General features: G+C 42.9%; 1 protein-coding gene across 4 annotated transcripts; it reads right to left on the bottom strand.

The window, feature by feature from the left end:
- Window positions 1-27,590: 27,590 nt before the first annotated feature.
- Window positions 27,591-37,181, bottom strand: LOC109199279 (uncharacterized). 4 transcript variants are annotated; one of them, XR_003221655.1, is made up of 5 exons: window positions 33,229-37,181; window positions 29,355-31,595; window positions 29,148-29,272; window positions 28,954-29,049; window positions 27,591-28,658 (listed from the first exon to the last, which is right to left on the bottom strand). XR_003221655.1 is itself a non-coding variant. In XM_025910354.1 (4 exons), exons 1-4 carry the CDS (start codon window positions 29,862-29,864, stop codon window positions 28,556-28,558), a joined length of 834 nt encoding a protein of 277 aa, XP_025766139.1. In that variant the 5' UTR covers window positions 29,865-30,088; the 3' UTR covers window positions 27,591-28,555. The 4 variants fall into 4 exon arrangements, 1 of the variants encoding a protein (XP_025766139.1); XR_003221654.1 differs by lacking the exon at window positions 33,229-37,181 and having other exon boundaries at window positions 29,355-30,340; window positions 30,475-32,269; XR_003221653.1 differs by lacking the exon at window positions 33,229-37,181 and having other exon boundaries at window positions 29,355-32,269.
- Between the last annotated feature and the right edge of the window lie 27,960 nt (window positions 37,182-65,141).

Here is a 65,141-nt window from a genome sequence, read left to right as displayed (position 1 = left end):
GGCACACATGAATGCACGTACATTTACACATCCAGAAATAACTCCCAAAAATCAACCAATTCCAAGAAATCCAAACATGGCAAGCTGCAGATACATGTGATTATGCGCAGAGGTCCACCCTACCAGCCAACCTCAGATCTCTACGCAGGCACACATGAATGCACGTACATTTCCAGAAATAACCTCCCAAAAATCAACCAAATTCCAAGAAATCCAAACATGGCAATGCTTGCACATACATGTGATTATGCGCAGAGGTCCACCCTACCAGCCAACCTCAGATCTACGCAGGCACACATGAATGCACGTACATTTCCAGAAATAACCTCCCAAAAATCAACAAATTCCAAGAAATCCAAACATGGCAATGCTTGCACATACATGTGATTATGCGCAGAGGTCCACCTACCAGCCAACCTCAGATCTCTACGCAGGCACACATGAATGCACGTACATTTCCACAAAATACCTCCCAAAATCAACCAAATTCCAAGAAATCCAAACATGGCAATGCTTGCACATACATGTGATTATGCGCAGAGGTCCACCCTACCAGCCAACCTCAGATCTCTACGCAGGCACACATGAATGCACGTACATTTCCAGAAATAACCTCCCAAAATCAACAAATTCCAAGAAATCCAAACATGGCAATGCTTGCACATACATGTGATTATGCGCAGAGGTCCACCCTACCAGCCAACCTCAGATCTACGCAGGCACACATGAATGCACGTACATTTACCAGAAATAACCTCCCAAAAATCAACCAAATTCCAAGAAATCCAAACATGGCAATGCTTGCACATACATGTGATTATGCGCAGAGGTCCACCCTACCAGCCAACCTCAGATCTCTACGCAGGCACACATGAATGCACGTACATTTCCAGAAATAACCTCCCAAAAATCAACCAAATTCCAAGAAATCCAAACATGGCAATGCTTGCACATACATGTGATTATGCGCAGAGGTCCCCCTACCAGCCAACCTCAGATCTCTACGCAGGCACACATGAATGCACGTACATTTCCAGAAATAACCTCCCAAAAATCAACCAAATTCCAAGAAATCCAAACATGGCAATGCTTGCACATACATGTGATTATGCGCAGAGGTCCACCCTACCAGCCACCTCAGATCTCTACGCAGGCACACATGAATGCACGTACATTTCCAGAAATAACCTCCCAAAATCAACCAAATTCCAAGAAATCCAAACATGGCAATGCTTGCACATACATGTGATTATGCGCAGAGGTCCACCCTACCAGCCAACCTCAGATCTCTACGCAGGCACACATGAATGCACGTACATTTCCAGAAATAACCTCCCAAAAATCAACCAAATTCCAAGAAATCCAAACATGGCAATGCTTGCACATACATGTGATTATGCGCAGAGGTCCACCCTACCAGCCAACCTCAGATCTCTACGCAGGCACACATGAATGCACGTAACATTTCCAGAAATAACCTCCCAAAAATCAAACAAATTCCAAGAAATCCAAACATGGCAATGCTTGCACATACATGTGATTATGCGCAGAGGTCCACCCTACCAGCCAACCTCAGATCTCTACGCAGGCACACATGAATGCACGTACATTTCACACAGAAATAACCTCCCAAAAATCAACCAAATTCCAAGAAATCCAAACATGGCAATGCTTGCACATACATGTGATTATGCGCAGAGGTCCACCCTACCAGCCAACCTCAGATCTCTACGCAGGCACACATGAATGCACGTACATTTCCAGAAATAACCTCCCAAAAATCAAAAAATTCCAAGAAATCCAAACATGGCAATGCTTGCACATACATGTGATTATGCGCAGAGGTCCACCCTACCAGCCAACCTCAGATCTCTACGCAGGCACACATGAATGCACGTACATTTACCAGAATCCAGAAATAACCTCCCAAAATCAACCAAATTCCAAGAAATCCAAACATGGCAATGCTTGCACATACATGTGATTATGCGCAGAGGTCCACCCTACCAGCCAACCTCAGATCTCTACGCAGGCACACATGAATGCACGTACATTTCCAGAAAAACCTCCCAAAAATCAACCAAATTCCAAGAAATCCAAACATGGCAATGCTTGCACATACATGTGATTATGCGCAGAGGTCCACCCTACCAGCCAACCTCAGATCTCTACGCAGGCACACATGAATGCACGTACATTTCCAGAAATAACCTCCCAAAAATCAACCAAATTCCAAGAAATCCAAACATGGCAATGCTGCACATACATGTGATTATGCGCAGAGGTCCACCCTACCAGCCAACCTCAGATCTCTACGCAGGCACACATGAATGCACGTACATTTCCAGAAATAACCTCCCAAAAATCAACCAAATTCCAAGAAATCCAAACATGGCAATGCTTGCACATACATGTGATTATGCGCAGAGGTCCACCCTACCAGCCAACCTCAGATCTCTACGCAGGCACATGAATGCACGTACATTTACACACATCCAGAAATAACCTCCCAAAATCAACCAAATTCCAAGAAATCCAAACATGGCAATGCTTGCACATACATGTGATTATGCGCAGAGGTCCACCCTACCAGCCAACCTCAGATCTCACGCAGGCACACATGAATGCACGTACATTTCCAGAAATAACCTCCCAAAAATCAACCAAATTCCAAGAAATCCAAACATGGCAATGCTTGCACATACATGTGATTATGCGCAGAGGTCCACCTACCAGCCAACCTCAGATCTCTACGCAGGCACACATGAATGCACGTACATTTACACACATCCAGAAATAACCTCCCAAAATCAACCAAATTCCAAGAAATCCAAACATGGCAATGCTTGCACATACATGTGATTATGCGCAGAGGTCCACCCTACCAGCCAACCTCAGATCTCTACGCAGGCACACATGAATGCACGTACATTTCCAGAAATAACCTCCCAAAAATCAATCAATTCCAAGAAATCCAAACATGGCAATGCTTGCACATACATGTGATTATGCGCAGAGGTCCACCTACAGCCAACCTCAATCTCTACGCAGGCAACATGAATGCACGTACATTTCACACATCCAATAACCTCCCAAAAATCAACAAATTCAAGAAATCCAACATGCAATGCTTGCACATACATGTGATTATGCGCAGAGGTCCACCCTACCAGCCAACCTCAGATCTCTACGCAGGCACACATGAATGCACGTACATTTCCAGAAATAACCTCCCAAAAATCAACAAATTCCAAGAAATCCAAACATGGCAATGCTTGCACATACATGTGATTATGCGCAGAGGTCCACCCTACCAGCCAACCTCAGATCTCTACGCAGGCACACATGAATGCACGTACATTTCATCAGAAATAACCTCCCAAAAATCAACAAATTCAAGAAATCCAAACATGGCAATGCTTGCACAATACATGTGATTATGCGCAGAGGTCCACCCTACCAGCCAACCTCAGATCTCTACGCAGGCACACATGAATGCACGTACATTTCCAGAAATAACCTCCCAAAAATCAACCAAATTCCAAGAAATCCAAACATGGCAATGCTTGCACATACATGTGATTATGCGCAGAGGTCCACCCTACCAGCCAACCTCAGATCTCTACGCAGGCACACATGAATGCACGTACATTTCAGAAAATAACCTCCCAAAAATCAACCAAATTCCAAGAAATCCAAACATGGCAATGCTTGCACATACATGTGATTATGCGCAGAGGTCCACCCTACCAGCCAACCTCAGATCTCTACGCAGGCACACATGAATGCACGTACATTTCCAGAAATAACCTCCAAAAATCAACCAAATTCCAAGAAATCCAAACATGGCAATGCTTGCACATACATGTGATTATGCGCAGAGGTCCACCCTACCAGCCAACCTCAGATCTCTACGCAGGCACACATGAATGCAGTACATTTCCAGAAATAACCTCCAAAAATCAACCAAATTCCAAGAAATCCAAACATGGCAATGCTTGCACATACATGTGATTATGCGCAGAGGTCCACCCTACCAGCCAACCTCAGATCTCTACACAGGCACACATGAATGCACGTACATTTACACACATCCAGAAATAACCTCCCAAAAATCAACCAAATTCCAAGAAATCCAAACATGGCAATGCTTGCACATACATGTGATTATGCGCAGAGGTCCACCCTACCAGCCAACCTCAGATCTCAACACAGGCACACATGAATGCACGTACATTTCCAGAAATAACCTCCCAAAAATCAACAAATTCCAAGAAATCCAAACATGGCAATGCTTGCACATACATGTGATTATGCGCAGAGGTCCACCCTACCAGCCAACCTCAGACCAAATTCCAAGAAATCCAAACATGGCAATGCTTGCACATACATGTGATTATGCGCAGAGGTCCACCCTACCAGCCAACCTCAGATCTCTACGCAGGCACACATGAATGCACGTACATTTCCAGAAATAACCTCCCAAAAATCAACCAAATTCCAAGAAATCCAAACATGGCAATGCTTGCACATACATGTGATTATGCGCAGAGGTCCACCCTACCAGCCAACCTCAGATCTCTACGCAGGCACACATGAATGCACGTACATTTCCAGAAATAACCTCCCAAAAATCAATCAAATTCCAAGAAATCCAAACATGGCAATGCTTGCACATACATGTGATTATGCGCAGAGGTCCACCCTACCAGCCAACCTCAGATCTCTACGCAGGCACACATGAATGCACGTACATTTACACATATCCAGAAATAACCTCCCAAAAATCAACCAAATTCCAAGAAATCCAAACATGGCAATGCTTGCACATACATGTGATTATGCGCAGAGGTCCACCCTACCAGCCAACCTCAGATCTCTACGCAGGCACACATGAATGCACGTACATTTCCAGAAATAACCTCCCAAAAATCAGCCAAATTCCAAGAAATCCAAACATGCAATGCTTGCACATACATGTGATTATGCGCAGAGGTCCACCCTACCAGCCAACCTCAGATCTCTACGCAGGCACACATGAATGCACGTACATTTCCAGAAATAACCTCCCAAAATCAATCAATTCCAAGAAATCCAAACATGGCAATGCTTGCACACATGTGATTATGCGCAGAGGTCCACCCTACCAGCCAACCTCAGATCTCTACGCAGGCACACATGAATGCACGTACATTTACACACATGCAGAAATAACCTCCCAAAATCAACCAAATTCCAAGAAATCCAAACATGGCAATGCTTGCACATACATGTGATTATGCGCAGAGGTCCACCCTACCAGCCAACCTCAGATCTCTACGCAGGCACACATGAATGCACGTACATTTCAGAAATAACCTCCCAAAATCAACCAAATTCCAAGAAATCCAAACATGGCAATGCTTGCACATACATGTGATTATGCGCAGAGGTCCACCCTACCAGCCAACCTCAGATCTCTACGCAGGCACACATGAATGCACGTACATTTCCAGAAATAACCTCCCAAAAATCAACCAAATTCCAAGAAATCCAAACATGGCAATGCTTGCACATACATGTGATTATGCGCAGAGGTCCACCCTACCAGCCAACCTCAGATCTCTACGCAGGCACACATGAATGCACGTACATTTCCAAAATAACCTCCAAAATCAACCAAATTCCAAGAAATCCAAACATGCAATGCTTGCACATACATGTGATTATGCGCAGAGGTCCACCCTACCAGCCAACCTCAGATCTCTAACAGGCACACATGAATGCACGTACATTTACACACATCCAGAAATAACCTCCCAAAAATCAACCAAATTCCAAGAAATCCAACATGCAATGCTTGCACATACATGTGATTATGCGCAGAGGTCCACCCTACCAGCCAACCTCAGATCTCTACGCAGGCACACATAAATGCACGTACATTTCCAGAAATAAACCTCCAAAATCAATCAAATTCCAAGAAATCCAAACATGGCAATGCTTGCACATACATGTGATTATGCGCAGAGGTCCACCCTACCAGCCAACCTCAGATCTCTACGCAGGCACACATGAATGCACGTACATTTACACACATCCAGAATAACCTCCCAAAATCAACCAATTCCAAGAAATCAAACATGGCAATGCTTGCACATACATGTGATTATGCGCAGAGGTCCACCCTACCAGCCAACCTCAGATCTCTACGCAGGCACACATGAATGCACATACATTTGCACACATCCACAGAAAAACTACACCACAGAAACCATATTCCAAGAAATCCAAACAAGAAATGTTTGCACATACATGTGATTATGCGCAGAGGTCCACCCTACCAGCCAACCTCAGATCTCCATGCAGGCACACATGAATGCAGATACACTTGCACACATCCAGAGATAAACGACCCGACAGAAACCAAATTCCACGAAATCCAAACAAGAAATGTTTGCACACACATGTGATTATGCGCAGAGGTCCACCCTACCAGCCAACCTCAGATCTCCACGCAGGCACACATGAATGCACATACATTTGCACACATCCACAGATAAACGACCCCACAGAAACCAAATTTCAAGAAATCCAAACAAGAAATGTTTGCACACACATGTGATTATGCGCAGAGGTCCACCCTACCAGCCAACCTCAGATCTCCACGCAGGCACACATGAATGCACATACATTTGCACACATCCACAGATAAACGACCCCACAGAAACCAAATTCCAATAAATCCAAACAAGAAATGTTTGCACACACATGTGATTATACGCAGAGGTCCACCCTACCAGCCAACCTCAGATCTCCACGCACGCACACATGAATGCACATACATTTGCACACATCCACAGATAAACTCCCTTAAAGAAATCAAATTCCAAGAAATCCAAACAAGAAATGTTTGCACACACATGTGATTATGCGCAGAGGTCCACCCTACTAGCCAACCTCAGATCTCCACGCAGGCACACATGAATGCACATACATTTGAACACATCCAGAGATCAACGACCCCACAGAAACCAAATTCCAAGAAATCCAAAAAAGAAATATTTGCACACGCATGTGATTATGCGCAGAGGACCACCCTACCAGCCAACCTCTGATCTCCACGCAGGCACACATGAATGCACATACATTTGCACACATCCACAGATAAACTCCCGTAAAGAAATCAAATTCCAAGAAATCCAAACAAGAAATGTTTGCACACACATGTGATTATGCGCAGAGGTCCACCCTACCAGCCAACCTCAGATCTCCACCCAGGCACACATGAATGCACATACATTTGCACACATCCACAGATAAACTCCCTTAAAGAAATATCACTTGGTAGAAGCTCCTTACTGTTTGAAGAAATCTGCTGTCCTCTTTTGCCTGCATCTTTTTTTCCATCGAAGACTGACGTTATTCCATGTTAATTAGTTTTTCTCAGTGAAAAACACAGCAACTCATCTTATCCCTGGTCGCCAGAGAGTCGAGCTCCGGATCTCAGCAGAAACGTGCCAATAAAAGTTGGCACTTTTCAAACTGTTACCAGGTTGATCCAGGTATCAGTTTGAAACACGTTCTCCTCCGTGACGTCACGGTCGGAACGCATCTGCGTAACCATGGTTACAGCGGGACGCTTTGGAGCCCTGCTGCTCAGCAGCTAATGCTCAGTTAATATATAAATATTCCAGCTCTAAAACCAAGTAAAATAAATATACTGTATATGTGTATAGTGTGCCACGTAAGCGTTCAATTTCTAAAAGAGGCTGTAAGACGGACAGAGTTAAAAGGTGACCGATAGCAGCCATACTGAGGTGAGTTGTTGAGGATATGTCGAGCTGTGGATAAGCACGGCTGTTTTTGTGCTCTTATATACTGTTAGCCTGTTTTGGCTGGCGTTAGTGAAGCTGTTTCAACTGTATGTAACATTGTTGAACTCTAATGTCTAATGAATAAAGTCTCGATGTGACGATGTGAGCCTGTAATTGTAATCCTGTGTTAATTTAACACCGTTTAATATCCAGTACATCTGTTTGGTGTTTTGTTATAACATGCCCTGGAATAATTTTAAGTTTTACAATACCGCTGATTTACGACTCTTTGGTGACAGTCAACTGGGGGAGTTGACATGGCGGGTCTCAGAGCTAGCTTATGTGAGCCAGCGGGGATATCTGTACATGCAGTAGCCTTAAAATATTGATTATTCATTCTACTGCTAGGTAAGAATTTGTGTTTTATACGTATATTGTTTCTTTCCATATGTTATCGTTTGGTTATGTTATGATGTGTGGTTAATGATTATTAGTGTGCTAATCGTGAATAAGCTAGTAAGCTTGAAAATTAGCAGCCATGTTATGTTGTGCATTTGAACTAGCAGACTGCACTGTTGTTGCTTAGGGCTATGAGCACACAAGGGCTGTATCCCAATTCAGGGTCTGCAGCCTTAAAGTACGCAGCCTCAACGATCCTCAAGGGCCGCGTACTTAAAGACCGCTAAGGCCGGAAGTGCGAGGCTTGTGAAATGGGACGGTCTAGCCTCCGTCGCGCTGCCCAGGTTGCCTTGCAACCATGATAGCTGGAAACGTGTGGTTGACAGAAATGAAGGAGAACATATTTTGTTCATTTGTTTGTTTGTTTCTACATGAAATTTGTGTGATTTGATAAGTATCTGAGGGTGAGACCACAGGACTGTAAAACATGATGTTGGGCTTCATATCTGTACTGAACAGTCATTTAGAATTAGCTAGTAAATAACAATTAGCTAATGTTTATGAGACTAAAGTCAGTGTAAATATGATATGGCCAATATTATAGTTATTATATTAATCATTATTAGTTATTACAGCAGTGAGTTTGAACTCTCAAATCAAATCACCTTTATTGTCACATCACATGTGCAGGTACAGCACATGTGAGTGAAATTCATGTGAGTGAACTCTGTGTCAAATACTGAGCTTCAGTAAAGATTCAAGTTACAGTTATTTATATGTCCTATCACCTTAAATCTTCACTCAAAGACAATTATCTTTGACAGTGTATATACAGATGTATTATATATAAGAGACAAATATTGTTCCTTCAGTATGTTGGCATTACTAAATTTGGCTCAATGCTTACATATATGTGTAAAAAGAAATGTACGAGCTGTGATAACTGTTTCTGATAGAATGAAGATCAGACTGATATATTAAATATTCCTTTATTGGGTGAGAAAATCAGACCATGTCATAACTGCTTTAAGTCATACAGAATAGATATCAGAGCCTTAAACAGGCTGACTTCTGCTAAATGGGTCAAACTGGGCAGAAAGTCTACAAACACATAACATCCTTATAGAATATGATGTAACACTATAGATCAACTTACCTCAGAATATATAAAGCATATAAACAATTACAGCAATATGATGCAACAAACACAGCAGTACTACTAATCCAAAATACTCAAAGCTTCATAGAACTGAAACAAACATTTATTTTTAGCTCCATTCTGCTGCTGATACATACTTTAGGTTTCTGAATATTAAACTTGTTGCTGCCTTTCATAGTGTGTAACTTGAAGGCCCTGAGTACTTTCTCCCACACTGAAAACACTGGGATGATAACATTATTTGAACATTACCTAATAAGACTGATTCAGGACAGACAATTAGTTATGTTAAACTTTCCTAGCAGTCCTTCACAAACAGGGAACAGTCTGTCTATCCTCTCCATCTGTCAGCTGCTGCTGGCTCTTCCTCCTCCTCGTCCTCACACACTGCTGAGTTTGTCCTGGTGGATCATCAGGGGTGCAAAGCCTCACAGATGATGTGCAGCAGTGGGTCCCTCAGTCTGTCCTCACTCTGGACACTTGCAGTTGTCACACATGGAAATCAAATGTGTGATAAGCTGCAGGATTCAAACACAAGTGTAACTTATAAACACATGTTCATACTTTTATTCCACAATCAGAGAGAAAGAAACAGAGAGAGAGTGCAGGACAGACAGACAGGTGACAGTCTCAGGTGTACACACTGCTACAAAACAGCACAAGAGAAGGAGGATTTAGTGTTTGTGTTATTACGAGTGCTAAACAAGAAGAGTTCCCAGATGGTCCAGTGGACACATGTGTGACTCCTGTGATTAAAGCATCTTTCTTTCAGCTTAACGAGTGAACCGTCAGCTCGTTCAAACACACGTTAAAGTCCGTTTGGCTCGACACCACCGAACAGAGGCAGCAATATAACATAGCTAACATTAACAGTGCAGTGAATCCTGCTTGTGCCGTCATATTCAGGACTGCAAACCGAGCAGCATCACTGACTTTCAGCTTGTTGTGTTTGTGGATATATGACTGACTTTAATTATCCATAAAATCATCACATCTCTGTAAGACTATATTACAGAGATGTGACTATTATTTTAAAGGCTTTAAAACCAAGTAAACGCTGAACGTACAAACATCACTAATGGCAAATAACTTTGCCGCCACGTGGCCAACAGTAATGTTTTAATGTTCCTCATTATTAAACATTTGCACATAAATAAGTGACATATTATTCAGTACTTACTTTTAACAGTTTACTCTTCGCCGCTCCGCTTCTGCCATCTGTGGCAAAATTATCCACACCGACTGCCGCGCTATGAATTGTGGGATATGTTGGGCCATGAAGTCTACACCGCCACATCCTTAAAATTCAGGGAAATGAAGGATGCATTTGAGGGCTGCATTTCGAGCAGCCTTTGAATTGGGACAGCCTTCGTCGCGTCGCTGTGATGTAATCGGCCTTAAAATGCAGCCTTTAAGGCTGCAGACCCTGAATTGGGATACAGCCAAGGTCTGTAGCTGTGTCAGAGCAAGCTTGTGTGAGCCAGCAGTGATATCTGTACACGCAGTACCCTTAAAGTAGTCGTGTTTTTTAAAATTTTGCTGGCCAGCTATTTTCTTATTTACAAAGGCTATATGGAGACATTTTTATGGGCTCAAATTGTGGTCATAAATATGTTGTACTTGTAAATTAGTTTTGTACTTGTAAAAAAAGATTTGTATGTGTAAAAAGATTGTGTATGTGTAAAAAAGATTTGTGTGTGAAATACATGTGAAACTCTGCACTCAAGTTTCAAGTTACAAGTACGAATTTTGACCCTATTTTTCTTCCTTTCATCTGATTGGTCAATGTCATGTCAATCACAAATTTAACTATCCAATCAGAGAACAGATGGGTTTGGCTGTCGGAGGGGCGCTTTTGATTTATACTGATTTATAAGTACAAAATATTTATGACCACAATTTGAGCCCATACATTTTGGTTATTGCCACAGACGCATTCTCTTACTGCGGAAGGAGGATCTTGCGGTTTTACAACTCATGGACTGAGGCTATGTCCACATGTACACGGGTATTTTTGAGAACGATTTTTATATGCGTTTGCACCTTTGGACCACACGAAAACAGAGATAAAAATTCCTGCCAGGGTGGAGATTTTCGAAAACTCCGTTTTTGCCTTTACACGTGGAAGAGGAAAACGGAGAAAACACAGCGTCAAAGGTGTGCGCCTTTTTTGACGTCACATTGTGCGCCATGTTATTGTTTCGGTGAAATGAATTTCTACAATGGCAGACTTAGACAAAATACTGTTACTGTTAATTTTACTCTCTGCAGTGTTTGAATGCTTACATGTACACGCACAGTTACTGTCCCTCCACACATAGGACTCAGTTCTGCTTCTACGCCCCATCTTTGTTTACTCTTTCCCACCCAGGCTTCTAGACTTCTCATTGGCCAACATTTCTACAGGTTAGGAGTATATCGCCACCTGTTGCTTCGGCCTGTTCCTGGGAGTTTTTTAAATAACGAAAACAAAAAATCTCCGTTTTCAAAAATACCCATGTACATGTGGACGTAGCCTGAGAAAGGACTCAATAAGTAATATGTTCACATATTCCAGGGTTAAACACAAGTGAGACTCAATCTGATATTAAGTGAAGTGTTGGTAACTGATGCCAATGCTTTTCTTCTTTCTCCCTGTTTAAATCCCATTCATATTAGGGACCCTAATTTTATCCTGCTACAAACATATTCACCCAGTGTTAGTTAAGTTTCCTGTAAACTAAACATGTAAAGCGGATGTGAGAGAGGCTGTGGTGAAGTCCTGGAGTTCTTAAGGTCGTACGTGCTCCAGTCCAGAAATTTGTATGAGACATTGGACACAGGTGGTAAAATGCTGTAACACCCTGAATAAATTGTCCTTTCTTGTTACAGATGTTGTTTCAGTTATTCTTTGGTAAGCTGACATATTTGTTACATAATCATATTGTTTATCAGAGGGAAAGTGTGAGCTTTAGAATACTGGAGCCTAAGGTTAGGTGCAATAATATTCAACTGTAATATTAGTTTATAACTAGATGTTGTCAGTTAGCCAGTGTTGTGTCAAAAAGTCATGTCTGCCATAAACTAATTTCCGGTATTTGTCAAAAACCAGTTGATCATATTTAAACTGCTATAGCCAACTTTTTGGTCTATGTAATATGTGAAACGTATGTCAAAGATATCCATCATGATTGATATCGAGTCATCTTGTACCACAAACAACATTCCTGTCTCAAGGTAGAAGCTGCAATCAGTTTTTGGAGGTGATTTTTATTTCTCATTCATTAATTTGACATTAAAATGACTTTAAGAGTAATCTGGCCAAGAGGACAGCAGAAATTGCAACAAATATAATAATAGTTCTCTAAACATATTTTAAGTGGCCCAAAAGGACTGGATTGATTTTTAATGTAGTTACAATAACACAGTGTTATAAATATACTTGAAGAAATAGGTAATTATTAAATTTGTTATATACCCTTTTGTAAATCATGCTCCCTAAAGTCTGTTTACCAATATAAGTAAAGACATTGGAAATCATTTTTTGGCAAACAATGACTTTTTGGCACAACACTGGAGGTAAAACAGGTATGATCCTTCATATCTGGAGTCTGAAGGTGCAGACATAAGTTCAGATATCCCTGGGATGTTTAAGAGTTTACAATTTCTCTGGTTCATTAGCTTTAGTCAGTTAGTCAGTAATTACTCAAGATTATTTCCCTAGTACTCCTGAATTCAAATAAATATTCAGGGGATTGGGCCCTGTGCTTTCCCACAGGTGAACTCAGGTGAAATGAAAGAAGTAGTGGATGCCCTCCTCCTCTGGCACAATGATAACTCAGAAAAGCTCCTTGGAGTAAGGAGATCAGGCTCAGAAGTGGTTCTTTCTAAGAATGTATATCTGTATTTATAAATGACATCCTAAGGATGAGTAATGCTTAAATAATGAGGAATTAAGCAGTGACCAATGACACATTTAAAAATGTCTCATTGTTATCTACTATTCTATGTTTGTTTATGAGTACAAGATCATTTTTTTCTATTAAATAACCTAAAAAATGACTGACTGCACCTTTAAAAATACTAACTTAAGTAACCAAGATAAGCCAGCAGTCCACAGCAAATAATTTGTGCACCATGTCACTAAAGTTATTTTAACTGCAAATTTAAAAGTAAACATAAATGAACCAAAGAGGAAGTGACATGACTTTGAAGACAGATGTGATCAGATGGAAAGTGCAGAAAGCTGACTGATGTCCATCTGTGGCTGCATTAAATGTTGGCCTGTCCTGTATTAGGCATTAAGGATTTTCTTTGATGGCCATTTAGCTCTTATGGCATGATATTTGTTTAATAATTGATTGGTACAGTGTATTAAATAATTTGATAAATAAGATGTTAAAAACCTCATCATCATATCAAACATGATCGATTTGGGGGGAGTTTGTTTGGCACATGCTGACTGCTTTCTAATTCTAACCAGAACTGGAGGCGAGAGCAGAGAACAAGAGTGCAGCAGTTTGGTGAAAGGAACAGGAAAGGTGAAGAAGAGGTGAGCATCCAAAAGACGAGCAAGAGGACAGTTTCAAAGGAGACATCACAGCACAATAAAAGCTGTAAGAGCAGAGATTCATTCATATTTTTACTATTTTTTCTTTAGGTTTTACTCCCACTGCTTACAATAAATCAAATATATAGTACAAACAAGAAGAACTCAAATTGCATTGTTGTTCAGTATAATTCTGTGATGTCAGCCTTTAGCTAACGTATAATGTTTGACATTTTATATAAATGTGACTATAAAATATAGTCAATAATATTAAAAAGGTGCTGTTACTGAGTGAAACTTCCAAAGATTTCAGATCTGGATGTAGTCCCAGTGTTTTAAGATCCTAGCAGCGCTCGTATTTATGGCCACATTTTTAAAAGATACAAGCTTTCTGGGTGCTGACTCAGGGGGACCACTTTAGTTCATTGAAACTTTAATGCCAGTTTAGTTTAAGACATTAAGCTGGACACATTTTGAATCAAATTGATAATAACAGAGCGATGCTGGACATAAGCAGCTGTGTTAGTGTGACGCCCTGCATATTTGAAGGATTGCGATAAACTTCCGTTCTTACTGAATCTGTAACATTGTCTTGATCTGCCTACATCATTTTTTAAATAGTTTGCATTGTTAAATGAGTTTTGTAAATGGACTGATTCTTACATAGCGCTTTTCTACTCTCCCGGAGTACTCAAAGCGCTCTATACAACATGCCTCATTCACACCCACTCATACAAGCACTTCTAAACTCAAGTGCAAACTAAACTACAGTCATACTCCGATGAACGCATCAGAGGGCAACTTGGGGTTAGTATCTTGCCCAAGGATATTTGGCATGCAGACTAGGAAAGCCAAGGATCAAACCACCAACCTTCCGATCAGTAGCTGATCTGCTCTACCACCGGAGCCACAGCGACACAGTTTTGTGTTACTGTGCACAGAGAAAACTCACCTGATGTAGTGGTAAGGCCATGTTCACCACTAGATGGAGACAACCTGGCACAGGTATTTTCTCTACATACTAAATTTCACACTGAAAAGCCTTGGTGGGAATTTTTGTTTTATTAAATTCCAGTTCTTTGTATTCTTTTCGGGAAAGAAAGACACGGCTCCGAATGGTCTAACTCAAAAAATGATCTTTAATTTTACATTTTCCGGAAAATGGAGACTGAGCACACACAGAAACGCCAGCTCACGTCTGGGGCATCAGGAGCCTGTCTCGCTATATATATTTTTCAACACGTCACCCATAGTTTCGATACAAAATATGGAACAAGTTCCTCTTTTCTGTGTCTGATTTATTAATATGCCTGTGCACTGAAACTTCCTGTTCTCTGCACAAGACGTGCAGTCTACTCTGTGACTTTTGGCCTACATTCTAACTCACAAGGGCGTTTTCCTACACTGGGCTCTATAAAACAATATAAACAGAAAATAAGCATTAAGAATATATATTAATTACATGACAGTTCACCCCCTTTTTGTGTTTCCCCAAGAAACACAACATAATTCCTAATTTATCCCATTAAGTTTTACTTTCATGTGAGAATAATAGCTAAAATATAACAAAGATCAAGCTCTTAGACAGCACCTCACGTTTGCGCCAGGCTGTAAACTACTTTTTAAGTAGAATCCCAGTTTAAACCCACTTCTGACTTCGCTCACTGCTCACGGTAGAATCCAATCAAATATAATTAACTTTTTCTGGTAAACGGGCCTACATTACTTTTGTCACTCTTTGGAAACAGCCTCTATAAAGTTAACCTGTTTCCTCTTTAAAACTTAGGCCTGGTTTCTTCGCCCCCTTTAACGGGTAGCGCACATCCGGCCTGAACACTGTGTGTGGGCAATTTACATAACATAGAAATCCTGCAAACTATTACTAAAGTCCCTATCATTGCTCCTTATTATTTTATGGTCACATTTAACCTGTATCTAACAAGCTTTTAGTCTCCTAAACAACACATTTTCTGGAACTGTGCTTCTCTGTGCTCTGCGCTTCTTTTTCTGGTTGGTTCCGGTCGGTCTGGGGCTTCCTGGATTCTCGCCACCCCTGTGGTCGCTGTGGTTCTGGAATCTTCTCCTGTAATGGATAGAAAACAAAACGCCTCTCTCTGCTACACCTCAATAATCTACTGTGTTCATCTATTGTTCCCTTAATTATTCAAAGTTGGTTCAAAATATCATGTTCTGGGCTCTATCCTTTACTTAATCTTTACTTAACCTTAATGTTCTTTATGTGTGTGAGCAACACTTTTAATTTTATTAAACACACCCAGGGTAAGATATACACCATCAGCCTATTAGCATAGAAAGCAAAATAAAAAATGTTCCAGTGTTTTCAAAATTGCTCCAAACCTCCAAACCTCTGCCACAGACAGAAGCATCAAAAATGTGCGCTGGGAGCTTCATGGCATGGATTTCTACAGCCACGCAAATCTATATGTATGTGGCTAAGAACCTTAGTCCTTGTAGGGTATCTTAGCACGGTTTACTTGTGTCAGTTAGGTCAGCTAGTGGGAGGGCAGAGAGGGCAGCCTTTACATTATTTTATTGTAGAGTGACAGGAACTGCCTATGAGCTTCTAATAAGCAATAAATATTGACAGAAGATATATCAAAGGAAATATATTGATGAAAATCAAAGAAGAGAAATATTTATGTGATGTTCCATTTTCCTGAGAACTGACTGGCTGTGATGAGTCCTTCAAGTACTACATGCTACTTTGTCCTGCTGGTTAAGTCTGCTGTCTGTTCTCAGGCCTCCTCCTGTTTCACTGCCATATATCCATCACCAGAGGGCTCCACTGACCTGCCTGCTGACATCAGAGCACACCCCTGTGTCATGTGACCTGGCAAAGCTGGACTCAGACCTGGCCCAGGCAAGTTCAAAGGCAGTTGTGGTAGAGAGAGCAGAGAGTATAGTAGAGCACTGGAAGGATGAGGTGGAAACAGGAAGTGTGTAGATTCAGTGGATTTGGCATCCTCCATCTGTCTCCATGCTCTCTTTACTGGCCTTCTAAAAATCACTTCTAAAAACTCCTGTAGCTGTGTAGCTGCTTTTGTTTAAATGTTTAGGATAGCATTTAGAATTCAACTTTACTGTCATTACACATGTCTAAATACAGGGTAACAAAATACAGTTTGCATCTAATCAGTAAGTGCAATAAGAGCAAATATACAGATGTACTGATATATACAGATAAGGGTAGTATAAATGGTGAAATAGTTATGAACAGAGAGACCAAATATACAGCTGAAGTTCAGACAAATGTATAGCATATAGATGTTCTATATTGCTGTACAGACGGGCAGATATACAGTTGTACCATGAACAAATATACAGATGTGCTACATATATACAGATGTATCAGTGTGAGTTAAACAGATCTACAGAGTGCTATGACTATATCTACAGCAGTGGAAGCATAGCTCTCTGAACAGACTATAATAGGCACTATAACAGAGACTATACTCTGTCAGTGTCCTAAAACTATAGCAGTAACCAATGTGAGCATGTGGTGAATGTTGAGAATGAAATGATCACGGTCACTGGGAGGAGGAGTGTAGAAGGGTTCAGTGAGTGTGGATGGAAAGGCTCAGCGGGGGACTGAGTTCAGTAGGGTGACAGCTGTGGGGAAGAAGCTGTTCCTAAACCTGCTGGTTTTAGTTTGAAGGCTCCTGTAGCGCCTTCTGGAGGACAGGAGCTGGAGGCAGGATGAGAGGAGTCCCTGAGAATGATGCGTGCTCGGCGTAGACATCTCTTCTTGTGGACATCCTCAATGGCAGGAAGTGGAGTCCCTGTGATGCCTTGGCCGGCTTTCACCACCCGCTGCAGTGCCTTGCGGTCAGCAACAGAGCAGTTCCCATACCAGACTGTGACACAGTTGGTCAGGATGCTCTCTATCGCACAGCGGTAGAAGTTAACCAGTATGTCAGTAGACAGAATAGAATAGAATAGAATAGAATTCAACTTTATTGTCATTGCACATGTCACAGGTACAGGGCAACGAAATGCAGTTTGCATCCATCCAGAAGTGCTTTAGCCGTGATATAGATATATTACAATATATATTAGCAATAATATAGATATGTAAGTATATTACAGAAATGGGTCTATTATGGAATGTTATAATGTACATGGTATGAAGTATGTTATGAATATTCTATAACTATAAGTATGTACAGGCTGTAGTGAGTACAAGCTATGTACAGACTATGAACAGGATATAAATATGAAATAAAAACTATACAGAAATATGAGATATACAGTTATACAGAAATGTGAACTATGCAAGTTATAAACAGTTGTAGGATTAAAAATTATTGTATGTACAGAATGATTATTTACACAGAACTATACAGTAGTGCAGTTAAGATAAGTGAGATATGTGGATAATTTCTACAGAGGCTATATAAAGTGCTAGTGGTTGTGAGTGGTGGTTCAGTCCATGTTATTATTGTGTGTTTGAGGGTACGGTTGTCCATTGTGTGTGTGTGTAGGTGGTTGTGGGTGTGTGTATGTTCAGTCCATGAGTTTAACGTGGGTCAGATGTCAGGAGGCAGAGTTCAGGAGTCTGACAGCTGTGGGGAAGAAGCTGTTCCGGTACCTGGTGGTCTTAGTCCGGAGGCTCCTGTAGCGCCTCCCAGAGGGCAGGAGGGTGAAGAGTCCATGTGATGGGTGACTGGGGTCTTTGATGATTTTCCCAGCCCTTTTCAGACACCGCTTCCTGTAGATGTCCTTTATGGCAGGAAGTGGTGCTCCGGCGATGCGCTGGGCAGTTTTCACGACCCTCTGTTTCTGTTGCACCACTCAGCCAGACGATCCACCTCCTCCCTGTAGGCAGTCTCATCGTTGTCACTGATGAGGCCAATCACCGTGGTGTCATCTGCAAACTTAATGATGGTGTTGGAACCATCAGCAGGTCTGCAGTCATGGGTGAAGAGGGAGTAGAGGAAAGGGCTCATCACACAGCCTTGTGGTACACCGGTGTTCATTGTGATTGTTGATGAGCAGCGGTTATCCAGCCGGACATGCTGTGGGCGGTTGGTCAGGAAGTCCAGTAACCATTTGCAGATGAGGGAACTGATGCCCAGGTCTGTCAGTTTCCTGATGAGTTGTGAGGGGCGGATTGTATTGAATGCTGAACTGAAGTCTATAAACAGCATTCTGGCGTAGGTGTTGTTGTTGTCCAGGTGTGAGAGGACAGAGTGCAGTGCGATGGAGACTGCATCCTCTGTGCTCCTGTTCTGGCGGTATGCAAATTGGTGGGGGTCCAGGGTGGGGGGGAGACAGGATTTGAAGTGTGCTAGGACCAGCTGCTCTAAGCACTTAGTGATGATGGGGGTGAGGGCTACTGGGCGGTAGTCATTGAGGCTAGATGGGTTGGAGTTTTTGGGTATCGGGACGATGGAGGTGGATTTGAAGCAGGCCGGTACCACAGCGTGGGCCAAGGACAGGTTGAATATGTCTGTGAGCACTCCTGCAAGCTCCCCAGAACATGCTCTGAGAACACGCCCGGGGATGCCATCAGGACCTGCAGCCTTGTGGACATTGATCATGCTCAGCACCGCTCCTACATCGGTGGGGGAGAGAGTCAGAGGTTGGTGGTCTGGCGTCGTGTCTGTTTTGGTTGTGGTTGTGGGGTTCCCTCGCTCAAAACGAGCATAAAAGTTGTTGAGCTCATTGAGGAAGGAGACATCAGAGGATGCGGGGGAGGGTTTGGTGGTCCTGTAGTCTGTAATGGTCTGGAGTCCTTGCCACATGCGTCGGGGGTTGGAGTTGGAGAAGTGTTCTTCTACCTTCTTTTTGTAATGGTGTTTGGCTTTTTTGATGCCCTTCTTTAGATTAGCCCTGGCTGTACTGTAGGCGTGTGCATCTCCTGACCTAAAGACGGTGTTGCGGGCCTTCAGGAGGAGACGAACATCCCGGTTCATCCAAGGCTTCTGGTTGGGGTACATGGTGATCCGTTTTTGGGTGGTGACACTGTCTGTGGTTTCGGAGATGTAATCCAGTACAGATGAGGCGTACTGGTCCAGGTCTGTGTGGGTGAACATATTCCAGTCTGTGTTTTTAAATCTGTCCTGGAGCACTGCGTCTGTCCCCTCTGGCCACACTTTAATTGTCCTCACAGCAGGTTTCACACGTTGGATGAGTGGTGAAAAGCTAGGTGTGAGGAACAGGGAGAGATGGTCCGATTGTCCAATGTGGGGGAGGGGTGTGGCTTTGTAGGCTCCAGCCAGGTTGGAATACACATGGTCTAAAGTCTTGTCTCCTCTGGTGTGGCAGGAGACATGTTGGTGGAATCTGGGGAGGACTAGGACTAGTAAACCTAGTGTTAAGTTGGTGTGGTTGAAGTCGCCAGCAACAATAAAAGCAGCCTTGGGGTGTTTATTCTGGTGTTTGTTAATGGCTGCAGAAAGTTCTTTCATGGCCAACCTAGCATTAGCGTCGGGGGGGATATATACTGCAGTGAGTATGATAGAAGTGAGCTCTCTGGGGAGATAATAAGGTCTGCATTTGACCATTAAAAACTCCGCATTAGGTGAGCAGTGACTCTCAGTAGTAGTGGAGTTCATGCACCAAGCATTGTTAATATAAATGCACAAACCTCCACCTCTGGTCTTGCCGGAGTCATCTGCTAAAAAAGCAGGAACTCCAGCAACACTTGAGAAACAAAGAACAGCTTTAATAATTGACCAACGCGTTTCGGCTTGTGGCCTTCATCAGGGTCGCAGGAGTCATCTGCTAGCCTGTCGGCTCGGTGTGTGTGGCGTCCTGCTAACTCGATAGCATTGTCCGGGCAGCTGTTGTTCAACCATGTTTCGGTGAAAAACATGACATTTGAGTCCATAATCCGTCTGTTGTTAGTGAGTCGTATCTCATCCATTTTGTTTGCCAGAGAACGGACATTGGCGAGGAAAATACTGGGTAAAGGCAGCCGGTGTGGTGTTAGCTTTAGCTTAGCCCGTAGCCCTCTGCGCCTACCTCACCTTTGTTTACGTTCTCGGCGCCGTCTGCGTGCACTCCCGCCCGGCCGGGGAGAGTGGGCAGCCTCCGGTGTTCTGGAGATCTCTGGGATGAGTCGGACATCGGCGATAAGACTGTTGGAGTTATGAGTCCAGATGTCCAGAATCTCTTGTCTGCTGTAGGTCAGCAGCGCACAGCAATTCTGGATGAATAATCCGGTTAAAAGTAGATAAAAAACCGCTAAATAGCAGATTCTGGAGAGACACTGAGCCTCGCGTTGTTCACGCGCCGCCATCTTGGTTCTATGTTGGACAGGTGGTTCTTCTTCAGTATCCTAAAGAAAAAAAGGCGCTGATGGCCTTCTTGACCAGGCTGGAGGTGTTAGTTGACCGGGACAGATTCTCAGAGATGTGGGTCCCCTAGAACTTGAAGCTGGAGACCCGTTCAACAGCTGTGCCATTTATGTAGATGGGGACACGGGTATCTCGCTTCTCCCTCCTGAAGTCCACAATGAGCTCTTTGGTTTTGCTGGTATTCAGAAGCAGGTTATTGTCAGCACCACACAGCTTGGTGCTTTACCTCTTCCCTGAAGCAGACTCATCATTGTCACTGATGAGACAGTCACTGTGGTGTCATCTGCAGACTGGATGATGGAGTTGGATCCGTACCCTAGGTCTGCAGTCATAGAGGAATGGTCTCAGCACACAGCCCTGTGAAGTGCCAGTGTTGAGTGTGATGGTGGTAGAGCAGTTATGGCCTGGCCTAACATGCTGGGGTCTGTTGGTCAGAAAGTCCATGATCCAGGTACAGATGGAGTTGCTGAGTCCAAGATCCACAAGTTTGGTGACCAGCTTGGAGGGAATAACTGTACTGAATGCTGAGCTGAAGTCAACAAACAGCATTCTTACATAAGTATTGCATAAATATCTGAGTACACGTTGCAAGAAACTACATTCCCAGAACACATCCAGTGTGTGCTGGAAAATTTGCAACAATTCTACAAAAATGTTCCACATGGTTGTTTTTATTTTCTTCCTACTGGTGATGATCCAGTGGGGCTCCAGTCACTCCAGGCTCCCCTGTGGTTCCACAAAACAAACAAACTTGTGCATCCATGACTGATCCTGCTGCTTCCACTGCACTTCACTGCTGTATGAATTGAATTGATGAATATGAATTGATCTTTTCATGACTGTTCACTTTGGAAAAGCAGGAAACAGAGGTGACGCTGACTTGTGGCTTTGCAGGATGATTCCCTTTAACAACAAGAGCATGCACACAGTTTGTTTAGGCCACCATGAAGAGCTCACATTGTAAATCACAAAGAGCCAGTATATGATACTGTAGCTTCCACTCACTGTGACAGGATGGCTCGTAGGAGGTGATTACACTCTGCTTCATTTGGTTCCAGTTCAGATTAAGGGACAACACATGGAAGGACGGAAACTGGAAACAAATGTTAGAAAAATATTTACTGTTAGAAAACATTCAGTGAAAACAATATCGATTTTTCTGTTTGGCTTCAAATCTGAGTCTCCAAAAGCCAATCAGACAATAGAGTTGGTATAAACAGAGAGAGGAGATGAAGCTTCTTTTAGACAGAGGAATGAAAATATTTAGATTCACTTAAAAGGATAATTCTCTATTTTTAGCACATTCCACTTTCACTTTCTTGCCATTAAGCTATAATTAGCTTTAATTTCACTTAAAATACATGAACACAGAAAATAAGAGTGTGAATCTGGTAAAAGATAAAACCTAAAATGGAGCATTGTTAAAGGTCCGTGCTCACTGACCCCTCTGTCTCTTTTCTTAACTGCTGTATATGTGCTGGATTATTTGGACTACATTGCATTGTACAGTTAGACTATGATTGTATCTGTGGGGCTTAAAGACAATGACATTTGTTCACACACTCACAGTGGATTCATTTTCAGAGATCAGGGAGCACTGCTTTAGGGCTGGTCTGGAGACATTAACTGGCTCTAAGTGACAGAAAGCGCTGTAAGGACTGAGAAAAAACAGTATTAATCCCTTTTTGGTGCACATTATGACAGTTGGGATTTATGTATTGTGTATATTATGTGTTGAGGTTTTCTCTTTGTGACTGAGGTCCTTACTGGCGGTGAAATTTGTGTTGAGCGTGCAGTGCAGAGTGATCAGACACATATGTGCTGTTCCACAAATGGGATGTTTTTATTGTAGTCACTGTAGCAAGTGAGATCTGTGAGAAATAAACCAGGAAAGATGGAAGGAAAAGATCAAACAACAGATCCTAAAGTCAATGATACAGTCTGAATGAGAACGAAAGGCTAACTGTGTGTGTGGCTGAGATACTCGTCACTTCTGCAGACGAGCAGCAGAGGCAGTTCAACAGGCCACAGAGTATTTTCCCAAAAGTCTCGGGGATCATTGAGATGTTTTCTGGCAAAACTGAGAGCAGCCTTTGTTCCTTTTGCTCAGCAGGGTTTCCATCTTACAGTGTGATTTAGCAGGTGGGGAAACCCTAAAATCAGCTGTAGTGGCTCTTTGTAGATTTACACAACTGAAATCAGCAAGATGTAAGCAGGTATTTCATGAGCTGTCCTGGCTGATTTCCACCCTCTACACTGACAGGACGCTGTTTACACTGTCTTTTTTCTACATTTAAGCATCACCAGCTGAAATTCATATTCATCTCTGTTACACTTGATGTAACAGACCACTATAGCACCACAGCCATTGTGCATCAGTCACACACAGTTCTTTACTGTAAACTAACCTGATTATCCTGCACTAACCTGCAGAGGATTTTCATGTGGTCTTTAAATAACACAGTTAGTTTGCTTTGCAACGTGTTTCACAATATGAGAACATGAGGACTTCCATGTAAGCTTTAAATTGACATCAAATCCCACTGAGCAGTCCTTACTTTCAATTTCCCTCAGGATGAATAAAGTATGATCAATCAATCAATCAATCAATCAAATATAGGCTCTCTTCTTCCTGTCCTGTATTCTTTCTCCATCTCTGAGTGAAGTTATCTCAAACTCGTTTCTGTCCCTGTGAAATACAGCAGCTGGACTTTTAGCTAGCAACACGCTGTGAGACACTGCACAAAAACATTTTGTGTGTTTGCTGATGTTTCTTGAGCTGATAGAAACTTTGCATTGGAAATTACCTGCCACAACATGTTACTCCCTTTATGCTTGATCGTCTTCTGTAGGGCTCGTTAGATGCTGAAGTACAGCAACCACAACTTACAGACACCTGCAGTCGTTCCAGAGCTGTGCCAAAAAACCAAAACCACACAGCGGCCCACTTGGACCCTTTACTATGGCACACGTCATCTCTTTGTATGTGACGTCCCCTGGTGATTATTTCAAAGAGGACTGAAGGCTCAGAGTGACAAAAACAATAACTCCCTGCAAATGTGTTAAACCAAAAGTAACGAGAAAATGTAAGGAGTCCAAATTACAGACATGTGTTTAAAATGTATTGAGGAAAAGTAAAAAGTACTCCAGTAAAGTACAGATACCTTAAAGTTATACTTTAGTACAGTAGAGTACAAAGTATTTGTACTTTGTTACTTCCCCCTTGTGATGAACCTTAACTGAGACGAGTGGGTCGTGCAGCTCTTCGTTCTGGGCTGTTTGGTGACCACTTGGATGCGTCGTGGCTGGACGGCCAGCTGCTTCTAGGAAGCTTCACCACTGTTTCCATGTTTTCCATTTGTGGATAATGGCTCTCACTGTGGTTTGGTGGAGTCCCATAGCTTTAGACATGGCTTTATAACCTTTTCCACACTGACAGATCTCAATTCATTTGTGTCTGATTTTCTTAGGATGCCGGCATGATGTCTGGCTTCTGAGGATCTTCTGGTCTGTGACACACCACAGTTAATTTATCTTAATAATAAACATTTTCATTTAGAAAGTGCATTTTGTGTTTACTTGTGTTGTTGTTGTGTAATATTTAAATGTGATGATCTGAACAGTGTGACACTTTCTGACACCACTGTTGATTTGATTTTTTATGTATTTCTTTCTTTCTTTGGAGTGATCATGATCGGCCACCTAGACCAAAAATTCCAGGGCCGATTTCCTCCCAGTCCAGCCCTGATTCCTCAGTCATTCTTGTGGGCTACATCTCTCAGACCATGAAGATTTAGACTCATTTTACATGGCGGGGCACATATAGCCCACTTTAAACTTCAGTGGGCTGGACCAATGAAACTCCCCTTTCTGTCAGTGTAAAGAAGTGACATATTTAACTGTTTTTCTACATGACAAAGAAAAAGCTGCTGTGACAAAGACAGAAATCTGTTGGCACGACTCTTTGTACTTAAATCGTAAGACATAAATGTGTAAAATTACAGAAACAAATCCCTGACAGCTCACTGCCCAGACTGGACAGTTTTTTCCTTTCGTTTTTTAAACTGTAGTGGTAAAAAAACAGAAATTTCTGTAGTAAAAACTTTTCTGTCATTTAATTGTTATTTGCTTGATGACTTTGTGTAGTGTTAAATATCAACACTTCACCGTGTTTTTTTGATTCCTCAGAGGCATCTGATGGAAGACAAAACACTGCTCAGTAGACCATTTAACACTTTATTACTTGTAGAAGGGAGATGCGTCCTGCATGACACGCTGCCGTGGATCTCAAAATGGTGGTGTGCTCCTGACAGTTGTATTACAGAAGCTCTCTCATTCTACTCTAAACAACAGTGTCTCAGTAACTTTCTACTAGAGATGGTCCCCTCTTATCTACATTTTCCCAGGCAAGCGTGAGCGAGAGTCTGCAGCTTTCTACCCCCCAAGGACACATGGTCTGATGCCTTTATTTTTCAGGGCCGTGTCCACTTAATACTACACTATATGGTTATATGGCATTTTAGTTAATCCAAAGCATAGAATTGAGGCACTTCAAATAATTTAATCCCAACAGTAGAATGAATGACAATAAAGGAGGTTTTTATCACTAGGAAAGCTGTAAAACTTAACTTATTTCGGAGGCCAAATATAATAGTATAAAACAGCCGTGGTTTAGAGCCTGTTTCTACCCAATAAACCATCACACAGACCCACTGTATGCTTCACATATGTCTCAGTTTATCTGTGTGCAGTCACCTGGAGGGTGAGAAGCGATTTCCTCTTCCTTGAAACTTGTCCCTCTCCGTCTTCATCGCTGTGCTCTGCACACTGGTTGCTCACCCCATCATGTGAATGTTCTCAGGTGGTTTTGGCTAGAATTCATAGGATAGACAGACAGGGTTCATAAATTATTGCCTGTATCATAAAATAATGGAACGGGCAGAATACATATATTCTCAAAATCTTTCATAAATTGCCTGCTTTTCAGCAATGGAGGTGGTGATTAGATTTTGGAGCAGTTCTTGACCCATAATCAATGATGAGCAGCTTTCCTCACTGTCAGTGGTACAGTGCTGCACTGATCCCTTCCTGAGAGCCATCCCAATGCAAGCACAAAGAGTTAAGTCAGGAGATTTTTGATGCGCTTTCATTATTTCCTTTAACTAAGGGGGAGTGAGGTCACATTTTATCTCACGCATGTCAGGAATACTGAAACCTGGGCTGACTGAACTGACCACAGCCTCTATGACTTCAGCATCACTGTGTCCTTTACACAAGAGGCCGACTGGCCCACAGATCTTGAAACTTCTCCTTACTTCTTGAAGCCTGTTTGCTGCTGTAGGAAACACATTTTATGGAGCTGTCAGCTGACTTTGCCATGTTCTGTTTCTTTGACACACCCTGCTAATTTCACCCTGCAGAGCTCCCCTATTTCTCTCGACATGTATCTTTCAGCTAAACAGATTGTTTTCCACCATTGCCATTGCTTCAACTTCACTCTCATCAGTGCTACCTGTTGTTGGGTCCACAGTTGAACATTTTCCTTAAATAGTGCACTTTATCATTAGCAAAATTTTCCATGTATCCTGTAATTAGTTTGATTAATGATTGGCATGCTGTGACAATTCCACCTGGAATTTTGGCTTCAACACCTCTGAGTCGGTGTATCTCCATCAAAGTTAACACTTCTCCATTTTGGTCATGTTGCCCACTACATTGGCGACCATGGCTCAGGGGTTTGGGAAGGTCGCCGGTTCGATCCCCGGGCCCTCTGTCCTGGTCGTTGTGTCCTTGGGCAAGACACTTTACCCTACCACCTACTGGTGTTGGCCAGAGGGGCCGATGGCGTGATATGGCAGCCTTGCTTCTGTCAGTCTGCCCCAGGGCAGCTGTGGCTACGACTGTAGCTGCCTCCACCAGTGTGTGAAGGTGAGAGTCAATGAATAGTGGAATTGTAAAGCGCTTTGGGTGCCTTGAAAAGCGCTATATAAATGCAATCCATTATTATTACACTGTAAAACCTGACAAGTTAAGTTAACTCAAATGATTTGGGGAAACCGATTGCACCAGTTGATTCAAGTTTTATAACTTAAACAGTTTTGGGTTATTTAAGTACTTTATTTGAGTCCTGAGAACCCAAAGCAAATATGATAATGTAACTCAAATGCATTATGTTTATTTACTCATTGTATTTAGTATGTTTTAACTTAAACCATTAAATTTGTTGTACTAAGATGCTGTATTTATTCAAACTTATTTAAAGTGTTACATGCTCATATTCAAATTAAGTTAAATTAACTTAAATAGTTGTATTTAAACAACTTAATCCAATTGGGGAAACCGATTGGACCAAATGGTTCAAGTACTATTAACACAAAACCAAGCTATTATTCTTTCCATTCAGTTTTTATTAACTTTAACTGCAGAGAAAATACAGAATGAATACAACCATACTTTCAGTCATAAACTATGACTGCTAAAGCCATTATCAAATAACAAATAATTAGGCATTTTAAAACTTGCGCTTTTAGGGAATTTTGAATGTTTTTTGTAGCATTTTGAAAATCGATTAAATGTACAAAACACAAATTTAGTAATGTAGACCTGATACATAGGTGTACATCATAAAAAACAATAGTTTAGAGGCAATTAGAGCCATAACAATCACAATTTTAAGTAACATTTAGTATAATAATGAAATCACATGCACTACAGCAATGCAACTATAGAAAACAGCTGAACTAAGGATGTCACTAACAAAAAATATTCATGGCTTGAATATTCAAAGGTATTTGTGGCTTCTCAACAGTTTTGCCCAGACCTCGAATCAAGTGAACTGGCACTCATCACACAATTAAAAAATAAAGCTTGAAAGTTTACTGTACATATTGACTAATTATCAGTTATCTCCCAAAAGATTTCCATGTAACTAAAATATATTTTTGGAAATAAGCTTAAGATTACACACTATGTGAAGATTTTTTTCAATCACAAACAAAACGTCAAATATGGATTGTCTCCTTATTCTTAGCTTTCTCCACATTGCTTTTTAGAAAGCAAATTACCCTGAACAAATAAAACTATTGAAGCCATTCACAGATAACTGAAAAAGCACGAATATACTGACAGTGAAAAACAAACATCATCTACACAAGCTCATTTTTTAGTGTCTGCAATTTTGGTTTTAGTTGCTTTCTCTCATCGTCTAGCTTCAGCAACACTATTTGAATGAACTCAAAAAAGCCAGTACACTTCTCAGGATAGCTCAGATGCAGAGCATAGATTAGCCCAAACAAACACACCAGTGCATCAGTCCATGAGTGATGAGTCATAACAACCTGATCTTCAAGTACTATGAACACTTGGCGTGGTGAGAAAGGAACTCCTCCAGGCACCTCCTCTTCATCGACATCAGCAACCAGAGCAATTGTGGCTTCATAGAACTCAATTTCATCCTAAGATATAATACAGAGTGCACAATTATTCATCTGTAATATCTCTGTTAAAAGCATAAATACAAATGGTCAGGCACCTTTCTTCAGTTTTTCAAATTCTATATATCATAACATGTTTTAAGTTGACAGTGAAGGTTCATTTTTCATTCATCCAGGTAGTCAAATCAAGGATGAAAGAAGTTTATAAGTCATTCAACTTCACGTCTTCAACTTTCAACCCAAGTCCAGATGACTTATAAACTCCTTTCACCCTTTTTTAAATTCCAATGTGCAAATTATTGTAATACCCAAGTACCTTGCATGTTTTGAAAATCTCTGAAGAATCCTCCTTGAGGTACATTGGTAGGCCAGCCAGAGCTGCTGTTCTAGTTGCATAGATGTCGTTTTTGTCCTAATAAATAAATAAACAAATAAATAAATGTATATATATATAAACATAACAATGGCAACTGCCAAGCAAGCAGAATAATAATTAGTATTTTTAAATACCTGTTTTCCATATGCCAACAAAAGCTGCTCCATCCTTTCACCGACCCGTCCAGTTTTCCTCTTTTTGCAGCATAAAACACATGTGGCAGATTCTGATTGGTGATCCGATGAAATTCAAAGTAGAGCTGAGGAGAATTCCAAAAATATTATAAGCAAAACACAGCATACTATATGAGCAGTAAATGTTATATACGTAGTTGTACTTACCTGTGTCTCATGAAAGAGTGCTGGCCATCTGTCCTTGAGCTCTGATACAGGAGGAGAAGTTGTGACAATCTCTTCACGCCGGAGTGCAAAAGTCCGCATCATATCCTGATGAATGAGAGGGATGTCTCTTCCTGCTGAGGTCTTCTTGAACTCTTCTACCATCTCAAGTCTTCTGGTTTCCAGAGACTCCCTTGTTTCTCCAGAAGGATAAGAAGGAAGGAAGTTGACCTCACCTCTCCTAGGTCTTTTAATATTGGCCCTTGGTGAAGCTCCATCTGGGTTTGTTCTGCTGCGCTTTCCAGCATTCACAGCAACATCCATGATGCCAGCTTTAGCCAACTTCTTTCTTTGGTTTCCCATTTTATATCTCAGGCTATTCTTCCACCCTTCCCACCCAGTGTCAGAATTCCTCTCTTTCAGACAGGGATGTTTTCTAACTAAAGCTTCTGCAGCCTTGCCAATTTGTGTTGTACTAGGGTATGCTTTTAGTTTGTAGATTTCTTCCCCCATTGTCTCAAGTATGTTGTGTTTTTGATCTCGTGTCAGTGTAATTACTTTCCCATCTTTATCAAATGCTGCATTACCCTCTCTTAATACATGTTCCACTTCATAAGAAAATGGCGGAACAATAAAAACCTCTGGCCATCTACTAATACGCTCTGGTGAATCTATGGTATCAGTGCTATCAGTCTGAAGGATTGTGTCATCAGTGCTCGTTGAAATCCGGTCCAGCTCAACTAAACTTTAACAGATGCTATAGCTGGCAGGTCTTCTATTTTAACCAAATTACACAAGGCATTATCAAAATCTGGGTCATGAAACTGAAGCCGAAAGTCGAAGGTAAAATTTAGCCTAGATTTGATCTCATCTATGAGGGCTTGCACACTGTTTGGACGAGATGGCAAAATAAGTTTTTCAGCGTTATCCTTATCAAGGATGACCCTTAGCTTCAATATTCCTGTTGCCTCCATCTGAATTTTTTATTTCTGTAACAGACAGGTTTCACATATTATAGTGGCATTTTAATGCATGTTTGTGTTTACAGTTATTTACAAAATATTAATTGTGCAAAAGTATAAAAACATTTATGTGAATACAAAAAACTGAATAGATGAATTACTTTTACATTGGTTCACAAATTGGTGGAATCAGCTGATGTCTCAGTTCTGTTACTTTAGTCAGACACTGGAATGAAATGGTTTGTTGTTAGAATGACTTCATTTGCTATCTTGTAAGCAAAATGCGGCATGTGGTCAGACAGTTGGCACAGAGATTTTACACTGTGACGGAGACCCCTCTGTTGATTCTCTGCTACTTCATATGAACGCAAGTGCTCAACGTAATGAGTGTCATAGTCTTTCAAGAGAAAATAAATGTTGTTTCTGATGAGCAGTACATTAAGAATCTCTTTGAACTCTGGCAATGCAGCATAAGCACCTGTGCATACAAACATGCCAATTGCAAAGTTTGTGCCATTAATTGTAACCTTTTTTGTTGCATATATTGTGTCACTGTCAGCAATACCTGAAATAAATGATTGTGTATCTGCAGGTAATGATGAAATGTACAAAGACTCCATTTTGGATGTTTGCACAGGTGGTTTGAAAAACTTTGATGAGGACAAATAAAATGCCATCATGCTTTGATGTCTCTCTGCCAAAGTTTTTAGTACATTTTTGTAGTTGTGAGTGTCATGAATTATTTTTTTGAAAACCTTGTGCTTTCCCTCAAATCTCATTGTCCAAAGATGAACTAAGGGACCAAAGCACTTTATTAAGTGCGGGTAATGCTCGATGTAATGATGCTTTGGCCTGAATCGAACATTAGGAAACACTTCCTGAAAGAGTTGTCTGTGATCTAATATTTTACAGGCCATGTACTGAATGGTCTCGTCACTAAAAGTATGAGACATGGCAAGCTGAACTACGTCCTTTAAATCCATTAGCACTTCCCAAAAAGTGTCTCTTTCTGGAACTTTGGAGCCAATGAGAAAAGGCAACAGTCTAAGAAGGGCATGATTTTCATGCCCGTTCCCACCAATGGTCCCTCGCCTGGCAAAATTTGAGGGTATTGGATGAGGGCGATCAACTTTGTCAGAATGTTGGTATGGAAAGCGCAGAATTGCTCTGTTTAAGTCTTCTAAGGTAAAATATCTCTTAGAAATCAAACCTTTTAAACAATGTGCCAACTCCACTGGAACGACACCTTCAAACAGGTCGTGTAGGAGGTCAGGTGGGAAGCCTGTGACAGGATGGAAGAAAGAGAGATGATCAGAAAGAACACAGGTGTTTTTAACACCATAGTTTTCCTCAATGTCATCATTCTGAAGCTCTTGCACAAGATTATCATGAGCATCTTTTGTTCTCATTGCATAATTCCCTGTAACAGCATTTTCTGTTTGCATTTCTGTTTGGGTGGCATGACAAAACCTACAGAAATATGTAGACCTGAAACTCTCATTGAAACCAGCAAGTCCATGGGCAGCAAGGTTGTCTGCCACAACAGAGTAGACAGTGCCTTTAAGACATTCACCAAGAGTCTCAATGTAGACACCTACTTCTTCAAGAGTTTTCAGATCATTTAAGAGTGGTGACAACATTTCCTTATACCCAAACTGGCGCACATCATTGGAATTGCACAGCAGAGCAAGCTGAGTGCAGTGTAGAGCAGAACGAGATTTAACTGGAAAGTTTGCCAGTGTCCAATAAACTGCAAAGACTTTATGTATTTTCTTTGAGGTACCAAGTGGGTTTGCGATTTCAGAATCATCCACATAAAGTATTATTGACAATTTCTGTCCCTCTTGTGACAGTAGAACATTTTCCTGGTAGTAGGATCCATCACAAAATGACATGAAATGTCCAGGAATCTGTGTGGGTGCTTGTTTAATTTCTTCAAGCACATCATTTTTTTTCAACAACAATTGCAAAGATGTGAGAATAGGCACATACATATAAGTGTGCTTTGACAATTCAATTAAATACTCCACAGGTTTGGCATATGGAAAATTTGCTTCGTAATATGATTTCCTCCTCTTTGCTGTAGATAGTGGTCCTTCAGATGTGACACATTTATGTAAAACATTACTATCAGAAACTGCCTGACAAATCTCATCCACCAGTTTGTCCGTATATGTACAGTTGTGCTTTTTCAGTATATCTACAACTGATTTTCTAACCAGAGGTTGTGATAACAAAAACAACTGATCAATATGCTCAATAATCTCCTGTGTTGCTCTCTGGGACACATGGAGAATGGTCTGCATTTTCAAGAAAAATCCAGCCAGATTGTATTGCAACTGCTCATCTAAACCCTCAATTGCACTGATCTCACTGGTGGATGCCACTTGATTGTCATCTGATGACTCTATTGAATCAAGTTGCATGTCATCTTTTTGTTCTACATTTATAACACTTTGCACAATGCCTTCATCGTAACTTGTTGAATTTTGGTGGTCTCTGCGTTTGTGGGCATTGAAGGTTGAGTATACATTGGTTTTAAAATTGCAGTTCTTGAAAGGACATGGAACAGTTTCTTTTCGTTTTAAATGCCCTCTCAGATGGATAAACATTTGGCTTTCAATAAATGGCTGCTTAAAATTACACACAGGGCAACAAAATCCATAATTATTCAAATCTAGATAAGAACCGTCTTTTCTTTGCGTGGGAGTGTGCATTCTTGACATGTGCATCTTTAATGAATTAAATGTACTAAATGTACACATGCAGGTGTTGTAGAGACAGGGTAAGGGTGAAATTGTGGAGTACTGACCATGGTTGAGCTGATAATGCTTCAACAACATGACTTTTATGGCAGTAGAAAAACTACACAACTTGCAATTCCACATTTTGATGCCAAATCGTTTTAAAATCACCTTTACTGTCTTTAGTGCAGTGCTGGATGATCTCTCGGCATGCTACTGCTCCTTCAATCATCAGACTGTAATAACACAAAAGCCATGAGAACAGAAAGCTAGCAGAACAGTTTTTACTTTTAGACTTTTACTTCACTTAAAAACAGTCAACCTGGATAACACAAGCTTTGAAAACAGTAAGATTTATTCTTGCACTACAGCTCATTTTCAATTCAGGTTGGTCAACTACTCTATATGTTATAAAATAATAAAGCAATTTTACACAAGTGAAGTACACAATAGGCTAACCCTTGGAAAGTACAGAGTCAGAAACGTTTAGGTTTGGTGCAGTGCAGCTTTGAAAAGGTAAATTATTTCACGACTAAAATGCCGCTAACCATCATATTTAAAATTTGTGAAGGCAAACTTGTCCACTAAACTCTTAAAATTAACACTAAATAAATCTTCTACTATTTTCACTGTGTCAAAAGTAGGCTACATTTGAACTTGATAAAGTTCAGAGTCAGAAAAGCCTAAACACTGATTTTACCAAAAGTTTTGTGCCATGCAGTTTGCAAAAATTAGACTACTTACCAACTATTTGATTGAAACAAGCCACCAACCGTTAATTTTTTAAATTGTGAAGGCAGACTTCATACAGCGCTAGGCGGGAATTGTGTGCTGGCAAGCTAAGTTACGTTTTTCTATATAGCTACTACAACAAAGTAGTCTGATAAATTACAACAAAGTACAACTAAAACAAAGCAGTCTGATAAATGTACGTTTTGTATGCTAGAAGTAAGCATTAACAGAAAAACATAAAAATAACGTTTATCTTGTACTTTCCACTCTCGCAAAATTTCTCCAGACAGTCCAGGCAAAACACTGGGGGCAGGGCTGTGGATGATGACTAATACAAATGAATTAGCACAACTTAAACAGTTTAAAGCAACAGTACTTAAAACGTTACAAAAACATCATGTGTACTTATTACAATAAAGTTATTATATCATATGTATACTTTTGGGTCTACCTAACACAATTCATGAAAGTTACTTTAACTATTTTTCAGAACTGAGTAAGAAGAACTTACTTCTTTTAGTAAGATGCACTGTTGGGTTTTACAGTGTACATGAATCACCTCAGAAATGGCGCCAACATTTCACTTGGACACAAAAGCACTTTGAGTTGTGCATAAGTTTGAAATAACTTATTTTAGTAGCTCATTAGCGCTACAAACACACAAACACAAGCGTAAGAGTTCAGTGCGGCTGCATTCTGCAGGCTGTCTGTGCACTAAAGAAGTCTGGTTAACACACTATCTATTCACTCAACATCCTCATGAATACATTCACACTGCCAATATTCTGCACATCGACACATCTAGTAATATAGAAGGTTACAGGTGCTTACGCTCTTTATGTCCTGGTTAACAGTTCGCTAGGTAAAGCAGTTTGACACGACAGGTTCATGTATACCAGGGGTGAGGAAGCTTTTTCATATGAAGGGCCAAGTTTTATATAGTTCTCTGAACACATACCTAGAAATTCCAAAAAGAAAAGTCTATAACTACTGTGTTACTAAGCCTCATGACTGCTGCATTTCTGCTCGTCAGACTCACCTAATGAGATGGCTGGAACTGTTTCTTTTGTGTGATGTCAGCTGGCTGTGATGATGATGACGATGATGATGATGATGATGCTCGGAACTGCTTTTCCAAGTTTGGGTGAGTTAGTCTTGAGCAGAAGCGGCTTTTTGCGAGAGTCAGTTTTGAAAAGAACTGTTCAAAGTGGCACGTTGTCCCAAACAGAGATGCAAATTTCAGGGCAGGTGTCCTCAGGATGGCAAAATCCTTGGCATGAACATACAGTTTGTGAAAGTCCAGCAGAGAGAGGATGTTGTACTTAGCTTTGAGCTCGTGGTTGTTTTGCAGCCCAATTATTTCCATTTGGAAAGTGTCTGACACATCAAATGGTTACACATTAAACCGCGTAGCGAACATGTCCAGTTCCTTTTGGATATTCTTCACAGCTTGAAACCTCTCCTGCGTGAATGAGTTTTGCACACTCACTGGCATATTCAGATGTAACGTCAGGCTTTTGCTCTTGCAGGGTGCGAAAGTGTACAGTGTTTCCCTTTTCCAGTTGTCCTTGCCACAGCCTTAACTTCACTTCAAATGATTCCACATTTGAAAGCAGAGATTTGATGAGCCGGTTGGGACCTTCAGCTTGATGTTTAGCTCTGACATGTGCTTGGTGATGTCCACCATGAAGCCAGATCACTGAGGAACTTGCCATCACTGAGCTCAATGACAGGTTTCCCCTCATGAAGTGCCTGACTTCTTCCCACAGTGTATAAAACCGTGCAAGCATATCTGCACAACTCAGCCGTTGCACTTCACAGTGATAAACCAGATGGCTGTACTCTGACTCGAGCTCACTGAGTAGCTCCTTGAACAGACGGTTGTTCAGCCCTCTGCTTTTGTTTGTCTTGGACACGAATGTGCACACAGACTCTTTGATGTGTGACGCAGTGGCATACAACTAAATCACTTGCATCCAGACTCAGATGGCTCGTTTCTTTTTGACTAATGCAGTCAATCCTTTCTTTGCGCCAACCATTGTGGGTGCTCCATCAGTGGCGAGCCCACTCGACTTTTCAAATGGCAGTTCAAATTTGTTCATGGCCACAACAACTTGTTCAAACAAATCTTCACCTTTAGTAGTGCCGTGCATAGCTTGCAAAGACAGCAACTCCTCCTTCGTTCCACAGTCGCCCGTAATCCCATGTACAAAAATAGGCGAGAGAAAAATACTCAAAGTTTCTTGCAGTGTCCTTCCGTGTTTTTCCAGTATCTTGTGCCATATCAGTAATCCTGTCTGACACAGTTCTTCGAGACAAGCTGACTGTCACGGCTGGGAAACACCCAGGACCATGACACTCACGCTTTGAAATAATTGCACTTTGTCGGGGGCGAGCAGCTCTGCAGCAGCTCCGAGGACTCCTTCACAAACTCTACTTCTTCATGAGGTTTCAGTTTCTTGGCTATTAACGCACTCACCACAAAACCTGCATGGGTGATATTCTCTCTGTCTGCCTGTGGTCGTGTGAAAGCTGCTTGTTGAGCAACCAAACTCAGAAGAGTGTCGTGACAGATGACAAATGAGGGCGTACATATTAACTAACTCAACAGCTGTCGATATTTTTTTTCATGAACTTTTTATTTATTCATGCTATAAGTGTATTTATAAAATATAAACATTTTATTGCTTTGCGGTCCGACAGAAATGATCTCCGGGCCGGATGTTCCCTACCTCTGATGTATACCATTTAAACTGCAGCACTCCGACGTTAACTCTGTATTTATGTTCATCCGGTTGCTTGAAAGTAGTGATGGTGAAAATCTCGAGGCTTCAAAATGAGACGTCAGAAACCAGATTATGATGTCACCGTATCTACGTCCAGCTTTGAGATGATGTGGGTGTACTTCAAGCACGTAGGTCAGGGGTTGCAAACTTAAGGCCCAGGGCCCAGAATCGGCCTGGCAAAGACTCCAATATGGCCCACTTGATGGCTTTAGAATATATGAATATATGAAGGAGGGCACAGATTTTGGACTTATAACTGTATTTTAAAGTTTTATCAGATTTCCCCACTGATAGAGACCTCTCCCATTCATATTACACCAAGTAATTAATTAGATTAGATATTTTTCACTTTGGAATAATCTCCAAGTCAAAATCCGTACATCAGAATCAATGAAATCGTTCAAATCCCATTTAAAAACACACTTGTTTAACTTAGCTTTTGAAACAAATTAGTTTGACTTTCATTCGGCCTGCACTACACCATGTAAATGCAATTTTAAGTATAATTGTAATTTGTTCTTTGTTCTGCCTGCATTGCGGTTTTATTGTGAAGCACTTTGATGTACACTAGTCTTTTAAATGTGCTATAGAAATAAACTTTGACTTGACTTGACTTTACACTACATTTTTTTCTTGTTTAAGCAAGTGGTCCACAGTAAAAATAAATACATAAATTATTGAAACTTTGTTTCAAAATAACAAAAATTTTATTTTGGAACACATGGAAAGCATGGTTGAACAGACAGAGTGAAACGAGTTTAATAAAGACCAAATACTCAGTGCATCATGGGAAGCCTCGAGCAGCTTCAGCAAAATAAGGGAGGATTCAAGCTCAGCTAATCCAGCCCCAACTGTACGCCTCATCTTAAAAACAAAGAAACCAACCTGAAAGCTGAAAACTGTGAAAAGACTGAAGCTGACAATGCTGATTTAGTACATTTAACAGATGGAGGGTGTGTTGATGGATTAATGGATGGATGATCTTTTTCTATACATTCAAATTAGCATTTCCATTTCTTCAAAGTTAGCAACACAACCATACATTCAGCTGAGGGAATATCTGTTTACATTGTATGATCATCAGTTACAAGTTTAAGTGGAGTCGTCTTAATTTACAGGAAGTGTCCAACAGATTGACAGGTGACAGGATATAATGTATATATAATGGAGCAGCGAAGTTGGAAAGGATTTAGAAAATGTGATTTATTCTTTGTGAATGGATAATCAGACAGTTTTTAAGCCAGCCTGATCATAATAAATTACAAGAGAAGTAATTGAAGCATTAAGTAATAAATGCATAAACAAGCTTTTCAGTATTACTCTGAGGCAGGATGTTTCTAATTTTAGAGATATTACACAAATGTAAGAAAACTGTCCTACGTATTTGTTTAATGTGCACTGTGAAGCACATATCCTGGTCAAAAATGACTCCAAGATTACAGATCATATTTAACCATGTAAACATTAAAATGATGTGTAACAGCTGGAGGAAGTACAAAGGAAGGCTCCAGTCACTCCAGGCTCCCTCATGGTTCTGACACAAACTCGTTTCTTGTACCTCTTGACTCGTATCAGCAAATTTCACTCCTGCTGGCACTGAGTAACAAGTTTCTTCTGCACTGATTTAAAGTCAAAACCAGAGTCACAAAGCCAATGAGACAATAAATTTGGTATAAACCGAGAGCAGCCATAAAGAGAGAGGAGCTGAAGCTGAGTACAGTACCTGTATCAAGACTCAGTATGAGACTAAAAAGGTGCAGCTTGAACTGTACATCAGGCAAAATACTCTAGTAGAATGTAGGAAGTAGAGTGATTAATGGAATGATCAATGAGATTAATAGATTCACTTGAAAGAATAAATCTGTATTTTCAGATTATTGCAATTTCACTTTCTTGCCATTAATAAGAAGCTGTACATAGTAATTAGCCCTATGCACTGACCTGTCTCTCTCTTTTTTTATTTACATGCCTGATTAATTGGATACCCAATCTTTAAAATTAGTCAAATAATGACAGAAGATCATATATGGTGGTTTTGCACCTGTATGTCACGCCCATCCCTGTCTCCTCTATGTGTGTATGTCTTAATTAGGTTTTAATGTTTTATCTGTGACATCAAGTGCGTATTCTCGTCTTCAGTGTGAATTTATACTGGGAGAGCACTATTGCCATTGGGATAAAATACACTTAATTCTCTAATGCATTTAGAGTTGGATTCCTTAGATCCCTTGAGTGGAATTTGATTGATTTATATGGAATACTTTTTGGGAAAGCCAGGAAAAGCATCTGATGGAAACCAAAAGCAAACATCAGCCACATGCTGTAGTAATCCCTTGTGAGTAAGGGAGCAGCCACAAAAAGCTACTAAGTGTAAAAACGTAATCTGAGTACTTCTTGTAATTCATTACAACCAAAACTTGTCGTGCTCATCACATTATAAATTTGAGTGTATATAACTTTATTCAGACTAATTTTAAAATAACCAGATGCTGAGTTTAAAAATATTTTCCCCAGAAATTTCTAATTTACCGTAGTTTGCGGGTCATAAGCCGCTACTTTTTTCCCACACTGTGAACACTGCGGCTTATACTGACGTGCGGCTAATGCCTATTTTTTTTCATGCGCCCAAAAACATTTTGCCTGGTAACAGTAGACCTGTGGAGGTAAACACAGACGACACGAGAGCTCTCAATTAACACTCCTCGTTTATTCCTCATCACAACACAACTGAACTCTTTTCCCTCCAAAACATAGCAACAACACTTCCTGAGAACTGGGTGTGAGTGGAGCCCTCCAGTGGTCCACCACACATGCCCCCCCCCGAACACCCAGTAGGGTCATCCCCTAGTCCAGAACCCTCGCTTTAATCAAACGTCCAGAACGGCTGAACCGGGGAGGTGGAGAGCTGGCTGAGGGGAAACGAGCCTGAGGACCAGGCTGGCATGGGCGGCCAGGAGAAGCTGAAGATAGCTCGGGCCCCGCCAGGTGGGGGGTGCTCCCAGAGGAAGAAGCAGGGTTGTCCAGTCCAGTGGAAGGCGGGCGGCCACGGCGGGGGGCCTGAGCCGGCACCAACTGATCATCCTGCAGCACATGTGCCGGCTTAAGTCTGTCAATAGAAACAGTCTCCTGACGACCCCCAAAGTCCAAAAGGAAATGCTTCCGGCCCGGTTGAATAACCCTAAAGGGGCCGTCATACAGTGGACGCAGCGTAGGCCTATGAGCGTCATGCCTGACGAAAACAAACTGCGAAGAGTCCAACAACCTCGGAACAAAGGTGTCGGGCAGACAATGGTGCACTGGGCCAGGAAGAGAAAACGAGTCTCTCGGGGACGGAGAGACAGCACAGAGGGAGCGAAGCACGGGGGTGGGCTCTCGGGCAAGAATTCCCCGGGGACCCGGAGGGGCTGACCGAGGACAAGTTCAGCCGGGGAAACCCCGAGGTCTTCTTTAACCGCGCAGCGCAACCCCAGTAAAACCCATGGAAGGCGGTCAACCCAGTTGCCATCTGTCAGAGAAGCACGGAACGCGGCCTTAAGCGACCGGTGGAAACGCTCGCACATCCCATTGGCCTGCGGGTGGTACGCAGTGGTTCGGTGGACCTTGACGCCCAGGCCGTCAGCCATGGCAGACCAAAGCTCGGAAACGAACTGGGGGCCCCTGTCTGAGGTGATGTCGGCAGGGGGACCGAAACGCGAAACCCACGTTGACAAAAATGCCCTGGCCACTGCTGCTGCTGTAGTGGACGCCAGAGGCACCGCCTCAGGCCAGCGGGTTGTGCGGTCCACCACAGTCAAAAGGTGCGTGAAACCTTGTGACTGCGGCAGGGGACCAACCAGATCCACATGTACATGATCAAAACGCCTCCCTGGAACGCGGAAGGATTCGAGGGGCGCCTGTGTGTGCCTATGGATCTTAGCGCGTTGGCATGGGATGCACGCTGCTGCCCAGTCTTTCACCGATTTACGAAGGCCCGGCCAAACGAACCTAGAGCTGACCAGCTTGACCGAGGCCCGGACGCCCGGATGAGAGAGGGCGTGTACGGAGTCGAAAACACGACGACGCCACGAAAGTGGAACTACAGGGCGTGGTCGGCCGGTGGAAACGTCACAAAGCAGGCTAGGCCCGCCGTTCCACACGGGTCTGTCCTCCAGTACAAGGCCCGTTTGCTCAGACCGAAGGGTAAGGACGTCCGGGTCCGCCCGTTGGTCAGCGGCCATAGCGTCAAAGTCTATGCCAACATAAACGGGAGAAACCAGCGCGCGGGATAGACAGTCAGCCACGCAGTTGGACTTACCAGCCACGTGCTGAATGTCAGTTGTGAACTCGGAAATGGCTGCCAGCTGGCGCTGCTGGCGCCCGCTCCACGGGTCAGAGACCTTGGACATCGCGAATGTCAAGGGTTTATGATCGACGTACGCGGTGAAACTCCGACCCTCTAGAAAAAAACGAAAATGCCGGGTCGCGAGGTGCAGGGCCAGCAACTCCCTGTCAAAAACGCTATATTTGCGCTCACTGTCCCTTAGCGTGCGACTGAAAAAGGCAAGCGGTTGCCAGACACCGGAGACCCGCTGCTCCAACACTGCGCCCACCACCACGTCCGATGCGTCGGTGGTCAACGCAATCTCCGCCGACGGAAATGGGTGGGCCAGCAGGGCGGCGTTTGCCAGCGCGGCCTTGGCCTCAGAAAATGCCTGGATGCGTTCAGGGAGCCAATCAATCGGGTCCTTAGCAGTTTTACCCTTCAAAGCAGCATAGAGAGGCTGCAGCAGGTGCGCAGCTCTGGGGAGAAAGCGGTTGTAGAAATTGACCATCCCCAAGAACTCCTGCAGCGCTTTAATGGACGCGGGATGCGGAAAAGCCGAAACGGCCCGGACCTTGTCCGGCAACGGAACCACACCGTCAGCGGAAATGCGGTGGCCCAAGAAATCCAGAACCGGCAAGCCGAACTGGCACTTGGAGGGGTTGACGATCAGGCCGTGTGCCGCCAAGCGCTGGAAAACCTGACGCAAATGTGATGCGTGCTGACTCTCAGAACAGCTGGCCACCAATATATCGTCAAGGTACACGAAGACGAAAGGCAGCCCGCGCAAGACAGAGTCCATCAACCGCTGAAAAGTCTGGGCGGCGCCTTTCAGGCCGAACGGCATGCGCAAAAATTCAAACAGGCCGAAAGGGGTAATAACGGCAGTTTTTGGGACGTCTTCGGCGCGCACGGGAACCTGGTGATACCCCTGCACCAAGTCAATTTTAGAAAAAATCGAGGTGCCGGCGAGGTGGGCGGAAAAATCCTGTATGTGGGGAATGGGGTAACGGTCGTTCTCCGTGACGTTATTCAAACGGCGAAAATCCCCACACGGCCGCCACCGACCGTCGGACTTGGGCACCATGTGTAGCGGAGAGGCCCAGGCACTATTCGAGCGCTGCACAATGCCGAGGCGCTCCATAGCGGCAAACTCTTCCCGAGCGACGGAGAGTTTCGCGGGGTCGAGGCGGCACCGACCGTCGGAATATAATGTTCAACCCCGTGCTTCGTTGCCGTGTTTGAGAAATTAGGAACAGTCAGTGAAGGGAACTCAGAGAGCAAACGCTGAAAAACATTCCCAGAAGTCACCAAATTAGCCAGATTCAGGGGCTTGATGGCGCGAGTGAAACAGGGCACTGAAGAAAAAGACTGGGCGTCGATTAACCGTCTGTTAGCGACATCGACCAGCAGTCCGTGAGCACAAAGAAAATCAGCGCCCAAAATAGGTACAGAGCTAGCGGCAACAACAAAGGTCCATTGGAAATCCCGACCATGAAAACAAACAGTCACGAACCTTTCCCCGAACGTTGCGATGGGAGAGCCATTAGCCGCAATAAGCTGCGGTCCGCAGCCCGCTGCTAAACTGTCGGCGCCGGACGGGGAAGGAGGCTCTTCTGGGAGCCGGAGTCGACCAGGAAACGTCTCCCGGAGCGCGAGTCTTCTATGAAGAGCAGTTTTTCTTTGTCGCCAGCGGTCGCAGCCGCTACAGCGCGCTGTCGGGGCCCGTGTCCCAGGGTCGGAAAAGCACAAGGCAGCAAGCAGCGGCGCGCTCTGGGGCCAAAACGCTGATGGTAGAAACAGAGGTCCCGTCCGCGGTGTCGCGGTGCCGCGACCTTTGCCGCCAGCGAAGGAGCGGACACGTCGGGGCAGGTCAGCTGGGAAGTAGAAGGCGCCGCCGGCAAGGCTGGAACTAGGTCGTGATCGTGGAAAGCGCGGGTAGCCAAGAGAATACGATCCGCGTCCTCAACCAGGGAGCGATAATCCTTCGTGCCCAGAAGCGGAGAGTTGGCGAGGCCGGCTCTCACGGCCGCCGGCAGCTGTCGGAGGAAGATGTGGGCGAACAGGAATCCCCCGTCGTCCGGACAGAGAAAGGACAGCATGCGCTCCATCAGTTCGAGAGCCGTACCGCCACCCAGGCCCGAGAGGGAGAGGAGCTTCTCGGCTCGCTCTGCGTCGGAGAAGGCATAGCGCCGAAGAAGCAGCTCCTTAAGGGCGGCATACTTCCCTCGGGCGGGTGGGTCCCGGAGGAGAGTCAACGCACGACGGCTGGCTAGCGGGTCAAGAGAGGCCACCACCTGGTGATATTTCGTGTCGTCAACCGAGATGCCACGAAGGGCGAACTGAGCCTCCACGTGCACGAACCATGACGGGGGATCGTGAAGCCAAAAGTCCGGCAGCTCGAGCGGCACAGCAAACGCAGCTGCAGCCGGAGGCAGAGGGCTGGCGGCTGCTGATGCATCCAGAGCGGAGTCGGTGCCACCATCGGACTGCAGCATGTTTGAGTCAGGGGTCACCAATGTGGAGGTAAACACAGATGACACGAGAGCTCTCGATTAACACTCCTCGTTTATTCCTCATCACAACACAACTGAACACTTTTCCCTCCAAAACATAGCAACAACACTTCCTGAGAACTGGGTGTGAGTGGAGGCCTCCAGTGGTCCACCACAGACCAATCAAAATGATAAGTAGTATATATACGGTATATATTTTTATCGGTTGTTAAGAGACGTTGTAATGTTGTTTGTGCACTGTTCCGTAAAAAAACCATAAGCAACGTAATTTGTGTGTTACCGATACGTACGTATACTTAAAGGTAGCCGTGTTACAGGCGCTGTTCGAGGAAAAAAAGCATTTGCAGTATGTATTTTTGTATGCTACCATAACATTTATGTTACCATGTTTATGTTACCTTACGGATTAAATTAAACGTTAAAAATCCTCACGTGTAATATTTCTGTGTAAATATCTCATATTACAAGTGAAACACATACGGCTTAAAATCCGGTGCGGCCTGTACAAGTACAAAATTGATTTTCTTTCTACAATTAGAGCATGCAGCTCTTAATCAGGTGCGCTCTGTAGTCCGGGATTTATGGTAGTTTTTCTGTATATATCCAGACGAGTGCACTTGACATGAAGTACAATATTCTTTATTTGTTGGACGAATATTATGTGAAGGTTTCTTGTTGTGTTAACAGATTTACTTCTTTTATTTCTTATTTAGCTTTACCATGTTTTTTATTTGTTTGAGAAGGTAAGTAAGCAAAAATGGTTACATGTATTTGACAATTTTAGTACAACTGAAATCAAGTATAATCTGAAAAAGTCTACCTATACACACACACACACACACACACACACACACACACACACACATATATACAGGGTGGGCCATTTATATGGATACACCGTAATAAAATGGGAATGGTTGGTGATATTAAAGTCCTGTTTGTGGCACATTAGTATATGTGAGGGGGCAAACTACTCAAGATGGGTGGTGACCTTGGTGGCCATTTAGAAGTCGGCCATCTTGGATACAACTTTTGTTTTTTCAATAGGAAGAGGGCCATGTGACACATCAAACTTATTGGTAATGTCACAAGAAAAACAATGGTGTGCTTGGTTTCAACGTAACTTTATTCTTTCATGAGTTATTTACAAGTTTCTGACCACTTATAAAATGTGTTCAATGTGCTGCCCATTGTGTTGGATTGTCAATGCAACCCTCTTCTCCCACTCTTCACACACTGATAGCAACACCACAGGAGAAATGCCAGCACAGGCATCCAGTATCCATAGTTTCAGGTGCTGCACATCTCGTATCTTCACACCATAGACAATTGCCTTCAGATGACCCCAAAGATAAAAGTCTAAGGGGTCAGATCGGGAGACCTTGGGGGCCATTCAACTGGCCCACGACGACCAATCCACTTTCCAGGAAACTGTTCATCTAGGAATGCTCGGACCTGGCACCCATAATGTGGTGGTGTACCATCTTGCTGGAAAAACTCAGGGAACGTGCCAGCTTCAGTGCATAAAGAGGGAAACACATCATCATGTAGCAATTTCAAATATCCAGTGGCCTTGAGGTTTCCATTGATGAAGAATGGACCCACTATCGTTGTACCCCATATACCACACCAAACCATCACTTTTGTTGTTCCAACAGTCTTGGAGGGATCCATCCAATGTGGGTTAGTGTCAGACCAATAGCGGTGGTTTTGTTTGTTAACTTCACCATTCACATAAAAGTTTGCCTCATCACTGAACAAAATCTTCTGCGTGAACTGAGGGTCCTGTTCCAATTTTTGTTTTGCCCATTCTGCAAATTCTGTGCGCCGATCTGGGTCATCCTCGTTGAGTTGCTGCAGTAGCTGGAGTTTGTAAGGGTGCCATTTGTGAGTAGCTAATATCCGCCGAAGGGATGTTCGACTAATGCCACTCTCCAGTGACATGCGGCGAGTGCTACGCTTTGGGCTCTTGCTGAATGAAGCTAGGACAGCCACTGATGTTTCTTCATTAGTGACAGTTTTCTTGCGTCCACATTTTGGCAAATCCAACACTGAACCAGTTTCACGGAACTTAGCAAGCAGTTTGCTAACTGTAGCATGGGAGATGGGTGGTCTCGTAGGGTGTCTTGCATTGAAATCTGCTGCAATGACCCGGTTACTGCATTCACCAGATATCAACACAATTTCGATCCGCTCCTCACGTGTTAACCTCTACAACATGTCAATGGCTGTGAACAAAGGGAAACTGGTAAATAACTCATGAAAGAATAAAGTTACGTTGAAACCAAGCACACCATTGTTTTTCTTGTGACATTACCAATAAGTTTGATGTGTCACATGGCCCTCTTCCTATTGAAAAAACAAAAGTTGTATCCAAGATGGCCGACTTCTAAATGGCCACCATGGTCACCACCCATCTTGAGGAGTTTGCCCCCTCACATATACTAATGTGCCACAAACAGGACTTTAATATCACCAACCATTCCCATGTTATTACGGTGTATCCATATAAATGGCCCACCCTGTATATATACAGTGGCTTGCAAAAGTATTCGGCCCCCTTGAACGTTTCCACATTTTGTCACATTACAGCCACAAACATGAATCAATTTTATTGGAATTCCACGTGAAAGACCAATACAAAGTGGTGTACACGTGAGAAGTGGAATGAAAATCATACATGATTCCAAACATTTTTTACAAATAAACAACTGCAAAGTGGGGTGTGTGTAATTATTCAGCCCCCTTTGGTCTGAGTGCAGCCAGTTGCCCATAGACACTGCCTGATAAGTGCTAATGACTAAATAGAGTGCACCTGTGTGTAATCTAATGTCAGTACAAATACAGCTGCTCTGTGACGACCTCAGAGGTTGTCTAAGAGAATATTGGGAGCAACAACACCATGAAGTCCAAAGAACACACCAGACAGGTCAGGGATAAAGTTATTGAGAAATTTAAAGCAGGCTTAGGCTACAAAAAGATTTCCCAAGCCTTGAACATCCCACGGAGCACTGTTCAAGCCATCATTCAGAAATGGAAGGAGTATGGCACAACTGTAAACCTACCAAGACAAGGCCGTCCACCTAAACTCACAGGCCGAACAAGGAGAGCGCTGATCAGAAATGCAGCCAAGAGGCCCATGGTGACTCTGGACGAGCTGCAGAGATCTACAGCTCAGGTGGGGGAATCTGTCCATAGGACAACTATTAGTCGTGCACTGCACAAAGTTGGCCTTTATGGAAGAGTGGCAAGAAGAAAGCCATTGTTAACAGAAAACCATAAGAAGTCCCGTTTGCAGTTTGCCACAAGCCATGTGGGGGACACAGCAAACATGTGGAAGAAGGTGCTCTGGTCAGATGAGACCAAAATGCAAAACGCTATGTGTGGCAGAAAACTAACACTGTACGTCACTCTGAACACACCATCCCCACTGTCACATATGGTGGTGGCAGCATCAGGCTCTGGGGGTGCTTCTCTTCAGCAGGGACAGGGAAGCTGGTCAGAGTTGATGGGAAGATGGATGGAGCCAAATACAGGGCAATCTTGGAAGAAAACCTCTTGGAGTCTGCAAAAGACTTGAGACTGGGGCGGAGGTTCACCTTCCAGCAGGACAACGACCCTAAACATAAAGCCAGGGCAACAATGGAATGGTTTAAAACAAAACATATCCATGTGTTAGAATGGCCCAGTCAAAGTCCAGATCTAAATCCAATCGAGAATCTGTGGCAAGATCTGAAAACTGCTGTTCACAAACGCTGTCCATCTAATCTGACTGAGCTGGAGCTGTTTTGCAAAGAAGAATGGGCAAGAATCAGTCTGTAGATGTGCAAAGCTGGTAGAGACATACCCTAAAAGACTGGCAGCTGTAATTGCAGCAAAAGGTGGTTCTACAAAGTATTGACTCAGGGGGCTGAATAATTACACACACCCCACTTTGCAGTTATTTATTTGTAAAAAATGTTTGGAATCATGTATGATTTTCGTTCCACTTCTCACGTGTACACCACTTTGTATTGGTCTTTCACCTGGAATAAAACTGATTCATGTTTGTGGCTGTAATGTGACAAAATGTGGAAAAGTTCAAGGGGGCCGAATACTTTTGCAAGCCACTGTATATATATAGAGATATATATAGATATATCTCTCTATATATATGTGTGTGTGTGTGTGTGTGTGTGTATGAAAAATAACTGACTGATGACAAACAAAAAGAAGATCAAATTTTAAAAACTGACATGTCGTAATACGAGGAAAATGAAAGTAAAAACCCACCAGTCATGTGACTCTTACAAGATCAGCATATTTATCACACTTGATTATAGATGAAAGGCATGCAGCCCCAAAATCTATTTCTCATTATGGAGATGGTTTATACTGGTGACACCAATCTCCTGTGAGTGGCCTTGAACTCATAGCTACCAATGTCAGCTGTAAATATATGTGGCCTCTGAGTTGGACACGTGTCACATGATCCCAGACAATCATCATACAGCAGATCCTCGTCCCATACTTCAACATACACATAAATAGCATATAGGATTTAATATACTGCTGACCTACTGATAATATGCTCGAGATTTTGCACTATAAACAATAGAGACAATGGTAATTCAATTCCAATTTCTTACTTAAAATAAGGGGGAAATGTGCAAGATTTGCATTCAGTGCTTTATTACAGACGCTGACATTATTAAAGCATTCATATTAACCCAAGTCATTACCTTAAAATTTTAAATATACCTGATTACAATGATTAACATACAATTAGTTCCACCTAAACCTAACCAAATAGAAATAAATAACCTCAGTTTAAAAACAGTTAAAGTTAACTGTATATTAAAGATGTAAGTAGTGCCAAGTTCTAAAAATTGAAGTCAGTACATCAAACCTGCAGTCTGTCTGTTGCTAGAATGGTATTAAAATTCCTTAATTATGGCCTTTGACCTTACATGTAGTCTGGGTTCACTGACCTGTCCAAGATTAAAATAAGCATTCCACCCGGGATAATTTGATTCAATCAAATGAGTCTGCTGATTGATGGAAATGGCCCTCAGTTTAGCATAGCCGTGACTAGGAGAAAGACACAAAGAACATTAATATTGTGGATTGTATATACTATCTCTAAATCCTAATCCCTGACCATGCTCTTCTCACCTGTCAGTTGGGCCAACATGATCTCCTTTCAGAGTCCAGGCTCGGATGATTTCCACAGTTAGCTTCCCCCTCCAGGCGTGTTGAGGACAGTAGTTGGAATCCTGGTTAGGATTCACTGTGTGATTTACTCACGTCGTTATCCACTATGTACTGCTCTATGGCAGCCTTCATTCCTGCCTTCTTTGTGCCTTTCGGCATCAGCTGATACATTGAGCGAGGAAAGTAGGAAGCAACATCTGGATGATCCTTCAGGCTGTTCAGCCAGTCGACAGGCAGGAGTGGAACTAGAAGACAAAACATAAGATGCTCAGTGGAATTTCGATTAAAAAGGAACATATGCCAAGAGAAGAGCTTGTGATGGTAGGCCTACATGTCATAAAACTTGTGAACCTGTGAAGTGTATATTAATTCAGGGGTTATTGAAAATTTCCTGCAAAATGTCCTAGGGTGTAGACCAGGGGTCGGCAACCTTTCTGATGATGAGTGCCATGTAAAATTTCCTCAGAAGTCAGTGTGCCATATGATTGCATTAGCAATAAATTTCTCTATCTATATGAACAGTTACACATTATATAGAACCACTTTATAGAATTATATTTGTTCGCAGATGTTGGCAGCTATCAGCGAATAGTTATAAGCTATTTTGAAACAAAAAAAGACACTTTTTATTCATAACAAGAACTCCATAACAGCAAATGAACTGTACAACAGAAAATGCAAATGCTATTTATGGTCTCCTCACAACAATGATAAGAAAAATAAACTGGGCCAATATGGTATGTTTGTTAATACAGAGATACACATGTTAATGTGATCTCTGGTCTCCCACTCAGAGACACAGGTCTCCGAGTGTCCAGCATTCAGACGGCTACCTGAGGACACTCATGTGAGAGAAAATCTGCTCACACAGATATGTAGAGCCAAATACTGTCAATAAGGCCTCTGCAATGTTCTGAAGACAGTTAAACTTGTCAGGTAGTGATGTCCAGCAGGTGACAATGAAAGCTCCATGAGCACGCACAGCTGTGGATTCCAGCTGCCTCTGTAGTTCTGCAAACTTTGACCCCCACAGAGTCGAGCTTTTCAGTTCAATCAGCTGCATTTCAATGTCGCATTAACTCAGCCAGTTAATACGAGACAAACCCAGCTGCTCATTAAAGCTTTCTGGTTTGATCAGAAAAGAAAACATTGGTCCATACACCTGAAAGTCCCGAAAGTGCATTGTGAATTCTGTCTCGAGTCTACGGATCCTGAAGTATTTGCAGTGTCGGAATGTGGAAATTTCAACATCGCTTGAAAAAAACTGCCAGCGAGCAACGTCCCTCTCACCGGTAGGCTAAGTTATTTTTAGCCAGTTACAAGTTGAATCTGGTAGTTGGGGTTGTTAGCTAAGATACCGTCATTAAGAAGCGGCACAACTAATGTGTCTATGCGAGCTGATTTGCCATGTGCACTGCTGGCCCGGCCATTTATTTTTTAATGCACCTTCTCAGATTAATTCACTGCATGTCGTGCCCAGGGCTGGACTGGGACAAAAAATCGGCCCCGGCATTTTGACTAGAGACCGGCCCACCAGGTATTATAGGAAAAAGCCATAAAGCCATTGAATGAAAACAGACGCTGCTGTGGCAGTGATGTACGCTATCTTATTGGTATATGTATAGGTATATGATTTCTATACATTTTACATCAGATAAAAACTTTGGTTGTAAGATTCAGATGATTATTTATTAAAGCGAGACATTTTAAATGAGAATAATAAAGAAAAGTATTTCTTTGTGCCCCCCTTTCCCTGTTAATGCCCTACCTGCCCCCCTGGCAAAACTTTGCTAGACCCGCCCCTGCACAGTTACCAGCTGTCAGCTACAAAGGATCCTGGTGTTATTTGTCTCTCAGAAACAGTTCATAACTTCAACTCATCCATGTCACCTAAAAGGTAAACCTGTTTCTCCATCACCTGTTCAGCTCTGATGATTCAGTAAGGATATCTCCTGGTTTCATCTTCATGTTTCCCTCTCACCAGATAACCAAACCGACATCATGACCAGCAGCTTTACAGCTGTGGCTCCAGCAAACATCAGCTGATACTAGAAATTAATATTAAATAAATTCTAACAACAGCTGATCAAGCTTAAACGTGCTGCTGTTGGTTCGCGTGACATCCGCTAGTTTCCTCTTTCTGGCGCAAAGTGGGCGATAAACAAACGAGAGAAAAGCCGATCAGCTGATCATTGATCAGTTTCATGATTGAAGTAGCAACAGAAGAGGGAGGGGGAGAGAATGAGAGAAGAAGAGGCAGCTGACGGTGTAAAGACACAGAATAACTCCAGCTTTGTGTCTTTTTCCATTCTAGCTGAAGTCCGGGAGAAACTGTTCCTTTTCAGCTCAATAAAAAACGCGTCATATTTTCTCTGAATACGAGACGATTCCGTTTTTTACGGAACGGTTGGCAACTCTACTAACTAACCTTATGAATAAAATAAAGTTCACTATCAGTAACATAGCACCCACCCAGCTGTATAGAAACTCCGTCATGCTAGCTAGCACGCAGTACGAAAATGTCAGCATACCGAAAATAAACTCCACCTAAACTTGGTTTATATCTGACCCAGATAGACTGCAGGTCATAACTTCTTACCTGAAGTTCAGTTCACCTGACACTCGGACCGGCGGCCGCCTCGGGTCTCTCCTCCTCCTGCCTCCCCCTTTCCCTCATCCACCCGCTGGCCTCAGTGGAAGCTCCGCCACAGCCACCACCAAACAACTGAGTTATTTTTACACATCGGCCAGCATCTGGCCAATCCACCACCTCTCAAAAAAACCCAAAAAACAACCCACCATCAGCCCATAAAAAAACAAAAAATCACCATCGGGCATACCGATGACTGGAAAATAACTAAATAACTATGAAAACTGTGACAGGAGACATGGACATGAAGCTGACCAGGTACATGCGACTGTGGATTATGACAGAAAACCCAACAAGACAATGATCCTGATCAGTACAATGATATCTGTGACATGACATGGCTAGACGTGAAACAAAACAAAGAACTGACAAAGACTAAAGAAAACACATAGACTAAATACACACAGGAGGTGATCAGGGGAAGTAGAAACACATGAGGAAACAGCTGACACAAATAAACATAATGGCTGTGTCGGCCTCTCTCGGTTTTTATTACCGCTAATCATTTTAAAGCTCAGTTTTTCAACCCTTACAATGTAACTACAGCCCAGCCCATGCAGCAGTATATTAATCACTAACCTGGTATTGTGGATGGATTATCTCAGTTGTTCTCCTGACTGAAGTTTGGTCCGTTTACAGCATCCTGCCATGCGATTGCATTTGTCTCTAACCATCGGGAACCCTCACGTTAACTTTGATCGAGTGGAAAAAAGTTAGCGTTCATCCTCCAGCTTCACTGTGCTAATGTTATGCTAACATAGCTGTGTCGCCAGCGATCATATAGCACATCATTATATACCAGCTAGCCCAACTTCAGTAACCCTACAAACGTCACTGCTGTTTAGTTTTCTGTCTTCATTTATGTTGGAAGTGATAGCAGAGCTGTACGTTTGAATGTTTCAGAAATCTCTCAGTCAGAACATGCTATATCATGTTTAGGTGGAAGCTAGCGAGCTAGTATGTAATATATCTATATCACGGCTAAAGCACTTTCTGGATGGATGCAAACTGCATTTCGTTGCCCTGTACCTGTACATGTGCAATGACAATAAAGTTGAATTCTATTCTATTCTATTCTAACTTCCTGCTAACTTCTAACTCAGGTAAATTTAATAAATTCTGTTTTCATGGATGCCTGGATGTTAAACTTAATCGTTACACTTGGTAACCCAGCAACGCTGATCATTTTATTAAAGATGAAGGAATTTAGACAGTTTTTAACTCTCAGTGATGCCGCAGTGTTCGTTTGACTTAGGGACCTGCAGCGGAGTTTGGGCCCGGACGCAGCTAATGACGTCAGACGTAAAGACTGGATTGGACAGTCTTCTAACCCAGAGGCTCCCAAAGTGTGGGACCCGCCCCTAGGGGGGGCGCAGAGCCATTGCAGGGGGGCGCGGTATGAAAAGAAAAAAAAAAGAGCGCTTGGACACTGCTAATGGACAGGTTTTTGACGGGGCTCCCACACAAACGCAAAGCAGGAGATGAAGCATCGCCAAATATGTTTGCAAACCAACTTCCTTCGAAGCCAAAGACTAGAAAATATGGTGAAGCATATCTTCCCTTTGGCTTCACCTGCACAAGTGCCAAGGTAGGTCTCCCCTGCAAAATTAGTTTCCCTGCATCGGGAGCAGCGCTGGGCTCTCCAAATCATGGACAAACAGGATCCCAAATTCTTGATTTTTAGTTCACAAACACTTCTTGTAATAACTAACTACTCCTGACATTTTGGACATGTTAGCTCTTTATGCAGTAAAGTTACAGTGGGATACAAATAATATCAGGCTGATCCTGCCGTAATTTGTTCCCCCGGTTCAAATCACGGACAAACAGTATCCCACAGCTGTTTATGTGTTTGAACCCATTTTGCACAGAGAGGCATTTTTTGAAAAATGTATTGACAGCAATGTTGAATATTATTACACAGGGAAAAAAACAACTACACGTAAAATAATGACACCGTGACGCCTCTGCCTTTCTAAATGGAGGGACAGTAACTGCGTGTGTATATGTAAGCATGTAAAACCTGCAGATAGTCAGATTAACAGTATTTTGTCTCTATCTGCCATTCTGCAATTCATCTCATGTAAACAATAACGTGGCGCACAGCGTGACGTGAAAAGAGGCACATACCTTTGACGTTGCGTGACGAACTCTGTAATCCTCGTCCACACGTAAACGCAAAAAAGGAGTTTTAAATAATCTCTGTTTTCGGTGAATCGCAACGCCGTTTATGTGTTGACGAAAAGCCCAAACGCATAGAAACAGCTGAGTTTTCAAAAATACCCGTGTAGGTGTGGACGCAGCGTAAAAGAGTTAGTAGTATATTTTATTACTACCTGTAATTTATTGCCGTTTACTTGTATTTGCTTAATTGTTTACTAAATGTTCGAGGTGTGAAATAAACCGCAATGGAGTTTGTAAATAAAATATGGGTGTGTGTGTTTGGAGGATGTGTTTGTGGGGGGGGGCGCGAACATTTTTCTTGTAAAAAAGGGGGGCCTGGCAAAAAAAGTTTGGGAACCACTGTTCTAACCTTATTTCAAGTCTGCCCTTACTTCCGTGTTTTTCCAGTCGCTACCGCCACAGCGCAAAAACTTTAAAATGGACCCAGAAATGTCTCTCAGTTTTTTTGGTACATTTTTAATTCTCGAGGAGCTAGAAAAACTTTATCGTCGTCGCCGGCATGTTTTGCACCTTAGGCTCATCAGAGACTATCATATCCAGGTAAAATAGTTTACTTTAATCTACATGCATTTTGGAATTACTGTAAGGAATTACAGTACTTGTCTGACTGCATTTTGCCAAGTGTAAAGTTCGGGGGAGGGAGCATTATGGTGTGGGGTTGTTCTTCAGGAGTTGGGCTCGGCCCCTTAGTCCCAGTGAAAGGAACTCTTGATGCTTCAGCATACTAAGGTACTTTGGACAGTTTATGCTCCCAATTTTGTGGGAACAGTTTGGAAATGGCCCCTTCCTGTTTTAACATGACTGACCACCATTGCAGACAGCAAGATCCATAAAGACATGGATGAGTGAGTTTGGTGTGGAAAGCAAATGCTTCGAGAAGCTGGTCAGGGACTTCATCTGCTCCGCACTACCCGACTCACTGGACCCTCTACAGTTCGCATACCGCCACAACAGGTCCACTGATGATGCCATAGCCCTGACACTCCATGCTGCCCTGTCACACCTGGAGAAGAGAGACACGTATGTGAGAATGCTGTTTGTAGATTACAGCTCAGCATTCAACACCATCGTTCCCTCGAAGCTGGACAGGAAACTGCAGGATCTAGGACTGAGCAGCTCCCTCTGCAGCTGGATCCTTAACTTCCTGTCTGACAGATGCCAAGTGGTCAGACTGGGCAGCACCACCTCATCCCCCATCACACTGAACACTGGTGCTCCACAGGGGTGTGTACTGAGCCCTCTCCTGTACTCACTCTACACCTACGACTGCACGGCCACTAGAAACTCCAACATCATTGTGAAGTTTGCGGACGACACTACAGTGGTGGGTCTTATCACCAACGGTGATGAGACGGCCTACAGGGAGGAGGTCAGCGCCCTGACCCACTGGTGTCAAGACAACCATCTCACCCTCAACGTCGCAAAGACAAAGGAGTTGATAGTGGACTTCCGGAGGTGCAGAGGAGTACACACCCCCATCACCATCAACGGCGCCGCTGTGGAGAGAGTGAGCAGCTACCGCTTCCTTGGTGTACATCTGGCTGAGGATCTTACGTGGTCAGTACACATAAACAAAACAGTGAAGAAGGCGCAGCAGCACCTCTTCTTTCTCAGGAGACTGAAAAGATTCGGCATGAGCCCCCGCATCCTCAGGACCTTCTATCGCTGTGCCATTGAGAGCATCCTCACTGGATGCATCACCACCTGGTATGGCAACAGCACCGCCTACAACCGCAAAGCTCTCCAGAGAGTAGTGCGGTGTGCTGAACGGATAATTGGAGGTGAGCTTCCCTCCCTCCAAGACATCTACAGGAAGCGGTGCCTGAGGAAAGCGGGGAGGATCATCAAGGACTCCAGTCACCCCAGCCACAAACTGTTCAGACTACTTCCATCAGGAAGGAGGTTCTGCAGCATCCGGTCCTTACTTTATTTCATTTGTAAAACATGTATATACACACTCACACACACACACACACACAAACACACACACACACACACACACACACGCAGAAAAACATATTTAGTACACACGTTCAGTAATGTGTATACCTTTATATATTGTACATATATTTATTACTTTTTAGATTAGCCATTTTTATATTTTGCTTGTTTTACGTTATTGTATTTTTGCACAACTCTGTTGCTTGTGAAGCTCGCACACAAGAATTTCACTCACATGTACTGTACCAGTGTACCTGCACATGTGACGTGACAATAAAAGTGATTTGATTTGATTTGATTTGATTTGGAAGAACTTGACTGGCTTACACAGTGTGTCCTGACCTCACCCTGACAGAACCTTTGCAATGAATTAGAGCAGAGACTTCTCATCTAATATCAGTGTCTGACCTCACAAATGTGCTTCTGGAAGAATGATCAAAAATTCCCATTAACACACTCCTAAAGCTTGTAGAAAGCCTTACCTATAGAGTTCTAGCCATTAGAGCTGCAAAAGGTGGGCTGACATGATATATATTTTTTTATAATTCAAGTATTTATTAGATTTTGTATTTTATAACAACAAATGCAAAAATACAACAACCAAAAACAAGAAGCAAACAAACAAAAATCAAAGAAAAACAAGAAAAAAACCAAAAAAACTGAGGTTTTAACATCTGTGGCATTAAGCTCAAATGTCCAAGTCAGGCAGACATGTAGGTGCAAAAATTGTCCCAGTGTTCAAACGAAACTTCAGTCACATGACGTAACCTTCCCAATATCTTTTCGCAAGCAACGTTCCCAATCATTCTTTCTTTCCACATTTTAAGCGTTGGAGTATGGGAGTCAAGGTGACATGATAATAAACTCTATGGATTAAGAATGGGACGTCACTGAAACTAATATGCATATGAAGGCAGACAAGGAAACACTTTTGACAAAATATGTGTTAGTGCTCTCTTGTTTATTGTTGTTGATGATGATGGAAATGGCAGCGACAAAAGCTAGAAGTTTTTCAGCACAGCAGAGAGAGCTCCTGATGGACTGTGAGCCAATAACAGAGATATGGTACAATGGTTTCTTTCACTTTGGTCAGTAGAACAACTGAGACAATATCTTTTGGGAGGGAGTAAGCTCATTGCATTTATATACAAATGTAATAAGATTGATGTCGCTATTCAGTTGTCAGCAAAAAATGTTAATTAACATCACTTATGTTCTTATTCAATTCAATTCAATTCAATTCAATTGTATTTATATAGCGCCAAATCACAACAAAAGTCGCCTCAAGGCGCTTTATATTGTACAGTAGATCGCACAATAATACATACAGAGAAAAACCCAACAATCATATGACCCCCTATGAGCAAGCACTTTGGCGACAGTGGGAAGGAAAAACTCCCTTTTAACAGGAAGAAACCTCCGACAGAACCAGGCTCAGGGAGGGGCGGGGCCATCTGCTGCGACCGGTTGGGGTGAGAGAAGGAAAACAGGATAAAGACATGCTGTGGAAGAGAGCCAGAGATTAATAACAGATATGATTCGATGCAGAGAGGTCTATTAACACATAGTGAGTGAGAAAGGTGACTGGAAAGGAAAAACTCAATGCATCATGGGAATCCCCGGCAGCCTACGTCTATTGCAGCATAACTAAGGGAGGATTCGGGGTCACCTGGTCCAGCCCTAACTATATGCTTTAGCAAAAAGGAAAGTTTGAAGCCTAATCTTGAAAGTAGAGATAGTGTCTGTCTCCTGAATCCAAACTGGAAGTTGGTTCCACAGAAGAGGGGCCTGAAAACTGAAGGCTCTGCCTCCCATTCTACTTTTAAATACTCTAGGAACAACAAGTAGGCCTGCAGTGTGAGAGCGAAGTGCTCTAATAGGGTGATATGGTACTACAAGGTCATTAAGATAAGATGGGGCCTGATTATTTAAGACATTGTATGTGAGGAGCAGGATTTTGAATTCTGGATTTAACAGGAAGCCAATGAAGGGAAGCCAAAACAGGAGAAATCTGCTCTCTCTTTCTAGTCCCTGTCAGGACTCTTGCTGCAGCATTTTGGATCAGCTGAAGGCTTTTCAGCGAGTTTTTAGGACATGCTGATAATAATGAATTACAGTAGTCCAGCCTGGAAGTAATAAATGCATGAACTAGTTTTTCAGCGTCACTCTGAGACAGGATATTTCTAATTTTAGAGATGTTGCACAAATGGAAGAAAGCAGTCTTACATATTTGTTTAATATGTGCATTGAAGGACATGTCCTGGTCAAAAATGACTCCAAGGTTCCTCACAGCATTACTGGAGGCCAAGGTAATGCCATCCAGAGTAAGAATCTGCTTAGATACCATATTTCTAAGATCTTCAGGGCCGAGTACAATAACCTCAGTTTGATCTGAATTTAGAAGCAGAAAGTTAGCGGCCATCCAGGTCTTTATGTCTTTAAGACATTCCTGCAGTTTAACTAATTGGTGTGTGTTACCTGGCTTCATGGATAGATAGAGCTGTGTGTCATCTGCATAGCAGTGAAAATGTATGCTATGTCTTCTAATGATGCTGCCTAAGGGAAGCATGTATAACGTAAATAGAATTGGTCCTAGCACTGAACCCTGTGGAACACCATAGTTGACCTTAGTGTGTGAAGAGGACTCTCCATTTACATGTACAAATTGGAGTCTATTAGATAGATATGATACAAACCACTGCAGTGCAGTACCTGTAATACCTACAGCATGTTCTAATCGCTCTAATAGGATATTATGGTCTACAGTATCGAACGCTGCACTGAGGTCTAGCAGGACAAGCACAGAGATGAGTCCACTGTCAGAGGCCATAAGAAGATCATTTGTAACCTTCACTAAAGCTGTTTCTGTGCTGTGATGAGCTCTGAAACCTGACTGAAACTCTTCAAATAAGCCATTCCTCTGCAGATGATCTGTTAGCTGTTTGACAACTACTCTTTCAAGGATTTTTGATATGAAAGGACGGTTGGAGATTGGCCTATAATTAGCTAAGACAGCTGGGTCTAGAGATGCTTTTTAAGTAAAGGTTTAACTACAGCCAGCTTGAAGGCCTGTGGTACATAGCTGATTATTAGAGATAGGTTGATCATATTTAAGATCGAAGCATTAATTAATGGCAGGACTTCTTTGAGCAGTTTTGTAGGAATGGGGTCTAAAAGACACGTTGATGGTTTGGAGGAAGTAATTATTGAAGTTAACTCAGAAAGATCAATTGGAGAAAAAGAGTCTAACTTAACATCAATGGTACTAAAAGTAGCTGTAGATAATATTACATCTGTGGGATGATTATTGGTAATTTTTTCTCTAATGATAAGAATTTTATTTGTGAAGAAGTTCATGAAGTCATTACTAGTTAACGTTAAAGGGATTGTTGGCTCAGTAGAGCTCTGACTGTTTGTCAGCCTGGCTACAGTGCTGAAGAGAAACCTGGGGTTGTTCTTATTTTCTTCAATCAGTGACGAATAGTAAGATGATATTGATATGGAGTAGAAATATGCAGTGTGGTGACTGTGTGCAGGCAAATGTTCTCTATGTACCTCATCTGAGGAGAATCTGATCAGTCTGGATAAATGGGTTCCCACAGCTGTGAGTCGTCTAAGGCGACCACCAAGATGAACTTTTAATGTAGTGCAACGTTTTAATAAAAAGTGTTTTTACTACTGAAATAGTCTAATTAACAGCGTGTGTGTTTTCACCTGGCGAATGTAATGTGTGCCATAGGCATCTATGACCTCGCTGTACTGAGCTCTGGTGGAGGAATTATAGTGACTTGGTAAACTGGCCACATCCCTGCTGAACTCAGGGCTAAGAGTCGGAGTGCTTGTTACACAGTAAATAGACAGAAAGACACTTATTACTAAATTATTAGAAACTGAAGTAATGTAATAATAACGGATTGCATTTATATAGCGGTTTTCTAGGCACCCCAGCCCTTTACAATTCCACTATTCATTCACTCTTACATTCACACACTGGTGGAGGCAAGCTACAGTTGTAGCCACAGCTGCCCAGGGGCAGACTAACAGAAGCGAGGCTGCCATATCGCACCATCGGCCCCTCTGGCCAACACCAGTAGGCTGTAGGGTAAAGTGTCTTGCCCAAGGACACGACAACCAGGACAGAGAGAGCAAGGGGATCGAACCGGCAACTTTCCGGTTACAGATGAGCTTCCCAATCCCCTGAGCCACGGTCGCCCCAAATGTTAATCTAAACTTGAGGTAAACTTGTGGTAATGCCAGGATGTTCACAGCTAACTGATAATGGCTACAGGTGACCATGTGTGTGCTGAAGGAGTAGTGGTCCTCTCTGGTCCTTTTTGTAGCAAACATATATACAAACTCATTTGTACTTATTCCATCCTGAACTTACAACCTGTTCTATATTTCCAGTTTCATGTTTAGCTGTTTCCAGTTTAGGGCTTTGTTAGTTCTTCTTCTGTTCCCCTTGGCTGGTTGCTTTTGTAGAGTTTTCATACAGCCACAAATAAAGGCTTGTTTTCAGTTTAAAGCATTCTCCTGCATCATTGTCTGCGCTTGGGTCCACTCTCTCATCTCCACATGGTTTGCCTAGCAAATCTTGACACTTGTTCTTTGATGTGTTCAGCTCGGGAGGTTGAATGACTAATTGGAAAAGTGACGCGGGTTTAGCTCAGTGGGTGAGATCGTGTGCCGTATGCAGTAGGTCCGGTTCGAGTCTGACCCTTGGCCCTTTGCTGCATGTCTTCCCCTCTCTCTCTCCCCCTGCTTTGATAAGATAATTTTAAAAAGTATCTTAAGCACTTTTGCAAAATTTGCTTTTGGATATCATCTGTTTCATAATGTCTAATAAGCTTCATACAGTTAAGCACAATCACTTCAAGTGTTGCTGGAGTCTTCATATCATCAGATCTTTGTTTTCTCCGTGCACCGTGAAAGTAGGTGAAATTGTGCCTGAAAAATTGCTGTCAATTGTTGCTATCAATTTTTATGTTGCTAACACTGCTTGCACCTGCAGACACCATGCTAACGCTAAGCTAGCCAAGAACCCCCAGTGACGCTAAAGTTGAGGAACTGCTGACCCAAGCCCAGGACCGTGAAGTGAAGTGAGCCATCATCTGCAGCGAAGCCAGCCGCTGCTGAACTTCCATAGGTAACAAACTGATGACCAGTCAAGCTGCAGCCTCTGTTTCTATCTGTTCATGTTTCTACTGTAGAATCACCATGACGACCAGTTTCAAGTCTCTTTGTGCTGGTTTTCATCTTTGATTTGTGTTCATACCTAAGTACTAAGAGAAACATCACGTGTGTCCTCATTAGGATAGGGATTTGTGTTGATGTGTGGGGCTGTAGCCTGTAGCTTTATATTGTTAACTGGTAATTATGAGACAGTGTTCAGATCATTTTAATATGTAAGTAACATGAGAGTAACGTAACAAGTAGTATAACAAATGTCTTTCTTCAACCTAGAGGACACGGAGGATGGGGAGGAGGATGACGCCACCTTTCCTCCCCTGCAGTCCAGGCCAGCGAGTGGGGCTGAAGTGGCACTCCTGGTGGACAGCAATTTGTATGAGGTCTCACCTCACGGCATCTATTTATCAAAGGATGTACAAATATGCTGCACAGTCAGTATGCTCGCTTAATGCAGTCACACTGCTATCAGCATATCAGGCAGAAATTCTGGAAGACATGGGCTCGTGTTCCCCAAACTCAGCCCTCTGGGATGAAATCTGCATGGTTAATGATCTCATTCTTCGCTCCTCCAGGGGAGCAGTCCAAGAGTGTGGGCATGTAATGGGCCTTGCGGTCTCGGGTAAGAGAGCCTTGTGGCTAAACCTGTCAGGCTTAGGTGATGCTCAGAAGGCTGAGGTCATGGATGCAGCCTGTGACCCGACCAAGGGTCTCTTTGGCCCAGCCCTGGAGAGAATGAGAGAGACAAGCACCCGCAGAAAGCAGGAGAGAGAAGCATTCAATCTCTGCTTACTAAGAAAACCTAAACCACACCCCCAGCAGGTGTCAAGAGCTGGCTTGACAGCAGCAGCTGTGAGAGGGAGACAGAGTGGGGTCAGAATGCAGAGAGGAATGGGAGGCTCTGCCATCTGCCCAACAGGTCAAAGTAGAAAACCAAAAACCTTGGGGCAAGCCGTCACAACCCAGAGAGGGGAAAAAGAAACCTACAGCCTCGCACACTGGCAACATTCTGTGTCACCCCTCTCTTCTCACCCAAAAAGAAGGAAGGTGTTGGAAGGGGCAACCAAATCACTCCAAGGTTCAGGGTCTCCAGAAGTTTCCAGTTCACCAGGAGCACCCTCTCAGTCTCCTCCTCCAGTTCAGGGAGGACAGACGTGTGGACAAATGGCGCAGTGTCACCAGGCACTTCTAAGCACTTCTGTCTGTGTCACCAAGCACTGCCCAGAGTCACCAGGCACTTCACTGTGTTTTGGGGTTAACAAAAGAAATAAAATGTGCATTTCTGCAGTCAGGCAGTTTGCCGAGGGCAGAATGTCTCCCCAGTTTCATGATAAAAAAACAAAAGAAAATCACTGCTATTTCTCTTTGTCCCCACTCTTCCTGAGGGGGACAGCCCCAACTCCTTCCGGGAGACAGGGGTGATGTCATACTACCCCGTCTTCAGGGACCCTCTCTTAGCTCGGCTGAAGTGGTGGTGCACATCCGCAGTTCATCCCTCGGTCTTGTCAACCGTTTCCCATTGTTACAGTGTTACAGTTTGCGGTAAAACCATCGAGATTCAGCGGAGTGTTAACTTCAGTGGCCAGTGGCGATTCAGCAAATGTCCTGGAGGACGAAATATCCTCCCTGTTACCCAAACAGGTGATCAGAGCGGTCCCAAGCGAAGACGCTCAGCAGGGCTTTTACTCCCGCTATTTCCTCATCCTGAAAAAGGACGGAACATCGCGCCGTCCTATCCTGGAACTGCGTGTGTTAAACAAGCATTTGAGAAAGTACATGTTCAGAATGCTCACACACAAAATGCTCTGTCGCTCAATTTACTGAGGCGATAGGTTTGTTACAATTGACCTCTCAGACGCATATTTTCACATCGCCATTTATCCTCCACACAGGAAATATCTCATTATCAGAGCATAGCGTACGAGTTTCAAACTATCCCATTCGGGCTATCCTTAGCTCCGAGGGTGTTCAGCGAATGTGTGGAGTAATCAGAGTGAGAGATCGGGGCTGTCACTGTTTTTAATAGCTCCACGGTGGCCATCCAAACACAGAATGGCAGAAATCAGCCAGCTTCTGGTGGACGAGCTATCCGCAGGGACCTTCTCAGGCACGTGGGGAGATACACTATCCTCACCCTGACCAGGTCGCTCTCTGGGCCTGGCCCGTGAAAGGTGGAATTTAAATGCGGAAGGCATGCCTTCGAAGGTTATTGAAACCATTCAGAATGCTAGAGCCTCCTCCACCCGTTCCATTTACAACAGTAAATGGTGGGTTTTTAAAGGGTGGTGCCATGAAAAGCGGGTAATCCCTTTTTAGTGTTCAGTAGTGGAGCTGTTGTGTTTCCTTCAGGACTTGCTGGACAAAAGGAGAGTTAACAACAAGACCAAGTGTAACGCGGTCAACTCAGTGATGAACTCCAATAACAACTCGTTCAACGCTGCAACAAACTTCACTACTAGCAATGTGTTCCACTCTGCAAGCATGCAAAGAACTGCAAACACCTGTTTGACGCCTCGACAAAGAATAACAAGGCCACAATAGCAACAGGAAATGCGAGACCACGACAGGTGCAACAACTCCTGAGATGTTCGTGTCCAAGAACAGGGCCATATCTTGGTCTTCAATCATGTACAGAGGACAAGAGGGGCCCATAGCGGCAGCAGCAACAATAATGGCATCCCATTGTCGTTCACTGTCCCAGCCCATCCCAGCCCCAGTCCCAAACATAATCTCAAACTCAAAGTCAGTCACTGAGGGGAAGCCCCACAAATTACGCAGCGGCACGGATCACGGAGTCCACGTTCCGCCAGTTCCTCACTCGGGATATCCTAGACGTAATTCTCGAGCACACAAACACAGAGGGCCTCCGAAGATACGGATGGGAACACTGAAAAAGTGGAGGACGACTAGGATGAGGACAAGAAATATTGATGAAAGGGATGACTGATACGACAACCGATGAGAGGATGAGAGGGATGGGTGAGACAGAGCTGCTCACCTACTTGAGCCTGCTGATCTTGGCTGGTGTTTACAAGTCTCAAGGAGAGGTTGCCACCAGCCTGTGGGACACGGAGAGCGGCACGTTGATGTTTAGGTCCACGATGTAGCTCAAAACGTTCTCAATTCAATTCATTTCAATTTTATTTATATAGCGCCAAATCACAACAACAGTCGCTTCAAGGCGACACCCTGGCTTTCAGATCTGCAAATAGGCTACATTTCTTACAAGTATGGTTACTAAAGGAGGCTGAAGAGTAGGTAAACACGTCTTAATCTAAACATTTTTAATTAAAGTTATGGCACATGGCCCCCCAGTGCAGTAAGGTCATCTTGTACCCATCCATCCTTCCATTCTCTTTGGCTTATCCTTATCAGGGTCACGGGGTGCCTGGAGCCTTGTGAGCAGCAGGGTACACTCTGGACTAGTGGTGTGTGCATTGATACTGATATATCGATATCACAGAATATGACGAGGACTTTATGATGAGACGAAATGAAGAGGAGGACAGGAACTGGTGCTGCTAGGGTGAAACAGCCATTGCTTGTGGAGCCCTTTGGTGGTGCAGGAAAGCACTGTCCAGGTAAAGAGAGAGAAGTATGTAGCACTGTTGGTGAATGTTGGAAAGGGGCTAATGTCTAGTTTTAGGTTTTTGTGTCATAAAACTACAGAATTTAAATTAATAAAGATGTTTATGTAGTAAGGGGCATCTGCCCCTTTCCTGATGGGAAAAAACATTAAGAAACAGTTTACATTAGATTTATATTTAACATATGACAAAATGCTGAGCAGCAAAATAGCAGCAAAATTATATTATGTCTACAGTTTAAACATTTATTTCTGCCTGCACAGAGTGGATAGTCTAACAAATTAAATCATCATAAATACATTATTTTATAGTTAATGCTTTATTTTTTATTCTCATTACTTTTTATTATAGCACTAGGAATAAATAATAATAAGGGTAGGATTCTGGATCAGCACCACAATACAAACTTGTGGCCATAGTATATTAGAGATGGACCGATCCGATATTACGTATCGGTATCGGTCCGATACTGACCTAAATTACTGGATCGGATATCGGCGAGAAATAAAAAATGTAATCCGATCCATTAAATATCAAAAAAACACCTCACAAAACTTGCGACACCGCGTAACTCGGCTCATAACCGTAGCACGTCGGAGCAGTGTGCTCACGTGATAGAGCGGCTGTGTGTATTTGTAGCCTCGCTGCCAAACCAGCATTTCATCTCCGAGGAAGTTATCCCAGAGAGAAGTAAAGCAAGTGTCTAAGTTCATCTCTGAATGTTTGTAAAGCGTTCCCACGTTAAGCTTAACAACCGATATATGGAGCGACTGCCTCTCTCTCTCCCTCTCCTGCTGCTACTTCAATCATGAAACTGATCAATGATCAGCTGATCGGCTTTTCTGTCGCGAGTCCGTCTCTCTTCTTTGTTTTTGGCCCACTTTGCACCAGAAAGAGGAAACCAGCGGCTGAACAACAGCAGCACGTTTAAGCTTGATAAGCTGTTGTTAGAATGTATTTAATATTACTTTCTACACCAGGATCCTTTTCTACGTAGCTGACGGCTGG

Source organism: Oreochromis niloticus, linkage group LG9, assembly GCF_001858045.2.
Source record: "Oreochromis niloticus isolate F11D_XX linkage group LG9, O_niloticus_UMD_NMBU, whole genome shotgun sequence".
Classification (NCBI taxonomy): Eukaryota; Metazoa; Chordata; class Actinopteri; order Cichliformes; family Cichlidae; genus Oreochromis; species Oreochromis niloticus.
This window is presented reverse-complemented; position numbering and strand designations above follow the sequence as displayed.

Coding starts and splice junctions, on each gene's coding strand:
- LOC109199279 (XM_025910354.1), bottom strand. CDS start 29,864: ATGGGGGAAGAAATCTACAAACTAAAAGCATACCCTAGTACAACACAA. Junction 29,273..29,354: donor CACTCTTTCATGAGACACAG/GTAAGTACAACT, acceptor AATTCTCCTCAG/CTCTACTTTGAATTTCATCG. Junction 29,050..29,147: donor TGTTGGCATATGGAAAACAG/GTATTTAAAAAT, acceptor TTTATTTATTAG/GACAAAAACGACATCTATGC.